Source organism: Epinephelus lanceolatus, chromosome 6 (assembly GCF_041903045.1).
Source record: "Epinephelus lanceolatus isolate andai-2023 chromosome 6, ASM4190304v1, whole genome shotgun sequence".
NCBI classification, from domain to species: domain Eukaryota; kingdom Metazoa; phylum Chordata; class Actinopteri; order Perciformes; family Serranidae; genus Epinephelus; species Epinephelus lanceolatus.
The window spans coordinates 11,752,755-11,824,185 of NC_135739.1; the positions used below are offsets into that span (position 1 = coordinate 11,752,755).

General features: G+C 41.4%; 3 protein-coding genes across 9 annotated transcripts in view; 2 read left to right on the forward strand and 1 right to left on the reverse strand.

The window, feature by feature from the left end:
• The first annotated feature begins 4,862 nt into the window (after positions 1–4,862).
• Positions 4,863–44,609, forward strand: LOC117250933 (uncharacterized). Of its 5 annotated transcripts, none has more exons than XM_078168621.1 (5): positions 4,863–5,468; positions 7,396–7,654; positions 9,553–9,585; positions 10,506–10,650; positions 13,843–18,485. In XM_078168621.1, the coding sequence occupies exons 2-5, from the start codon at positions 7,396–7,398 to the stop codon at positions 13,928–13,930; spliced, it is 525 nt and encodes a 174-aa protein (XP_078024747.1). In that variant the 5' UTR covers positions 4,863–5,468; the 3' UTR covers positions 13,931–18,485. The 5 variants fall into 5 exon arrangements, with proteins under 5 accessions (XP_078024747.1, XP_078024750.1, XP_078024749.1 ...); XM_078168624.1 differs by lacking the exons at positions 7,396–7,654; positions 9,553–9,585; positions 10,506–10,650; positions 13,843–18,485 and adding exons at positions 36,359–36,630; positions 38,596–38,631; positions 40,390–40,519; positions 42,454–44,609 and having other exon boundaries at positions 4,874–5,468; XM_078168623.1 differs by lacking the exons at positions 4,863–5,468; positions 7,396–7,654; positions 9,553–9,585; positions 10,506–10,650; positions 13,843–18,485 and adding exons at positions 25,472–26,095; positions 36,359–36,630; positions 38,596–38,631; positions 40,390–40,519; positions 42,454–44,609.
• A 3,610-nt stretch (positions 44,610–48,219) lies between these two features.
• Positions 48,220–60,653, forward strand: LOC144463658 (uncharacterized). 3 transcript variants are annotated; one of them, XM_078168627.1, is made up of 6 exons: positions 48,220–48,562; positions 51,732–51,826; positions 53,826–54,084; positions 56,288–56,326; positions 56,880–57,012; positions 60,459–60,653. In XM_078168627.1, exons 2-6 carry the CDS (start codon positions 51,812–51,814, stop codon positions 60,511–60,513), a joined length of 501 nt encoding a protein of 166 aa, XP_078024753.1. In that variant the 5' UTR covers positions 48,220–48,562; positions 51,732–51,811; the 3' UTR covers positions 60,514–60,653. The 3 variants fall into 3 exon arrangements, with proteins under 3 accessions (XP_078024753.1, XP_078024754.1, XP_078024752.1); XM_078168626.1 differs by lacking the exon at positions 48,220–48,562 and adding an exon at positions 50,784–51,474; XM_078168628.1 differs by lacking the exons at positions 48,220–48,562; positions 56,880–57,012 and adding an exon at positions 50,783–51,474.
• Positions 60,654–67,833: 7,180 nt separating this feature from the next.
• LOC144463659 (uncharacterized) overlaps positions 67,834–71,431 on the reverse strand; it is a 9,575-nt gene continuing 5,977 nt past the window's right edge. Inside the window, exon 6 of the mRNA XM_078168629.1 lies at positions 67,834–68,008. Coding sequence (XP_078024755.1) covers positions 67,969–68,008 — 40 coding nt within the window. The 3' untranslated portion in view covers positions 67,834–67,968. The remainder of the gene's footprint in view (positions 68,009–71,431) is intronic.

Sequence of the window (71,431 nt, forward strand, 5' to 3'; positions counted from 1 at the left end):
GTATGAAATGATGTTGAATGGAAATAAATGATGGAGCTACAGAAAACTACTGTACCGACTTTGTGCTGACATCATTTTAATACAGACTAAAATGAGTGAATCCAGCTTTAACTTTAAATTTTGCTCGCAAGCATGCTCACAAAGAGGATGAACGCCTCGGCCAGGATGCCCGGCATCCACAAGGAACTGAAACTTAGCACAGCAGTACATTACTTACCTTCAGTGGCGCTACTCCTGCCTGCTTCTCCAAACTGATCACATGTCGACTGACAGCTCCTGTAGGTAAAACGCAACCCCACTTCACAAAATCCAAACTGCCCCTTTGAATGTGTCCAAGACTGTATTTTTCTCAATCAGAGAAGTCAACACTACTAATCCTGACATCCTCATGAGAGTAGAAATGGTGTCGAAAAGAAAGTGTTGACCATTCTTTAGACAGATTATGGAATCTATCTTTAAAACAAACATCAAGCATATCTCAGGAAGAATAAAACATGGTTAAATACATTTTAAATTTGTTCATAATGACTTAGATACAGGTGCAGCCATGATCTACTATGGTATCATCACATGTCTTATTGTGTCCCCTCCTGGTCACAGGCCTGCACAACAACAATATAAACTGTTTAAATGAGCTCTTACAGTTTTTCTCAATTGTTTACACACAAATACTGGTACTTGAGACACAATGACCACAACATGTAACTCATGCACCAACCCCCTGAACCAATTCTGCTAAACTACAAGCACAATTCCTGCTTTACACTCAAATTGCAGTTCTAAAACACACTTTTTTCAAAACACTACACACAATTCTCTGCATTGGCACAATTTTCATGAAGAAAATCAGAGTGTTGGCTGGCTGTTTGTTCAGGAAGCTTGATTTGATAAGCAGCAGAGTTTTTTTTGTATGTGAAGCACACTTTTTAAGCATCAGTATCGCAGTTGATTATGTTCACTCAATTGTGGTAAGCCAAAATTGTGAATGAGAATAAAATATCTAGGGGAGAGTGGGGCACAACCTAACGTGGGGTAAACTGTGACAGAGACTTTTTAAGTGGTTACACAGGGTTTAGCCTTTTGTGCTTGCAGCCAGTTGCAACCACAATACCGCCAAACAGTGACCCATGAAATTCCACAGAGATGAATTTGTCAGGTATCTTACTGACACACAGTTTCACAGTCTTTTCAATATTAATACATTCAATACTCATATTCTGACATGTGGATCTAGGTAAGCCAATTTGTACACATCTATCTGTCCAACCACTGAATACATATGATAGACTAACAAATGGATGGACACCTGTATAGATACCTGTCCTTCCCCGGATGTAGATGGAGAGACAGGTGTCTGCATCTATCCATCAATCTATCACAGACGAAAAGAAAAATATATAATATCCACACTGTGTATCCATCTATGTGTTCATGAAGCCTTCGTGGTAAGATGAGGCATAACAGGATCAACATATATCCTCCTGAGACCCTGTGCCCTCATATGAGGACATCACATTTTGGGCTTACTTGACCTTATACTTCATTCTACTTAACTTAGACGCATTGTCGTCCTACATGGATACTTTTTGTGCCATCTAGTGGTTGTAAGAGCACAACACACTACTCCATGTAAAAACAAGATGGCAGCCATCTCTGCCAAGTCAGTCTGCAGCCGATCCTGGCACAAAAGTGGACAAGGTCCAAAATCTGATCACATTTTATGGTTTAAACTTGTTTATTTCTGATTAATAATGTTTGTAGTTTGATATGAAACACAAATTTGACCAATTTTAGCAATTCAGTTCTTTGTACAGGTGAGGTGTTTCTTGCTTCGGCATTTGCCCTGTCACACCTCCACCGGTGCCATAAGGTCAGCTGCAGGGTCATCAGCTGGAGGCCGTCGTTCACTGATGTTTCACCCCCTATTCCAGTACATCTCCTGGCGGGGGGGCAGTGGCAGATAGGGGATGTCTCCCCGCCACCCCCTGCAGCTGCCTCTATTGGGGTGTTGTCCCCCAACCATTGTCCTTCCTCCGGAGCCACAGGGAGTAGCTCGCTTTCTCTGCCTCCTCTCCTGGCTCCTTCACGGCCTTCCGCAGACTTTACCCCGCCATTCCAGCACCGTGAAGTAGTTGGATGGTTTTTTTTTCCCAACAAAGCCCCAGCATCCGACCTCCACAGGGTAAACCCTGCCTTCCCAGCCAGCCTCTTAGCACTCCGCTGCCAGCTTGGAGTACTTGTCACCAGATATAGAGGCCTTTGACAGTTTTAAACCACCCAATTTCCCTGGAAAGCTTTTGTAGCAGTTTTGATGATAGCCAGTTTCATCCAAAGGCAAGCCCTCTAATGTCAATGGTATCTGGTCACAAATATCCTTCATACTGTGGTAGATGCGATAGCCTCTCGCTGTGCCCTCCCTTGCATGCGCTAGGTATGGTAAAATGACCATACTCAGAAAGAATTGGGACATGGAAAATACATTATAGGGATCAAATCTTCTCTTGAGGCACTTCAGCTGTGTTACAGTTTGTCCTTTTTCCCATGGTTAGTAAGTATAGGCCTATTCAATCAGCCCAACTGTCCCAACCGACACAAAAGTTGGCAGTTGATGTTCCGTCACCTACAGAATTTGGCCCTTCTCTGTATTTTTCTTTTTGTTTGTCCCCGTCCCTCCCAGAAATAGTCAGTGTGGTTTGACATGTTATTAGTAGGCTAGGCCTACCCATTTTATTTAATTCCTTGAGTCTGAATTGTATAGAAACATGTTTACTTCAAAAGCAAAGCTATTTTCAATTTCTTCAGGTTCAGAATAGTATAAACTGTTAAAAGTAATCCCCAGGGGACATAGCTTATATTTTAGTCTGCTATGTATAATTTTAAAATAGCCACTTAATTAGTTAAGGAGAAACATATAGTGAAAAAAAATCACTCTATGCGCATGAAAACAGGAAAATATAGCTGTCAAATGTAAAAAAAAAAAAAAAAAAACCATTCCATTGAATTCCTTGTGTCAGAATGGTATGGAAAAATGTGTTCATTTGTCTCTCTGTGTTGTTTACTTCAAAATCTAAGCTATTTTCAATTTCTTTGGATTCGGTATAGGTGTAATAAACTGTTAAAAATAAACCCCATGGGACATTATTTCAGTCTGCTAGCTAGTATAATCCTAAAACAGACACTTAAATGATTAAAAAAAAACAGGTGGTGAATTTTTTTTCACCCTGGGTGCATGGAAAAAAGGAAAATATAGTTGTGAAATTAACATGTTTTTGCTGTTTTTGTCCAAAATAATCATTCCATTGAATTCCTTGGGTCAGAGTTGTATGGAAAAGAGTGTTTATTTGTCTCTGTATGTTGTTTATTTCCAAAGTTACACCACTTTCTGTATCTTGTTTTTCTTTTTCCGGTTGGAGATAGGTACAATAAAGGGTTAAAAATGAAGCCTTTGGGACATTATTTCAGCTTGGTACCTGGCATAATCTGAAAATAGACACTTTAAGGATTAAGAAAAATCAGGTGCCACAAAAAAATCCGGGGGGTGCGCGTGCACCGCAACGCACAAGACTGTGCGCGCCTTGTTCACAGAGCTGTGGAACTACATCAGCAAGTGTGTGCGCTGTGGGGTGTGCGGCAAGTACCAGGTGGTGCACAGCACAAAGTGACTGCCAGTGTGAATGTAAACTGGGATACTACTACAAGAGGAAGTACGACACGCGCCTCCGGACAGGTGCTGCTGCTAAAGGTACACCTGATGACGACACGGTGTGCCACAGCTGTCCCAACAGGCACCATCTCCAACACTGAGTGCATGTTTCCACTATAGTCAGCAGGGGGCACTGCACACACACACACACACACACACACACACACACACACACACACACACATACGCTGTAACAGGTCCAGTGTGTGTTGGTATCTACAGCCTGATATATCTTCATTCTGTTATTTTGTTTGATTAAAAACTACAGTGAGCAGGTGTTTGTGAAAAATTACTGATGAAACTTTATATTTGTGTCGTAAAGACTGACCTCTTTAGTAGGAACTAAAAGGTTTGGATCTAAAAGTCACCAACAGGAAGTCAGAGAGTAGTTGGGGAAAAGTAGCAAGTAGAGCAGTGAGGAAATTCAAGTGGGCAAGAGACACTTTGTGGGAAATCGTCTTGCTGCAACGCCTCATAAAGGTCCCACAGTTCTTTCACCACACCTGACATATACTGCTACCAGCTACACATACACAGTACTGGTGGGGGGGGGGGGGGGGGGGGGGGGGGGGGGGGGGGGGGGGGGCAGAGAGAGGGAGAGGGAGAGAGGCATCATTTCATTTAAGGACTACTGTTAATCAACAATGTGAGTAGCCAAATAGCACCACGGCATCCTCAGTGTATTGGGCCTGTGTGTGTGTGTGTGTGTGTCACAATTAATTCTTCTTATAGAGCATCATTCTTCATCTTTGAAGAATGTGTTTAAAGTATCAAAGTAAAAGTGCTCTTTATGCAAAATGGCTCCCTTTGAAAGTGTTAGAAAGTTTAGCCTATTTATGACAACAACTCAATTTAGGGTCATTTGGGGATGTTGTGCATATTTTAATCGTAGAGGGAATGTGTCTCCCCCTCTAATATGTATTGTAATTGATGGCCTGGTAACAATATAACAACAATATGACACATTAGAAACATATAAATTCATGGTGCACTTAAACGTGCGCACCCTGTATGCAGCTTGACTTCCCCTCAACTCGTCTTGCTCCCTCCTTGAGTCACACGCTCTGACTCACCAGTTTGACATTAGACTACTACTGCCTCCCGAGAGAGAGAGAGAGAGAGAGAGGGAGAGGGGGAGGGATTTGCACCAGACTTCCCGTAAACGCCCCGCAAAGTGCGCAGAGTCTGCATGTTGCTTCCGAAGTTCCGCCTACCGACCGACCGACCTCACTCTCCGTGCCCTGCGAGGAGGCCTCAGCTATTTGATTGTTTTAGAAGTGAACGTTATATCTACGGAGGAAAAGATTTCACTCGTTGCCAAACACAGAATGGATTTTTCCTCGAAGATGTGGACCGGCAAATCTCACCGTCGCAGCGGGTTTAAGACGTTTCTGGGCGGATCAGTAACACCAAACGTCGTTTGGACATTAGAGAAAGAGAAACAGTCTTTCTCCTCGTCGCCCTCGCGACAACTCAGACATTTTCTATGTTTGTGTGAAAGCTGATGCTTTTTTTAACATCGACTTTTGGAAGCTGCTCGGTGTTTTCTGTCTGAAACACGTCAATTTTAATGGATTTGACTAGTTTGAGCTGCTCTAATATGGCGGCACATGGGGATTCCATAAATTACTACCATTTGCTCCTCCTCCTGGTTCCTCCTCTACTCCTCAGACAGGCGTAACGTTACTCCAAATGCAGTCTCTACCCCTGGACGTGTATTGCCAGCGTTTTTCCTCCATTCTGCCCAAGGAAGCTGAACTACAAGGTGAGTGCAGTGTCCTCATTTTATGATGAAAGCTCCAGTTAGGAAAAATAAAAAGTGATGCAAACTGTCCAAGATAAAAGTTTTTATTCTGGTCAGGTGGGACAGATAGCAGGAGAGGCATGTGAGGAATGTGTATATCACTTAATGCACTTTTTCTCTCAAAGATAAGTAACAGTCGATGTTTTTATTTATTAATTTATTATTATAATTTACATGCCTGTTCTAGGGTATGTGCAAACCTGGAACATAACCAGGCTACTGGCTCAGCTGGCCACTAACAAACACAAACAAATGTTCCCAAAGTGCTAATATTGCTCTATGACAGTGTGATCCTCAGAGTGTAACAAGCAAGAACTATGTAGGCCTACCAATTAGTCGGGTTACATTAATTTATATTTTTGCTGTGCGTATATTGTCATCTGGTGACAACGCCTGCAACGAGAGGGAGAGGGGCAGAGGATCGGTAGGAGCTAGGCGTGGAGGAAGAGGAGGAAGAGGAGGAGGAGAGCTACTTCAGGCTGTAAAGTTTTTTTTACCTGTTGAGAAGAAAGCAGGCAACATCAGCGTCCCTTTTAAACCCTTTCTCCTTCCGCAGCTCTTTCCACCTGGGAAAGGCTACCTCGGTGTTGACCCTCGTTTTTTAATTCGCCGTTCACGTTGCATTTTGGTTCCCTTTTGCGCTTTCATTTATTTATTTTTACAAAACATCCATGTTAAGGACATGTATAACACGTAGGCTACAAGAACAAGGTACAAAAACATTTAACAGAATGACAAGAGGTTACACACATGAGATCAAATTAAAAGTAGCACATTGTAGAAGTGTGTTAATAGCGAAAGAGTTGGATGAGTGTTCTCTTGCACGTCCAGCCCTCTCTGTGCAGCCAGGTTAACAGGGTGCGCAAAGCATCTCACATGCGGCGAAAACCCGGTCAGTTCCACAGCTTTAGCAATGTTTTTAGCATTATCTGTGGCCACAGGAACGGGGGCGTTTGACTTGCTGATTTTCCACTCTGCCACAGCCGCTTCCAGTATTTCTGCCAAATGCTCGGCTGTGTGGCTCTCGTACACAGCGCGTGTTTGGAGGACGGGGTTCGCAATTTGCCAATTCTCCGTGATAAAGTGTGCGGTTACGGTCATGTAGCTTTGTGTGGCACGGGACGTCCATCCATCAGTGGTGATTGCGATGGATTCAGCAGCATTTAATTCTTCCTTTAATTTGCGCTTTGCTTCCTCGAAGAGTTTAGGTAGCACATTTTGGGAGAAATGTACCTGGCTTGGCAGTACGTAACGGGGCTCAAGCACACAAATCAAATGCTTAAACCCCTCATTTTCGACCACTGAAAATGGGCTCATGCCGAGCGACATGAAAATCCCAATGCCCCTCGTAATTTTTTGAGCCCGGTCAGAATTGGCTGGCAACTTCATTTGAAATAAATTTGGCAGAGTAACTTTAGATTGTGCCTGTGTTTTCTTCCGTGCCCCACTTAAATTAATTTCAGAATGGCGTCTTTGAAGGTGCATTAACATGTTCAACTTGGGGATTTCCATCTCTGTTCTCAACGTCAAACCTATGCTGAACCTGAGGTTCTGCCATTTCAAAGGCGACACAGGTTTTTGTCTTAGAGTGTCGCGATTTCGGTTTCGATACGTGTATCGTTACAGGCTTACAAACCACAAATAATTAACATGCCTGCAGGACAACAAGAGTGGCAAACCATCAAAACCCTATGATCACTGTGGTGTTTCATTGGTCAAATAGCTGAGTATGTGCACTGTGTAGATGACAATCATTTTTAAGATGCAGAGTGTGTGTGTGCGCGCCATACTGTCAGCATCTGATTCAGACAGATGTGAAGAAATAAAGGGAAACTTCTGATGACTTTTCTCTTGTCCCCTCTTTTGTTCCCTCCCTCCCTCTCTCAAGATGACCTGCTTCAGTTCATCTGATCCAGCTGCAATGAACGCCACCTTGCTGTTTGACCTTGACAATGACGATGAAAATCTCTGGACTAGAAGCAGCCATGGGGGCCCACTCCCTCTCTGTTCTTCCCCCTCCAGCCCTCCTGACTCCCTCTGTTGGGTCTGTCTTGAGCAGAAGGTCTACGCTGTTTGCCATAACCTGACAGACGGTGTGAAAATAATGATGGAGGCAGGAGGAGTCTCGGTAGACCTCTTGAAGAGCGGTAAGGAACTCCAGATTTGTTTTGATCCTACTGAGAAAAGCTTTACAGAGTCTTCAACGTTAACATGACAAGAATAGTAGCAATAGCAATAGTATTTGTTGCAGTACTAATAATACAAATGATGATTTTTACTATTAGAAGCAGAAATGGTAACAGTAGCCTCACTCCCTGCCACTAGGAGACTATTTGCCAGCAGGACAGGGGGGTGGAAGCTCCAGAGACAGATTCAGCAGCGGCTGTAGCAACTTGAATTCAGCTGGCACAAACCCCCTGCACAGAGGTCACAGTGTGCTGAGTCTAATCAGTGTAATGGTAGTAATAGAAAGTTTGCTGTTAGTGTGGTGAGTTAACGCTGGCCAGACTGAATTTGAGCTGCTACAGACTGACTCTGCCAGCAAAACCAGAAATTGACCCAGCTAGACTACTCACCCATCTTTTAAATGGTTATGTCTCCAGTCTGATCTTGAGTGCACATCTGACAGCTATGTGGTTTGTTTACATGATGGAACAAAAGTGCATATTTTATAGGGATGCACGATATTGGATTTTTTTGCAGATATCCGTTATATGCGAATATGTAACAACTAATTTGGCCGATAAAGATATTGATTCGATGTATCCACTTTTTTCCCCACCTGATTTTAGTGATCACCAAGTGTCTTCTGTAGTTAAATAAACATCATATTTTGCATGCGTACTCTAATCATGATGGCCCACCTGCAGGTGGAGACATAAAATACAATACTTTTCAATGTGTGCAAAATAAGAAACAGCATGTTGGCTGATCTCATTTTAAAACTGATGATGTGCCAATATTATCATGCATCCCTAATATTTAAAGATGGAGTCTATGATTCCAATCCAATACACTTTTGGTGAAATTCAGTAGCTGTATTCTCCTCTCAGTCTACTAGCTGTCTCTTCTGTGTGCACAGAAAAAATCTGGTGTTCAGGCACAAACCTGACTCTGTAAATGGGAAACCAACAAAGTGGCTCGGACCAACCTTCAAAACACTGTTCTAGCCGTAGCGACAGGGAGCACTCAGGGGTGCACTGGGAAGAGGAAAGTCCATTGTGAGGCAGCTGGAGTATAGGGCGTTGGAGCAGTAACAAATCTGTCAGCACTGGCTGAGATCCTGAAATCCACAGTGTATTATCAAGAAGAAGAGATGACTAAGATACAGCCACAGAGGAGAAGGTCAGACAGACCAAAAATGAAATGGAAGGGATATGAACAGGCTAGGGCAAACAGCCGCTTTAATGTCAGTGAGGCTTTTCAACAGAGACAGAGGAGAGACCTCTGAGAGTTAAAAGGCATGAAGATGGAGGTTGCTCTGTTTTTGGTGGTAACCATGCTTTTGCTGTTTCACAGAACTAATACCTGTAGGTCAGCTTTCAGTATCACTGTCTGGAGCTGGTAAGCTGGCTCTGGGAAACCATCTCGTCCTCTTTGCATATTAGCTTTGCAGCAGCAACTAAAGTGACACATGCCACAGCTAACCCTAACTGATGTTAGGTAACTTTATATTGCTTCCTGTGCTATTCGCTCTGTACACCATACAACGTTTGCAAAAGATTTTATTGCCACGAAGACCTAAAAACACAACCGCCAACAGAAAGTTGGTGATCAGACTGCTGGATAGCAGTTAGAGTCACTCACTACAGCAGCTAAGTGAAAGTCCGCGTCCCCCCTGTGGATTACGCCATTCTCGGTCAGCTGGCTCACCAGTTGTAACTGTTGTTGCCTTGGCAATGCGCGTCCCAAAAGTTTGGGAGGACAGGCTTAAGAAGGAGCATGTGTGTTTGTTTGGGTTTTAAATTAACAGTAGAAACAGTGAAACTTTTATCACTTTTCTTGGTCAAAACAGTTGAACACTGACTCACTGTGTTTTTTACAGACTGCCCCAAACCTCCCTCTGATGGTGATGATGGTAAGTGTCACATACATTCATTATTTACACACTTTTATTATTATTTATTATTACACACTTTTACTGTCAGATAGTCTGAACCTCCCCCCCCCTGACAGGTTAAGAAAAGTGTCACAGACAATGGTGGAAGATGTTACATTTTACTTAAATACAAGTAGAAATGCATCAATGTGGAAACGCTCTTCGCCCTTTGTTTAAAGTAAGTGCCATCTGAATAGTCAGTAGGGTTTAAATGAGCTGTATTTTAGGACCATCTGGTGGTCGACTGTAAGCTACACTGTAATCAAACTGTCCACAATTTATATTATAAAGGAATAATGTCACAAGTTAAAACAAAAAACCTGAAATTGGACAAACTGCTTTTTTTATCTGCATCAAATAAAACTATCAGTTCAGTCAAATATTAATCTGCAGTTGTTGCATATTTTTTGTCTTTTGATCCCAAATCATTTGTGTAGTTATTTTCAAACCTTAAGTTTCAAGCTGTTTCAATGATTCAAGTTGAATATCAGTCAAAATGTAAAGATATTGCTCTTTTGGATTTAAAGCTAAGCTGATGATGTGAGATCATCTGGGTGTGAAAAGTTTATTTAATCAAGTGGAAAGAGGAAATGGGGGACACAATGGTATTTTAGTTAGTTTTTATCCTCACCATGCTTCATTTCATAAACAGCTTATAGTTTGTTTAATTTCTTTTTCTATATCGTGGTTCTGTACATCCATGTTTCATGTACAAGTTTGTTGTTTATCAGTTATTAAAAGACAGAGTCCAAACTGAACCATTCCCATCTTAAATACCTCACACCTTCAGCATTTGATCCATGCATGTCCATCCAAACACCGTCTGAGCTCATTGGAGTCTGAGCTCTGACTTCATGTCTCACTGCTGCTGTGTATGTTGTTCCCTCTGTGTTCGATAGGGGCTTCAAAATCATGGCTTCTTGCCATCATCATCCCCATCCTCCTCCTCCTCCTCCTCCTCCTCCTCATCGGGGTGCTTCTCTACATATTTCGGAAAAAGCTGCTGAAATCCCTCAGAGCCAAACAGGGTAGTTGTAGTCAGAGGTAAGTAAAAACCATTGACTCCACGCATGTAATGTGAGCCATCAGTGTTATGACCAGACTGAGGCTGAACGTGCTCTCCTCTCTGAGTCATCAGGTCAGATTTGGAGGGAAATCTGCAGAGCACGATATTTGATAGTGCTGGAAGTTAATTAGGATTTTCAACCATAATATGTTCAGCAGAAAAAAAGGACGAGGGGTTAAAAATAAAACAAAACACCAGGTAAAAAGCTGCAGCACCACATTTTATAGCACAGCATTTTATACCCAGGACAACCCCAAGTTCAAAAAAGAAAAAAAAAAAAAAGAAGTTTTGCTGACCTTTAATGTTCAAACTGATCAATGTTTTTGGTAAATATATTTATTCTCAGTTTGATGTCTGCAACATGTTATGATAAAGTTGTGACAGGAGCATGTTTACCACCGTGTGACATCACCTTTTCTTTTAACAGCACTCAGTAAGTGTTTGAGAACTGTATTTTGTGCTTCATAATGTTCTACACATGTTCAGGGGGAGACAGGTGTGGACTGCAGGCAGGTCATGGTCATGGCTTCTCATTCAGAATGAAATAAATCTGAATGAAATCATTCGGAATTAAAGTTTTTCCAGGTAGTTTACATAAGAAATATTCATTCCGAATGAGGGTTTACATGGGAGATCAGTTTAATCGCCTTTATTCAAGTCTGCGCAAGGTTTGGGCCAGGGAAGGTTTCTGATTGGATAGGGGGCAGGGCGGATGTTACGTGTTTACGTTTACTGGAAGAAAACACTGTAGTCCTCACTCTGGGTAACAAGATGCTTGACGCCGCCGTTCTTAGTGCCTTTTTCGGGCGTGTTTTGCTTATATTCTTGAAGCAGCAGTACGACAGCAACCTTGTTCTGCTAATGCTTCATCTGTTGAGGAGGAGAAGGGAGGTAGAAGACCGTGCTGTGGCGAATGGAAACTGGTGAGTGCAACAAGTCCGACTTCTCTATCTCAGCCCGTTGCTATGCGGCCCATTGCTATGCACGCTATATATGTCATCGCGCCAGAAGGGCAAGGAAACGAGCATGCGCAGAAAGACCGGAATGAACTTAAAGAGGAATGAGTGTATACATGCACACAAAATTCTTTCATCCGAAATGACAAACAGAATAAACCACCCCCTTTAATCGGATTTAATTTTCAATCGGAATGACCACTTTTAATCGGAATGGCCTTTCATTCAGATTAAAAGTGGACTTAAACTGTCCGTGTAAACGTACTGAATGTGTCTCATTGTCTCGCTGGAATAAGCAGGGTCACCCCTGAAAAAGACTCCGTCTGGATAGCAGCACATGTTGCTCCAGAACCTGTCTGTACCTTTCAACATTCATGGAGCCTTCACAGATGTGAAGTTACCCATGATGCCATGGGCACTAACACACCTCCATACCATCACAGATGCTGGCTTTGAGCTTTGAGCTGGTAACAATCTGGATGGTCCCAGAGGACAGGACGTCTATGATGGACTGGTCAGACCACTTTGTGTCAGTCTGTCTCAGATGAGCTCAGAGAAGTGGGCGGAGCTGTTTCTGGATGTTGTTGATATCTGGCTTTTATTTTGCATGGTAGAGTCTGAGGTGTCATCTGTAGATGCAGCGATGTGTTTACTGACAGTGGTTTTCCAAAGTGTTTCTGAGCCCATGAAATAATATCCTTCATACAGTCATGTTGGTCAAAGGTCATGGACATTCAGTGGTTTTCAGCCCTGTCCCTTACATGCAGAGATTTCTCCAGACTCTCTGAATCTTTTGATGATATTATAGATTGTAGATGTGAAATCCTAAAATCTGAGAAATTTGGTTGTGAAACTGTTTGACTGTCTTTCGCAAAGTGACCGTCCTTGCTTGTGAACAGCTGAGCTTTTTGAGGATGCCCCTGTATACCAGTGGCTGCTGCTGCTCTTTCAAACAGGGGAAGCTCACTTAAAATTTACATCATAAAATTTGTCATTATTGTAGCGAGGTAGTAACTCATGAAAGGGTCATTTAAATGAAGCTGTTTTTCAACCACACTCATGCCATAGAACCACAGCAAAACACACCTCAGAGATTTGAGATGGGTTTACAAATGGTGAAAATGAGCTATATGGTTTATGGAAATAAGGAGCTCCGGACGGCACTCTGTCAGAAGACTCCACTCACCGATGCCGCTGTGTATTTCCAAAGCGCTGTCAGTCACAAAGGGGTTCAGCCTTTTAGACAGTTCCTCCAATCATCATGCATACACCAAGCGTCCTCTCCCGCCTACCGCTCCATTAGGTCCCAGGAAAGCTGAGCCTCCCTGGAAGTGATGATTTTGTCGCATTTATCCAATGACTGTCTCGCTTTGCTGCATGAAAAAAACCTGCTCAGCGCTGTCTCATAGGAATGCTTGGAGGCTCCGCGTCCACCGTGCTCACACGAGAATGTATGACAGGGAGGTCGCGTTTGAAAACTGGTGATAAACAGCTGACGTTTGACCGTCATAGTCATGATGTTAAACGCATCCTAGCACACGTTTAATGCAATGTAAATTCTTATTTTAATGTAAATTCAATAGTACATATTTGATCATTTCTTCTATGAAATTTTAGGGGAAGTTCAGCTTCCCTTGTTGTCTCAGAGCAATCGCCCCTGCTGTATACCCAGTCTTGATGCTGTCACCAGTTTACCTGCGGAACATTCCTAACTGGTGTTTTGTAGCATTCAGCCACCTTCCCAGTCTTTTATTGCTCCTGTGCCAACTTTATTATAACATTTTGCAGACATCAAATTTAGACTGAGTGCGTATTTTACAAAAAGCAAACTATCAGTTTGAACATCGAACACGTCTTTGTACTGTGTTCAGTTGAATAAAGGTAAAAAATGAGCCATCTTCTTCTTTCCATTATCTTTTCATGCAGTCACACTGCTTCTAAAAAGCTTTGTGTTCTGTTACATGGGTAAAATAATGTGTCTTTATGTCTGTAAAAACCTGAAGTGGTTTCCTGTGTTTAGCTTTTGAACAGAATGAGACAAAGTGCGAATAACAGTGTGAACATGGACTGAAATATTTGTTTGAATCAAGTCTCATCTTAAGAAAACATTTAGCTTTCTGATGATTAACATGCATGTCTCAACTCAATCTCAGCATTACTGTTATGTGTTTGTGAAGCACAAATGAACTCACAGTGAAACTCTTGTGTTTACAGACCAGAAACTGAGGAGAGCGAACAATCAGTCGCCCTCACCAACAGGACACCCTCAAGGGGATCTGCTGACGTCATGTTTTCGACTTGAAACATGAATTTTTTAACTAATTTTTTTTATAAACGTTTATTCAATTTTCCAGAAGCATTCAAAAAATCAAATTACAAAATTACAATTTTCACAGGTTTACAAGACTGGTCAAAAAGTGAAAAGAGAGAAGCACAGCACTTAAACAATATGAAAGTCAAACTAGTGAAACACATACATGGGTCAGATTCCTGTAATGTCCCATTTCAAGCATATGTCCAGTTAGTTCAGTTCCAAATTGTATTTAACTCCAAGATGTTCCAATGGTCTCTTCCATTTCTGCTGAAAAGTATGAATCCTCCCATTGATAATGTCCCAATTTTTCAAGAGCCATGACCTCAGATATCAGAGATTTCCACATAAGAACAGAGGGAGGATCATCTCCTACCCACTTCACCATGATTGCTTTTCTTGCCAGCATTAAGAGTGATTGAATCACTTCCTCATGTTGTTTAAGAAAATTGGGGACATTTCCAAGCAAACATAAAAGTGGATTTGGTGACACCTGTTGTCCTATTGCAATACTAATGTTTGCACATATTGCCCTCCAGAATACCTGAATTGTATTGTATTCCCACAGGCAATGCAACCTAGTGCCTGCATGACTTTTACATTTGGGACAATTTGGTGAAACTCCTGCTGTATATTTACTATAAATGTATGGCGATATATAAATATTATGTAGGACATTATATTGTAATTCTTTATCTGTTGCAAATTGAAATTCTGGAGGGTAATCGCAAGATGTCATTCCACATATCGTCACTTATCACACATTTCAGTGAAGTACACCATGATGTTTTAAGCCATGCCAGTTTATCCGCATATAAAATTCAACATTTCTGAATAAAATTTCGACACAAAATGTTTTTGCTCTTTGTGGTTCAGAAAAAACATCTCTAATGGACAAGAATCGTTAGAGTATTCCAGTGAGTTGGTTTTCTCATACACATAATGTCTGACCTGTAAATATTTATAATGATCATTCTTGTATATGTGGTACTGAGTTTTCAGTGATTCAAACGTTCTAAATCTCCCTTTCTCAAAGAGATCATGAATTCTAGTAATGCCTACTCTTTGCCAAGATGTAAGATTTGGACCTAGCCCCTGTGATGATAGCTCTGGGTTTCCTTCCAGTGTTTTTAAAATATTGAGTGGATGAGTCTCCTTGAATATTTTCCTCAATTTCCTCCATGTCCACAGTACGTTGGGTGAAACATGAATTTTTAAATTGAAGAAATTGAGTCATGACTGGATTAACACTAGCACCCACTCCATCCACGGTCAGTAAAACTAATAAAAACAGCAGTGAAGTGTAAGGCCCAATTCCAATCCAATCCCTTACAGACTCACTGACTTAGAGGCGCATTCATGTGAAGTGCGTGAGTGTGTGAGGGCTGTCCCATTGTCAAATCGTCAAGTCAGTGAGTCAGTGAGTGAGCCCTTTATGCCCCCTTACCGTAGGTCAGCATCGATGCGGACTTACGGTAAGGAAATTACCCACAGTTCATAGCGTTGTGACGTCAAATACAGGGGTTGCCCTCAGAACACCGGAAGTAACACGGTCGGCAGATATGCAAACATTAACGTTATGGAAGGAGAGCGAAAAAACAGATAGATAAACAATGAAACATTACATTAACAAGGATTTAAGATGGTACATAAACACACATGAAGTCAGAGGAATACCAGTGGTTATATTCCACACACAAAGAATATATATCTATATTAGGGTTAGGTACCGAAACTCTGTACTTTTTGTACTTGGTACCGATTCAAGTCGATACTACCGAGTACCGATTCACTTAAAATGAAACGGTGCCAAATTTCGGTACCTGAGGTGGAGGCGGAGCGAGAGCGCATGACTCACACCTCAGACTCAGCAACAATGGCGACAAAAACAATGTGCAGACAAAAGTTAACGTGCAGCACTGTTCCTAAATGTTCTCAATAAAATGTTGATACTGAGAAGTTTAGACTATGGGCCCGAACGACATAGTGCGTCCAAATTCACACCCGTTCTTCTCTGTGGATTTTCTCCGCGACCGTGCGTCATAGCGAGAAGCCACGCATATCAGCGGAAACAGCAGAATTGTCCAATGTTTTGACAGCGAAAAATTACAATAAAATGATGTATAAGAGAGCTTTCATACAGCTTTGCACACACATTACTCTTGGATGGATTACTCGTGAACGCAGGCTCGCACAGAAATGCCACGCATATCACATGAAAGCGCAGGACCACACACATCATTGTGCTGTCATCCCATCACGCTATAAATCCAGATCAATTGTCTAAATAAAAACCTGACGAATTTCTTTACAATCCATTATACAGATCTTGTTATCAGTCACTTCATATAGTGAGGAATATCGTATCTTACCACGTCTTAGGCTTGTGTGTGTTTCTCCCTATCTATCCACATTTGTAGTCCGGCTTTCAAGATGCAAATATCTCCATATTGTCCAGTTGACACTCCATCAAACTTTGTATGTCAAAACCAGCCACTTCACCTTTGCGCACCCAGACAACTGTAGCCTGATTATGCATGCTGACAGGGCCGTAGTCACCATATACATTGAGGGGGACACGTGCCCCCCACCAATGCCCAAAATGTCTCCCCAATATATAACTGAAACTGAAAAACAAATATTATCTTGGAGGACATCATTGCACTTGGTTGACTATTTTTCTATTATCTTAGATGTAAATATTGCATGTTTCTTTCAGATAAAACACATTTTTGACTTGTGAATGAGTCAATGGAATTTCTTGCAATAATGAAAAAATACTGGCAATCATGTCCGCCTGGCACAAACCACATGTTTTGGACAGCTGTGAAGTGACAGAATGTCCCACCATCATGGTTCTTATATTGCCAGATTCCAGAGAGTCTCCCCTCTTCAGATATGGCAGAATTTCTTTTTCCAACTTGCTATGGTGAGATACATGTAAAAATGTAAGAATTTAGGCACACAGATTTGTTTTTTTCATTGATATAAAAATTAATATAAAATACAGGCACATAGAAGGACATGGAATGATGGCAAATCTGGTTAGCCCAGATTGTCCTGAAAAAAACAAGATATAGCATGTGTATGTAGCCTTTATAATGACTGTGATATGAGCTTAAAAGTAAAGGCAGTAAAAAATACCCCAAAAAGGCCTAGGGCCCATAGGGTTAAAAAGTACCGAAATAAGGTACCGTTTGGTACCGGTATCGAATTCCAGATACCGGTACCGGTACCGTATCGGTTCAATTATGAACGGTACCCAACCCTATCTATCTATCTATCTATCTATCTATCAATATATATAGATATATATTCTTTGTGTGTGGAATATATGATGACAATAACCGATAAATGATCACGCCCAGAGCCGCCAATGTTAACAACATTTTGTAGAGAGGGGGATAAGTGCTGTCCCATTCCTATTTGTAGCATCCAGAGCCCTTTCAGACTCTCACACTCAATCACTTACAGCTGACGTCAGTTAAGTTAGTGCTGGTTCGAGGCTTGAGTCTTTAGGGGCCGGGTTGGAATTGGGCCTAAGTGTGTGATATTTTACAGACCTACTGCAGGGCTTGAAGTTCTCCGGCATGGTGCCGGATTTCCGGCGCAGGGATATTCTGGTGCAGGAATATTTTTTTCTCGTGAATATTTTATCATCTTGCTGTAGCAACAGTGATTTAACCAGTCGTTTTAAAGCAAAGCAAAGTGATAGTTCCAACTACCAATGGTGTATCACATTACTCAAGGTAAACAAGGACTTCTAGCCAATCAGAGGCAGAGTAGGGCGGGCCTTAAGTTTTCACAGTCTCTCATTCAGTCACGCCACGGACACACCGGACGCAGAACCGAAGCACAGCGCCCAGCAGCGGAGGCAGTTTTCAGTCGGCGTCCATGTTAACCTATCTGACTGTCCACACAGGCCGGTGAGCAGAGCGGAGTGCCTGCGGAGGCTCGCGCACTGCAGCGCTTCAGTTCGGCATCTGGTCTATTTTTCACACGAGCCGTGAGCACCTCTGTCAAGCTGGATAGAGCGGATCATACCAAACAGGAAGTCGGACACAGAAAAGACGAGAGAATCCGGCCAATCTTAGCCTGTTAAATTATGATGTTGCTTGTCTGTCTATAAATATTTGTTCAGTTTGGTCTAGACATGAGAGAGATGAAAACACACACACACACACACAAAAAGAGAGAGAGAGAGAGAGAAATGGCTACAGGTTGGGGGTTGCAATTGACACATACAGAAAAAGAAAGGCGGTGTGGTAGAGATAAGTGAGATAATTTGTGAAGCCACCAATGAGTTGTCACTTGCGAATTAGCTCAGTCAGATAGAAGATGCTCCTTGGTGTCAGAGGTCGTGAGTTCAAGCTTCAACAGATGTAAAACGTACATTTTAATGCATTCTTGTTGTCTTCCTATTCTGCCACTTGTTGCTCAGAATTGCCTAAAATTGCCCGGCCCCAGCCATTTTGTAGTAGCTGATGACCAAATTTTCCTTTTTTGGTGAACTGTTCATATTTCATTATTAAAAACCTTGAAATTGTTATTCTAGCTCCTTGATGTGATACTTGATTGATACTCTCAAAGTGCACCAGATTAATTCATTTAGACGTCAAATGTTCAAAATTTTCTTCCGGGGGGGCATGCCCCCAGACCCCCCTAGCACAGAAGGCCCTCTAAAAACATTTCAGGCACAGGATTTTTTCTTGCTTCAAGCCTTGCTACTGTATCTGAGGATATCTTCATACCTTTATCTTTGATAAATGTCTGCAGCTTTTTTACTGATGGATGTCGCAAAAGTGTCATGGAAACACTTCTAGTGCATTAACACGTCAAGTGGCCCCATTACGTCACCGGACGGGTTCTTTTCCATCCGGATTTACAGGGGCTGCCCTATAATTAAAACAAAATGACACGGTACGTGTGGACAGAGGAAACCGCTATCATCCGCTGCCTTCGTGTTTTGTTAAAAAATGGGCACGGCAACAGCAGTAGATGCAACCAAAACCACATTGCCAACATCAATAAGTTGATGGAGTGGACTCTGGACATCCATTTTTTCTTATGAGAATTCCCGCAAGCTCCGCGAGACGGAACTTTACGAGAATTACGGCTTAGATGTAAAACACCTTTAAATGGAAACACCTGCAAGCCACAATTGTACTTTATCGAAATTGTCAAAATATTGCTTTAATTTTACGCAAAACTGTAATGGAAACCAAGTGTCACTCTGCAGTTACAACTCTAAAACACTAGTCGGTTGTGGGGTTTCTATGAACTGCTGAAGGTTTAGTTGATTCAAACACACATTAAACACACATTAAACATGGCTTAATAGAGACAATTTCAAACACAAGTACACAAATCAGCTTCACTATAACTCGCAGCATTCACAGACAAACACTTGTCTTGATCTGGACACATTTTCCCCACAAATACAACATGCTAATGTTATTAGCACAAGCCCATGGCATCTTGCATTGTATAAATTAGCCTAGCAGCTAGCAGACTTTTCCTCTTCTCATATAAAACCAGGGACAACAGCAACTTTTAACAAAGGTAACGTTACAAAATTCAGCTCCATTACAGCTCACAAACACAAAGGAAACACATTTTCCAAACATATATATCATACTAACGTTATTAGCACAAGCAAATGGCATTTTACATTTTCTAAATTATCCAAGTGACGAGCGGAGATTTCTTCTGCTCATATGAAGCCAGGATAAAATAGACACAAGACTCAAAATGCTATTTTTGTGGAGGCTTTATTAGGGTGTCCGGGCAGCTAAGCCGCCAGGACACTATTGTAATCCTAGGTATTCTTCTTCTTCTTCTTTCTTCTTCCGAGGAAATCATACTTACCATGGGTGAAAACTCACCAAACTTTGCACAAAAGTCCAGTCTCATGCCAGATATCCTCAGCTGTAAACTCAATAGTAGCCACAGCCAATAGTCCTGATGGTGGCGCTACAGCAAGTGTCTAAAGTTCAAAACTTTGAAAATTCATAACAAATCAACCATACGTGCTACAACTTCACAACTTTCATCAAACTCTAGCCCCAATACTGAAGAAACTTTTGTACACTTAAACCTATTAAAAATAACTGTAAAACTTCTTAAACCCTTCTCCTCCCACAATTTTTGCTCAGTTGACACCAAACTTGCTACAGAGCATCTTCAGACTGTCCTACAAAAACTACGTTTCTCAGATTTTTGATTTATCAAAAATTGAGCCTACAGTGCATCAAAATGTTTGACTGTAAACGGTACTATAAACATATACATGCAAATTCTTGCTAAATAAATCTTCAATGTTCATGAAAAAAATGACAAAATTCTAGAGTCATGGTAGATGATGTGTGGCAAATTTCAGAGTTTTATCTCAAAAACTGAATTTTTGACAGCATTTTGAATTTTGCTCTAATGTGAACAATTGGAGTCAATGTAAAAATGGCAATTTTAAACATCAGTTTTTTACTTATGGAGCAAATCAATCATTGTTACAAATAATACCAACATCTCCATGCTGTCTAGATGCAATATGTGTATTTTCAGATTTTTGTCTTAATAACTGAATTTTTTACAGTGGTTTCAAATCTGCCTTTCCATGCACGGATGGCTGCTTTCCTACACAACAGTGAATGGCTTACTCAATTTGTGAAGCCACTGTTGAGTTGCTACTTGCCAAATAGCTCAGAGCGGTAGATGACTGTCTTAGGTTCCAGAGGTTGCGTGTTTGAGCCTCAACTGGTGCAGAATCCACATTGTAATGTAAACATCTTAATCATCTTCCTGTGCTCCAGTTTATTGCTTAGAATTGCCTGAGCCTGACTCATTGGTGTTCAGCATCTACAAGTCTTCTTCCTGCTAGAAAATCTGCCTTCTCATGCTTGAAAACCAAACTTTGCACAAAGATCCAGTGTCAATACTTAAGTGTGAAACCATCTGAGGCTTCTCACTTTGCACATAGCTCAACTAGTTAAACATCAGTTTTTCACTTATGAAGCAAATCAATCATTGTTAAAATGAATTACCAACATCTCCATGCTGTCTAGATGCAATATGTGTATTTTCAGATTTTTGTTTCGATAACTGAATTTTTTACAGTGGTTTGAAATATGCTTTTCCATGCATGGACAGCTGCTAAACCTGCACGTTTGGCTTAGTCAATTTGTGAAGCTACACATGAATTGTCACTGACTAATTAGCTCAGTAAGATAGAAATTGATTCTTAGTCTCAGAGGTTGTGAGTTCAAGCCTCAGCTGATGAAAAAGGCAGATTGTGTTGCTAAATTCCTAAATGTCTTCCAATTCTTCTGCTTGTTGTTCAGAATTGCCTAAAAATGCCCAGACCCGACCCATCGCTGCGCAGCAGCTATAATTGTCTTCATAATTTATTGTTTCTTATCTGTGAAATTAAAGTAAATAAAAGCTTTGTTTCCACTGAGGGAAATGGTGTCAGCTTACAAAAACAGCGCAGTTAGTTACAGTGTTGGCACCATGCTTACAGCTTGTCGGGGCTTAGTGAAAGGTCAATTTCAGGAGCTGGGAAGTCCATATAAGGTAGGATGGAGGGGCGGATGGGTCCAACAAACCCCGGACTTTCACCTGGGAGGCCGGTTTTAGCTTCTGGTATGACTGTAGAGTCAAGCCATGATGGTTTTTTTTTTTTAAACTAAACACCAGCTTGTGATCCACAGCGTAAACTGACAGGCTGTCCTGGAATGTCAACAACAAACGCAGGAGGATATCTAGTGTATAATATGTAGATGTAAAAGGCAACTGACAAAGTGCCGATATGTGACAGCTTCTGGATAAGAACAGGATGAACTGGATGTAAAATTCAAGGTTATAATAATGAAAAGATAACGAAAAGGTTAAGAAGCATTTTAATTTGAATAAAAATCCAAAATATAAATTTAAGTGTACAAAAACAAAAAGGATAACATTCAGAGGACGACATGTTTCACCAACTAGTTTGTTTCAAGCCTACTTCTATCAGATCCAACATTATAGGAGAGAAATAGACAAGGAAGCCTGTGTTTTCACTGTGCGCCAAACAATATGGCACCCACTTACAGCTAAACATGGCATTAAAGTCCGCTTCTTATAATATTTGAGGCAAGAAATAGGCAATGCAGTAACATGATCTTGATTTATATTTGATCAGCACTGCCTAGTTTACTGTTTCTTTGGATTTCCGTTCTGAGTTTTGGGGGGGTTGAGCAACAGCCCAGGGGAGCCAAGGAAACTAATCCATTGTATCTTTGTCATTTCAGCTTTGATCACATTTCGTGACGCTTAGTGATGGTTTTCTAAATATGCACGTTCATTTTCCTACCGTGTTAGTTTGTGTATCAATTTTGCATTCCTGCTCTGATCAAATATGCAATATTTGTTTTTATCGTTTACTGTAAAACTTCAATTAGTAGCCCGGGCTGCACAAAATTGTTTATTATCCAGGGAGGAGACAATGTTATCGATAACTGAAGCTGGAGCTGTTATGTCATATAACAGCTGAGTGCTGCTGTTGGCGTTTCCACGTTATGTTGTAACTGACTATATTGTTAGAAACCTTTTGTACCCTGCAGCAGACCTTTTTAACTTCATTCAATCAGAGGACAGACATACAGTTGTTCCCAGTAGCGTTAGATAAGTCACAGTTATCATGTTACAGCTGAAATACAAGACGGCTGCAAAACAAAAACTTACCACTGAGGAGAAACGTCCTGCTCCAGTGTTTGTTTCTAAGCTGTCCGTCGACTGGTGTTTTATGGAGATAGATTTGTTCCATAATTATGTGTGTGAACAGATCAACAATCTGTGTGTAAATGTGTAATCTGTAAATATGAAACACCTTCCACAAATACAAAGAAAAGGATTTGTAAACTCACAAAAATATTTTGCAAGTATAAAACGGATCTGCAAATACACACATTCCACAAATAAAAAGCATAGCCTATCTGTGAATACATTAAATTAATTTGCTAATAAATGAAAAGCATTTGTGAATATCTTCCTAACATTTACAACTTTCAAACAGGTATTTGTGAACTCAGTTTTTATTTGTGAATCGAAAAAACATTTGTGGATCTCAGTTCTACACGTGTGGATTTGCTTTTTACACATACGGAGTTTTGAAACAAACTTTCCGCCAGTCTGAACGACAATGCACTCGTATGACTCGGCCATTTTCGGATAGCACGTGATCACCGGCTGATGAGGGAGGTGAAGTCAGATAAGGTAAGGGGCGTGATGTTTCCAATTCACGCTCTAAGCGTTGCACCAATCACAACAAACTGAGTGAGCTGACCAATTAGAGCAGACAGGGCTGCTGGGGAGGCGAGACATGAGCCAAAACAGAGGCTGCGTCCCAAAGGCCAAGTAGTATGGATTGTAATAGATCAAATTAGTATGTAATATGTCCGAAACTGTAGTAGGGAGGAGCAGTATGCTACCACCCCTACTAAACACGCCTACATTGTAGTATGATGGCAGAGCATACTGCATATATAAATATATATATATATATATATATATAGATATATATAGATATATATATATATATATATATATAGATATAAATATAAATATGTGTGTGTGTGTGTGTGTGTGTGTGTGCAACAAGCTAAAGATTTAAGTTGCACAAATATGCAATTATCAACACACACACAGTTTTCATTGGTCAAAAATGTATTTCTGCTATTATGATTATGAACAAAGTGGTCTGTTTTATACTGGTATTAAGTTAGTTTGATATTGGACATTCACATTCATTTGACATTCAAAAGACAACAACAAACAACAACAATAAAATAAGTAATGATAATAATAAATACTAGTACTGTTAAAACAAATGATGATTAAGTTTGGCATAATGAAAGTACATCACGGCAGAGCAGTTTTATTGGATGTCACTGTACTGTGTGAGGTGACAGGTGTTCAAAGTGACTCAGCCTACACACATGACAGAATGTGCTGGTGGAAATGCTGTATCTAGATATTGATATTCAATGAACTAATCATTTGATTGACACATGATGTTAGCGTTGTGACACTTATGAGAAGTGATGATGGTTGTCATCACCATAACAGGTTGGATTATTTCAAAAACAATATAAAGGATCTTCAAAGTGCAAAGTTTAAGTTTTTGAGTGTGGCATGTCATGTCATTGCTTACCTGTGGCAGTGAATTAATTATGTGCAAAAGCTGGCAGACGCCTCGCATTTTGCATGTTGAAAAGCATGTGAGAGCTTGCAGACATGTTGCTGGTGGGTAAAGAGTGGCCAGCTTAATTTTTGGGCAATTTCAATAGTCACAGGTGCGTTCAGATTTTGGTGCAGTACCTAGCCAAGCCAGCAGATGGAGTGTTTTCCCACCAATCTTTTAGTATGTTCCAATGGACCCAACTTGTTTAGTAGGTAGGAGAAGTATCTAGTGGTAGTACGTAGTAGTAGTATGCAGTATGCCAGTGGGCCTTTCGGACGCAGCCACAACGTTTCAGACGGAGGTGCTGCAGCAACAGTGAAGCACATAAATCTATTACACTAGACCCTAATGTTTATATCACTATGACCCTGAAAATAAGCACAATAGGTCCACTTTAAAATGTTTGTAGTTTTACAATACATAACTTTAAAGGCCGTTTTTCTCAAAATGAGTTTCCTCAGACTCTGAGCTGCAAGCTGGAAGTTTTGCTCTCTCCTTCCCTCCCACTCACACGCGCAAGCACGTGCACGTGCAGACCTTCAAACTTCATTCGGGGCTCATATTTCTGTGTAGCGGAGCGTCGGAGGCGGTCCACGGTTCACAGACATCATCACAGAGGATTTGCCCTCCATCCCCAGGAACGCATCATTTCATTAAAGGACGACTGTTTAGCCTATTTATGACAACAACTCAATTTTGGGTCATTTGGGGATGTTGTGCATATTTTAATCGTAGAGGGAATGTGTCTCCCCCTTTAATATGTATTGTAGGCCTAATTATGGCCTGGCAACAATATAACAACAATATGACACAATATTAGAACCATATCAATTCATGGTGGGCTTCTGTTAAAACGTGCGCACCCTGTATGCAGCTTGACTTCCCCTCGACTCGTCTTGCTTCCTCCTTGAGTCACACGCTCTGACTCACCAGTTTGGCACTTGGACTACTTGTCGGAGACGGGGCTGCCCTCCCAAGAACTCGAAAGAGATTTCCTGCATCCTGGTGCATTCTAACGGGTCTTACATAGCTTTAGTTTTATTAAAGGATGGTAAAGTTTCATTAAAGGAAAGAGACTATGACGACAATTCCGTGACAAATTTGGAGGCAGCTGCAAAGCCAGGAATGACCAGTGCATGTAAATATTAGCAGTATATTTCTGATTCTGAATTATTTTTGATTTAAATTAACCTTGTGTATGGCAGAGGTGAGAAAGCATACAGTATTGCATAAATCTGTCAGTGGAGACAGAGAGAGAGCGAAAGAGAGAGAGAGAGAGAGGGAGAGGGGGAGGGATTTGCACCAGACTTCCCGTAAACGCCCCGCAAAGTGCGCAGAGTCTGCATGTTGCTTCCGAAGTTCCGCCTACCGACCGACCGACCTCACTCTCCGTGCCCTGCGAGGAGGCCTCAGCTATTTGATTGTTTTAGAAGTGAACGTTATATCTACGGAGGAAAAGATTTCACTCGTTGCCAAACACAGAATGGATTTTTCCTCGAAGATGTGGACCGGCAAATCTCACCGTCGCAGCGGGTTTAAGACGTTTCTGGGCGGATCAGTAACACCAAACGTCGTTTGGACATTAGAGAAAGAGAAACAGTCTTTCTCCTCGTCGCCCTCGCGACAACTCGGACATTTTCTATGTTTGTGTGAAAGCTGATGCTTTTTTTAACATCGACTTTTGGAAGCTGCTCGGTGTTTTCTGTCTGAAACACGTCAATTTTAATGGATTTGACTAGTTTGAGCTGCTCTAATATGGCGGCAGATGGGATTCTGTAAATTAGTCAGTTTCCACCATTGCTCCTCCTCCTGGTCCTGGTTCCTCCTCTACTCCTCGGACAAGCGTAACAAATGACTCCAAATGCAGCCCAGTCTCTACCCCCGGACGTGTAATGCCTGCATTTTTTCCTCCATTCTGCCCAAGGAAGCTGAACTACAAGGTGAGTGCAGTGTCCTCATTTTATGATGAAAGCTCCAGTTAGGAAAAATAAAAAGTGATGCAAACTGTCCAAGATAAAAGTTTTATTCTGGTCAGGTGGGACAGATAGCAGGAGAGGCATGTGAGGAATGTGTATATCACTTTTTATTTATTTATTTTTTATAATTTACATGCCTCCACATTAATAACCCATTCAGGAGACTGTACAGAGCTGTCGGGTATAATCGGGTACAATGTTCTGATCGATAGTTATTTGGCTTTTCAAGATTCAGGAAGTTAATGTCATGCAGGGCAAAACAGTGGTTTACTCTAGTGCTTTTTTTTTTTTTTTCCTACCTGTCTGCAGTGGTCTTCGTAGCTTAGCGCCACGAAAGGGTGTAAGCTTCTTATGAAGATTGATGCACTGTTAATCTTGCAGTCAAGTATTTTATACCTATACTGTGCGTGGTTGTGACCGTCATCCACCCTCCCTGGAGACTAGCCAAACTTTTTTGAATGGGGGCCAGATAAAACAAGGTGAAAATACTTGATGCCTGCCTACAAACTGTATGATAGTCCTGTCATTGTGTGGTGAAGGGTAAAAATGCAAAGTGATCTTGCTCGATTAACCATTATTGTGTAAAGGGCCACATATGGTATATTTTGAAAGTCAAGCTGACCAATCTATATCAACATTTGAGCCAGCATTACTTACTTTAGAAGACCTTCTTTTGGGGTTTTTTTTTTTTTTTTGGACACTTTTTTTTTTTAAGCCTTTTTACACTTTTTCTCTAAATGGGCAACGTTTGGGGGGAAAAAACCCAGAAAATTATTTTTTATTTTTGTTTTTTTAAATAAAGTGTCTCAACATTAATAACCCATTCAGGAGACTGTTGAGGGCTGTCAGGTGTTATCGGGTATAATGTTTTTGTCCATATATATTTGGTTTTTTAAGATTCAAGAAGTTTATTGCCATATGCAGGTAAAAACAGTGGTTTACACCATATGATGAAATTCTTAATTGCGAGTCTCCCTTCATGTAAAACATTAATAAAAATAGAATTGAAGTTAGATTTTTAGAAAAATAAATAGCAGAAACAAAGAACTAAGTTTAAAAAAAAACTGAGTTTAAAAGCAAAGTGCACCATGTAATGAAAACATCGCAACAAATCAGACCAAGTTGAGGTAGTCCGTGAGTGTGATGGGATGGATGGAATGTCCCACAGTGCCCAGTGCTGGACTGAGTAGTTTGTAGTTTGCAGTTAAGTTTGGTGTTTTATGTTCCAAAACACAAATACCACTTGTTGTTTATAATGTGTCTGTTGAGAACAAGGTTGTTTATGCTGGTTGTTGTCATTTTGTGTTAGTTTGTGGGTTACGTCATTGGTGAGTTGGCTCTTGCACTTCACTCAAGCTACATGAGTCTTACTGATACTGTTGCTTCTGCTTTCAGTGTTTAGTTGTCACACAAGGAGGTAATTGTGGGCAAACTGCATCCAAGCATTGTCACTTTTATGATATGGAAAGCCCAAAGAAAGAGCGAAGAGCTGTCTTATAATGAATAATTAAGTTTAAGATAACAGGAATAAGTAGTGTTTAGTTGGTCTCACTATTGAATTTTTATGTAAATAATCGTGCACCTGAAGTCTGTCTTTACTGAAATAAAATATCCACCACCCATTAAACATTTCATAATTTCAACAATATACTGTTAATTTAACACAATGTAATACATAAAACCTTGCATATTTAATAAATCTTAAATGTAAAAAACAAAGTCCGCCTAAAAAACAGTGGATTTTCCTTAAAAAAAAATATCCAAACACCATTATTAAAACTAATAATTATGATTGAAATCAAAACAATCAAGTGTAACTCATGATTTGCATGTAACTTTACATTTAGTTTTAATAAATCTTTAATGTTTAGAAAATGTATCCACTAATTAAAAAACAGCTTTACCTTAAAAAAAAAAAAAAAAAATCTAAATACCAGTATGAAAATATTTATGATTATAGTTTTTAACAACATAGAAGAAAAAGATACACTTGTATACCTGCTCTACTGGTAAGTTATCAGGATCATATCAAGTGTAATACATGATTTGCATTGTCACTTAACAGAACACATAAAAGTCTTATTTATAAAAGTCGTATTTTAAAGATCTTTTAATGTTTAAAAAGTACACTCACCAATAAAGACAACAGTATTTGTACATTTTTTCAAAGGTAAGTCTGGTATAAAACCAGTCCCTCCAGAAAATCGCGATCTTGCAATCGCAGTAATTAACGCAAATTCAACTAAAGTCCGCAATATTTGCGGGGGCTTGAAATTTTTCCGTGTTCTTCCACATTGAAGTCGTAGCACACGCGACGTCATTTCAAACGTCATCAGATGCGTCATCAGATGTGCTAATGGCACATGCATATGTTTAAATGCATACAATATGTGTTGAATGTATTAAAATGTTATGTTTACAGAAGATGTAGGTTACATGTTGTTATACAGTCAAATTGTCTGGTTTGAGAGCTACAATATTCACTCAGGATTTTTTGCAACATTATTGAAGTCAACGTTTTGAAACTAATGAAATAAAACTAAAGAGAACTATGAAAAAACATTTGCAGCTATATTTGTAATATTCAGTATGATTATTATAGCGAGTGATTACATGACTTATTTTTTTGGAGGTAGTAATTAAAAAAAAAAATCACACTTTTTTTCTCCTTTTGTCATTAGCTGCAATTTTTGTCATTTTCCCGCAATTTCCCGCAAAAAACATAGAAAAATGCCGCAATTTTTATCGCAATTTTTGACAGTTGGCTGCAAATTCAAGGTTTTTTGCCACTAGATCCTGGGGGGACTGTAAAACAAGTAATTGTGATCACAAGAACAACAATATGCTGTTGATTTCATATCATGTGTAAATGTTAACATGTGATATCACATAACATGATGTGCATTTACCGGCTATCAACTTATTAAAAAGGAGCTACAGCTGGCCAATTAGCTCCACAGCTCCCCCAAACGCACTCCAGGGTTCGGATAAAGTTCCTTTGATGTTCATGAAATTTGGGTGGATCATCATCAAGAGCGTATAATTTTTATTTTATTTTAAATTTCACTTGACAGGAAGTCAGCCATTTTGGTTTTTGTGCGTTAAGTTTCATTTTTACAAATGTGTGTTTGAGGACTTAAGGATGAACAAAAAGTCACAGAACTTTGCACCCATGTTCACACTAGTAATAATTTTGATGTGGTGGTGCAACTGGGGTTGGGCATGGCACGTCAGCTGTATAGCACCCCCAATTATTTTTAGCCTTGGAACGCATTGTTGATGCCCTTGGTAAACTCTGGATGATGGTAGAATTATTACTCTTCAAAATTAGAAATTTTGGCCTTTTATTATAGTGCTTCTATCAGGCCAGCTTTTTTTTTTTTTTTTGTTGTTGTTTTTTTTCAATACATTTGTGGTACACCTCTAATGTATATGTGTATACACACACACACATATACATCTTTGACAGTTTCTGCCACCTGCATTAAAGATAACTAACAGGTTTTTTAAATTTTATGACGATTCATCAGAGGTTCAGTCATTTATGACCAAATTTGTGCTGGGCCACATTATTCTTCAGCAACACTTTCACACCCCCATACATGTTTGGACAACTTATTTTAAAAAAAATCCACTGTTTTTTGTGAGCTGATGGCCCCTTCTATTGAGCCATTTCAAAAGATTTGAAAAAATAGTTTGCAACATCTTTGTGAAACATATCCTGTAAGTTTTGTAATGACTGGACAAACAGTTTATAATTGATAGTCTGATTTGTGTTGTTCCACCTTAATTTTTTTTTTACTTGTTGCGCCTCCTAGTGGGTGATTTGATCGAAGCTTTCAGGGTGTGTTCTTGGTACTTATGTGGACATATCGTGCTAGTTTCGTGTCAATCAGATTTATGCTGTCAGAGTTATTACTCTTCAAAATTCAAAATTTTGCCCTTGATTATAGCGCCCCCATCAGGCCATTTGTAGTCAATTTCATGTGTCTAACGTACTATCTCACTCAAAAACATTTCTGAAGAAAAAGTTTAATAATAATAATCCCAATTATGTTAATGAAATTAATAATGATTACAATATTAACAATAATTCTAATAGTAATGATCCCCAATGAATCAGCACAAAATCAAAAGTTTTCAGACCCTCTGGCTTGAACCCCTAAAAAGCACATGTTGGATGTAAAATTATCTGTCTTTAAAAATCTTATGTTGAGATAAGTCCCATCAGTTATTATTTCTGAGACAAATTAATATGATTGAGAAGACATGTTTTAATGTTGTTGTTTTTTTTTGTTTTATTATTTATTTATTTACTAGAGATACTTGTTCACTAATTGTAAATACTTGACTTACTGATCCACACTCCATACCAGTTGGAGGCGGTAATGAGCCAAATTTTGTTGCCATCTGCCATTAAACCTCAAAGAAGAAGAATACAGGAAATACAACAAGGGAACACAGCGTTACACACCCACAGCCGAAGCTCGTTAAGTCTGTGTTTTTGTAAAGATCAGCATTCCTCAACCTGAATGTGAGTCATGATGAATTGTATCATAGCTCAAATGGCTATATTACTGCAGAAACTTAACCTCTGAACTGTTGGATCACTCTAACCACTTAAACTATATGGGCACAAGCTAATGCTACTAAGCATGCTAATAGGCACTAGCATAAAGTAGTTACCCTCAGTAGTTGTTTGACTGCTGCTCGAGTAGTTACTTTTCCTGTTGTCTGTTCTTTGGTACGTTACAGAGTACAGCTGAGTAATTCAAAGCATCATGTTTGTACATTTAGAGTGTATCATAAGGTAATAATTGTAAGTGGCTAGCAGGCTAATTGTGAGAGTATGGACACCTTACACTACTTGTGTCATAGCCAGGGTCCAAAACTAACTTTTCAAATTTTTTGCCAGCCAGGCAGGTATTTTACCAGCCAACCAAATAAAAATTGCTCTTAAGTGTTGTAATTTGCTATCAGTATTATTTAGCATGTCATTTGGGTCTTGTATGCGATTCTCAATCAATATTTTACTGGTGTGCACTAATATTAGTAATAATGTATGCTAAAATATGAATAACTGTTTCAACAATTAAGTGTAATATTTGGGTTAATGAATTCTGTAGTATTCTTACTACAGTGCAAAAAGAATCTTTCAATAAGGAATTTGACATAAATCACTTACTTCAGTCCCCTTTGGACAGCTGAGACATAAGATTTTAGCTCGACCAGACTGCAACAGCAGGGCCTGCCCTATATAAACATGAATGTCTGACCAGTGGTGGACGAAGTATTCAACGACATGACTTGAGTGAAAGTAAAGATACTCTTCGTCAAATATTACTCCAATACAAGTGAAAGTTGTTCAGTCATTTTTTTTATTTAAGTGAAACTGCACCAACTGATTAACATAGCGGGGATCTAAATAAAATAAATAAATAAAATAAAAATCAACCAGCTCCCCTGATGAGTAAAGAACAGTCCCTAAAGTGCGGTGAGGTTTGTGGATGGTTACCTGCCACAAAGAGAGAAATGTGATCAGCTCGTTTCTCCTCTGACACGTCACATACTTGTGTGCTGCCACGGCTCGGCTGTTCAGGTACTTTTGGGCAGTCATGACACCAAGAAGAGGAAATTATTGGACCTCGAGCCGGACTTCTCCGTCGCTGGTATCTTGCACCATGGAGCACTATCGCTGCCGTATTTGACAGGAATACATTCCTGTCTGTGTCTGTGACCCCTGTTCAACCCACAACCAGCAGGATTCGCCTTTTGTTTCTGCTGCTGGTTGAAATCTGTACTCACACAGCGTGTTCCTGAATGATTTCTTTTGCTCACACAAAACTATTTTTAGTCGCAAATGCATGTGACGCACTTATGTGACCAAAGATCATCTCTGCCTGAAATACACATTAATCTGCCAGGAAACCAGCTGATACCAGCATTGTTCTCCAGTAACAAAAAATGCATTTTTCGCTGGTAAAAAAAATAATGGTCTTAAGAATTTACCAGCCAGAGACAAAATCTACCCGTAATTGGCAAGTGGCAAGTGTTGGTTTTGGACTCTGGTCGTAGCCCCAAGGGGCTTAGGGTGCTCAAAAATTGGCACACACATCAGAACTGGTGAAAATTGCAAGGATCTGCAGTGACTGGTTCAGGCGTGGCCAATTAGCTCCACAGCGCCCCCAAACGCACACCAGGGTTGGGATAAAGGTCCTTTGATGTTCATGAAATTTGAGTGGATTGTCGCACTCACCGTCAAGAGCATCTAAATTTATTTATTTTTTTCATCTGACAGGAAGTCAGCCTGGGGTTGGGCATGGCACGTTAGCTCTATAGCGCCCCCAATTATTTTTAGCCTTGGAACACACTGTTGACGCCCTTGGTAAACTCTAAAACTCACAAAACTTGGTCCACACATCAAAACCTGTAAACATTGTGAGAACATAAAGCAACTAGGTTGAGTGTTTATAGGGCTCTATAGCACCTCCTAATGTGTGGAACACCACAGTGTGGACAAAGTTGCTCTGATATTCACAAAATTTGCTACGCACATTCCTTATGTTTTTGTCATATTTCTAATTGGGTTTCATAAGCTATGCCCACCTGGACGCCAGCCATTTTAAAATTTTGAGTACTGTTCATAATTGCAAACTCCTCCTTGAGTGTTTGTTAAATTTCTTTCAAATTTGGGAAGTATAACCCTCTGACTAATGTGCTGCTAAATTGTGAAGGACTTGGCGATAGTTCAGATGATGATGTCACAGGTCATGTGAGAACACACCTTTTTAGGCACTTTACATGTATGGAGCTTTATGACACTCCTACAGGATTAAATTGTTCCATTTCAAATTCGGTGGGTGTGATCTGCACATAATGTACAGCAACATTACAAGTAATTAGTGTATCTTCTCTAGCGCCACACGGTGGACAAAAGAAGTGACACAAAATTTGCAAAAGGTCATTTCTAGCACCATGCACTCGGCGCAGTAAATACAATCGAACTCCTGGGGGAGTGTCTGATGGTGACTTTTAAATGCATTACCATGCCAACTGGTGTCTCACCAGGCCCCTGACGTATGCAAAGGTGCGAGGGCCTATTAATTGCTGCTTGCAGCTTTAGTGTCATTGCATAATTTCTGCACACTTCAAAAGCTGATGTAAGGGTGTAGCAACACTGCCTGTATAAGACTTTTTAAGTGTCTTCCTTACTCTTTTTTTTTTTTTTTTTTGCCTCTGCGCCGGCAATTTGCGTAGCCGGAGGCATTATGTTTTTGGGTTGTCCATCTGTCCGTTCCATCGTTGTGAACAAGATGTCTCAAGAAGGCTTCAAGGGAATTTCTCCAAATTTGGCGCAAATGTTTACTTGGATCAGAGTCCTGCACGGGTCCAGTTTTCGCCCCAACCCGACCCGGCGATGTACAAACCCGCACCCGAACCACAAACCCGCGCCTCAGGCCAATTAGTACCGCAACCCGGTCCGACCCGTTGAAACACGACCCGCAGCCCGACCTGTAACCCAGATTTAAAGTAATCATTTTGGGTCATATTGGCTGAATATTGAACAGCATATTGCCACAGTTAAGGTGCCAGTAAGTAAACAACAACCTGAATGAAGCAGCTCTCACAATAAAAACCTGACTTCAGCTCCATCATCAACCCTCTGTGTTCTTCTCCCATACGAGTGTAAAAGCACTCGTTTGTTACGTTTAATGCTTTTAAACTTTTAATCTATGTAAAGGAGCTTTACATGTGTAATAATAGACTTACTTTCTGTCCAGAGTGACGTTCAGCAGTTACGAGCCGTCACGTGTTTTTAGAATCCATCGAGGAGAGAAGTAATCCATCAGGGAAACACTTCAGAAACATTATAAAGTGATAGTTGTACGTTTTATCCACTTATTTCTCAAATACCTAAATAATTATTTACTGTTTTGGAAGCGGCACTTGTTAGACGGTGGCAGCCATGTTGATTCTGTCGTCCACTCACAAATTGTGTTATTAGATGGTGAAACGCGTGTAAACAGCTGAACCAATGACCGTTGCGAAATAGCGGAGGCGATCCTCAGAGAGTAAATAATGACCAAGATAGTTATCTGTAGTTTACCGAACTAATGACTGATGTGTTTATCAAAAACCTGCGATCCGACCCGCATGTTATTTTTTCCACCCAGATCCAAACCCGGGAAAAAATGTTTCTTTAAAAACCACCCGCAAATCAGCTGTTTTTGCAGGTACCCGCGGGTACCCGACCCAGTGCAGGACTCTGACTTGGATTCAACAATGTTAGTTTTAATTAGTGTTAGTTTAGGTTAGTTTTTGGCCTTCAAAGTTCAAGATCACTGTGATCTTGTCTGTCTCATTTTTGTGAATGCGATATATCAAGAACACCTTAAAGGGATAGTGCACCCAAACATGAAAATTCATCCATTATCTACTCACATATGCTGATGGAGGATCAGGTGAAGTTTTAGAGTCCTCACATAACTTGCGGAGATCCATGGGGAGAGTGGGTAGCAACAAAACTCCACCTAATGGAGGCTTATGGCGCCCCAGATTCAAACGTCCAAAAACACAGGCTAAACATGGGCTACAATGAGGCTAAAAACAGAGTTCAAATGACGTTTTTCTAAACAACTTTTTACGTCGGGGCTTCAGGACACTTGGATCACTACGGATGAGCAGTATGGAGATATTTTGTGGTTTCAATTATGTGTTTTTGGACGTTTGAATCTGGGGCACCGTAAGCCTCCATTAGGTGGAGTTTTGTTGCTACCTCCTCTCCCCTGGGATCTCCGGAAGTGTTGTGAGGACTCTAAAACTTCACCTGAGCCTCCATCGGCATATGGGTGAGTAGATAATGGCTGAATTTTCATGTTTGGGTGCTTTTTAAGGGAATTTCTTTAAATTTGACACAAACATCCACTGAGACTGAAGAATAAACTGTGTAGTCAAAGGTCAAGGTCAGTTTGATAAAACAAAATGTGTTTGGCCACAATTCAATTTCGTATTCTAATTATGACAAAACTTCACTCAAATTGGATAAAATAATGAAGTGATGGCATTTTATATCCAAAGGTCATGTGGCATCATTATGTTCTGCATAAAACACTTTTCTGGCCATTATTTAACGTCATATCTCAGAGACAGGCAGGCAGTGGGTGTGAAGCATCCATGTTTTCACAGACAGGGATGTAAACTGGTGCGCTGAGGCATACAAACGCACGGTGCTAGTTCTAGTTTAATGTACATTGATACATTCTGCCAACATTCTGTTTATATTGTTTCTTGTTAATGCAAAACCACACATATACAGAGTACTAATATTCACAATTCATCTGACCTTTACTTCCCCAGTGTGATCCAGCTACCCTAAAGACTGCTGTTCTTCTTGGTAGTGTCAAACAAATAAATACTTGTTGCTATGAGACGCACCCTGTGCTTTACAATCCTAATCTAGTACTTTCTTGGACAGAAATATGAAGTTAAACAATGGAAAGACATTTGGCACCAGAGGATTTGATGTATGCTTAGTTAGGTTGGTTTATTGCTATGTATTTTGACTTTGAATGTGTATTGTTGATGTTGTTACCTGAACATGCAGTGGAAGTTTTGTGTCTTTGTGTAACACTAAAAATATCTGGGAAAAAAGGAAAAGAAAATTGGTTGTTGGTAGCATGGTTTCACTTTATTTTTTAATTAATTACCAAGCATCTTCTAGTAATACTGAGCAACTTAGGTAAATTAATTTGATGTAGCAAATTCCAGCCAGCTCTAAACCCATGTCACCAAGAGTGTTTTTCCTTTAGTTACAGTCACTCCTGTTGAGCTGGTACCATCTTACATCATGTTTTTATGATCCTACTGTTGATCCTACTGATCCCACTGTTCACCATTGACACTTTCAGCCTCATATGGATGGACCTGTATGTGTCATAGTAAAGTGATATATCACAGTGGAACATGTTTGCTGTGGCATACCAAAAAACACCAGTATCAAACCACAACACATGCCTCCTGAACAAGAGTGACACACTGTCAGACTGCTGAGCATGTGTACTGTTCAGGTATTTAGTAGACGACATAGTGCACATAGGACCACTCATTTTAAGATGCTGTGTGTGTGTGTGTGTCCATATGTGTGTTACACTGTCAGCCCCTGATTCAGACAGATTACAAAAGAAACTTTTGATGACTTCTCTCTTTCTGTTGTCCCCTGTCTCTCAGGATGAACTGTTTCAAATCGTTAAGTCCAACTGCAGTGAATGCCACCGTGCTATATGACTTTCATGATGACGATCACCATTTCTGGAGTAGGAGCAACCTGACGGTCCCACTCCCTCCATGTGTCTCCTCCTCCTTCTCTGCTCCACCTCCTAACTCCAACTGCCTGGTCTGTCATGGCAAGAAGATGGTCTTCGCTATTTGCCGTAACCTGACAAAGGGTGTGAAATTGACAATGGAGGCTGGAAGTGACTGGGTCAACCTCACGGCTACCGGTAAGAAGCTCAGAGTTTTCTAAAACAGTTTGATTCCACTGAGAAAAGCTTCACTGGGTCTTCACTATTAACACAGCAAGAACAATTACAATGCACCAGTTTAGTGGCTGATGTTTTTCTGTTGTGCCACATCAACTTAATGCTGACGAAAAAGCAGGGCTCCAGACAAAAGCCCCATTTCCACCAAGCAATACAGTACGGTTCAGTTCAGTTTCCACTGTGAAAAGTTGTGGATGGTACCAATAGAACTGTTCTGTACCGTCCCCATGTTTGGTCCCCCCTCTGTTGGGGTACCTAGCACACAGATCTGGTACTAAAAGGTGGAGCTGTGAACACTGCAGTCTGTTGATTGGTCAGTAGAGGACGGTCACTCTGCTCAGAGCTGAGTTGTGTCTGGTTTTGAGGATCATGTGACCACTGTTCATACTGTGGAGAGTTTTATTAGTAGACTGTAACTATAAAATGAAAAGATGTTTTGCTGCCTCTCAGCAGCTGGAGTCTGAGAAGAAAATAACTTCATTCACTGGGTCGACTGCCGGTGACTTTTAAGGTGGAACATTTACTTGTAATGTTGCACACCTTAAATTTCAATATGACAACTTTGACCATTCAGTTAGTTTTTATTGTCTCTATTTGATGACAGACACTTTTAGTAATGAGTGGATCTTCAGGTGTTTAAAAATATTGGACTGGATTATGTGAACTGCATATATTCTAATCCTCACTTGGAGGAAAAAAAAAGCATTGCAGAGCATCACTCCTGTGGGCTACAGTAACACTAAACCCCTGAGCTTGCCTGAGAAAGACTAAATGCACAAAGCTGCTATTTTTAAATATCCCATGGAGAGAGACTCTCACTGCAGCCTGTTCTATTTTGTTCTGAAAATGTTGGCATGCAGCCTCGTTCTGTGGACGATAAACGAGGTGCAGACTGATAAAGGAGGAAATACAGTCAGTGCTGGATGGAGCAGTGAGTGACAACAACCCCGTCCACATTTAAGAGTGCGGTTTGCAGTGGAAACGCTAAACGGACCGAGGGTCTAGGTACCATGTCTGAAGGGTTACTGTTGGTTCCACAGGTACTATACCAAAAGTGTTTGGTAATAACAGGGCTTACGGCTGTGGTAGATGTGTTTGGGACGAACAGAGATCTTCCCGGGATGCCGTTGGGATGAAAACACGCTATAAACTCACTACCCATGCCTTAGAGGATGCATCATATTGTTTCCCTGATAATTCTATATTGTGAACAAATCTGCAGGAGGAGAGCTAGTTAAAAAAAATGGGGTGCATCTTGCTCACGCATTGACAGGGAGTCCTTTCTAAATTTTATTTGTAAAGGGACGCAGGAGGTGTACACAGGGACATCACTGTCTGTGTCATGTTTCAAGTCTGCTGTGAGCACATTGGTAATCATCTGTATCTCTGCTTGTGTAAAACGAAAGCCCAAGTAAGAAATAAAAGTCATCATGAATGTCCAGTGAATATAATCTGTAATGGAGAAAGCAATGCCAACGCAAAATTACTTATCCCACCTTTTAAAGCAATGCGCTATGACAACCGCTATTTTATGCAGAACCAACCAAGAGCTTGGTGTAAGATTTACGTTTTGAACTTATCATTAGTATTTCAGCTGGTGCTAGTGTAACTCTTAAAATTTAATATTGCTTAAACTTCAACATAATATAGAGATTGTGTTACTTTTCTGTTGCGACCCAGTGCTGGTTCAGTAGTAAAAGAAGCAGTTAATAGCAGTAGTAGCAATAATGTCAGTAATTGTAATGACTGCAGTAGTAGAATTGCAGTTGTACCAATAAGAAAGTAACAGTTTAATAGTGGTAGCAGCAGTTATAGAAGAAACACTTGCAGTAGACATAGTAATAAATGTAATATTATATTGGCATTAAAAACCTTGGTTTCATTGTTATAGTTGTGATGTTTAACAATAAGCTCTGCTTTTTACAGACTGCCCCAAACCTCCCTCTGATGGTGGTGATGATGGTAAGTGTCACATACATTCATTATTTACACACTTTTCCTGTCCGATAGTCTGAACCTCAGGTGTGTTAAACTGTCCCTAGTTCGTATCACCCCCCCTTGAAGATCCGCATATTTATTTGAACCCAACAGCGACAAAAAAGCCTTTCTCTATATGGCTATTTAGCGTAGCCTCGAATGGGACTCGGTGCTACCATCGTTGGGGAGATATATCATCAGGAGGAAAAGTGCCGCAGAGAGTGCATCACAAGGAATGAAAACTTTGCAGCAGTCACTAATCCTGGCGTGATTGAAATTTTTTTTCATGTTCCTAAGATGAACTGGAAAAAACGCCCCAGGCCTGCAGGAGCTGATGGACAGTTTTCAGTCGGGTGAGCAATATCGTCCGTGTCGTCTCTTTGTTTGCTTTTACCGAGTGACCTTGCGTACCTGTCCCAGAGCCAGCTGCAGCTGTTGCTCACCACTGTATCCCTCCGCGCAAGATGTACTGACCTTCTACAAGTGCCATGCTAACCGCTGTCTCAATATGAAAATGATAGAGAAAGGGCATAACTCCCAAATCGTCAGTATTCTTTTCACATAATAATGCGGACTCAGCAGATGACTTGTTAACTGTTTATTCCTCCTTACACCAAATGTACACGGCTGCTTCTCATTGTTTCCAGTAGCACAACAACGGTTACTACATTACCCAGAATAACTTGAGGCTCACACTACTACGGTAGCCTTAGTAGCTCAAAATACACAACAGATTAGATTAGATCAGAACAGAAACACGACAGGAGAATTTACTGAGTAATTTTGTTGTTTCCACTAATTACTTGGACTGACCTGACGTTAGTTAATCCTCTCGCTCTCCAAAACAAATGCATGCGGTAATTGTAGGCTGCAGTTGGAATTTTACGACACCAGGCTGTGGGTGTCATACCGCTTCGACCAAAGGGGCGCCATAATCAACGAAAACGAAAAATTCCGCACAGCTGCTTTAAGTACAAGTAGAAATGCATCAATGTGGAAACACTCTTCGCCCTTTGTTTAAAATAAGTGCCATCTGAATAGTCAGTAGGGTTTAAATGAGCTGTATTTTAGGACCATCTGGTGGTCGACTGTAAGCTACACTGTAATCAAACTGTCCACGATTTATATTATAAAGGAATAATGTCACAAGTTAAAACAAGAAACCTGAAATGGGACAAACTGCTTTTTTTATCTGCATCAAATAAAACTATCAGTTCAGTCAAATATTAATCTGCAGTTGTTGCATATTTTTTGTCTTTTGATGCCAAATCATTCGTGTAGTTATTTTCAAACCTTAAGTTTCAAGCTGTTTCAATGATTCAAGTTGAATTTCAGTCAAAATGTAAAGATATTGCTCTTTTGGATTTAAAGCTAAGCTGATGATGTGAGATCACCTGGGTGTGAAAAGTTTATTTAATCAAGTGGAAAGAGGAAATGGGGGACACAATGGTATTTTAGTTAGTTTTTATCCTCACCATGCTTCCTTTCATAAACAGTTTATAGTTTGTTTAATTTCTTTTTCTATATTGTGGTTCTGTACATCCATGTTTCATGTACAAGTTTGTTGTTTATTAGTTATTAAAAGACAGAGTCCAAACTGAACCATTCCCATCTTAAATACCTCACACCTTCAGCATTTGATCCATGCATGTCCATCCAAACACCGTCTGAGCTCATTGGAGTCTGAGCTCTGACTTCATATCTCACTGCTGCTGTATGTGTTGTTCCCTCTGTGTTCGATAGGGGCTTCAAAATCATGGCTTCTTGCCATCATCATCCCCATCCTCCTCCTCCTCATCGGGGTGCTTCTCTACATATTTTGGAAAAAGCTGCTGAAATCCCTCAGAGCCAAACAGGGTAGTTGTAGTCAGAGGTAAGTAAAAACCATTGACTCCACACATGTAATGTGAGTCATCAATGTTATGACCAGACTGAGGCTGAACGTGCTCTCCTCTGAGTCATCAGGTCAGATTTGGAGGGAAATCTGCAGAGCATGATATTTGATAGTGCTGGAAGTTAATTAGGCTTTTCAACCATAATATGTTCAGCAGAAAGAAAGGACGAGGGGTTAAAAATAAAACAAAACACCAGGTAAAAAGCTGCAGCACCACATTTTATAGCACAGCATTTTATACCCAGGACAACCCCAAGTTAAAAAAAAAAAAAAAAGTTGTTTTGCTGTGTAAAACTTAAATAAAAACAGAATGCGATAATTTGTAAATCCTTCTCAATTTATACTCATTTGAAAACAGTCCAGAGACAAGACCTTTAATGTTCAAACTGATCAATGTTTTTGGTAAATATACTTATTCTCAGTTTGATGTCTGCAACATGTTATGATAAAGTTGTGACAGGAGCATGTATATTTTATCTTTATTTTTTTTTCTTCCTTTACCTCTGGAGGCACAGCCCGGAGTTTTTCGACTAACGGAAGTGCAGGGGCCTCGGTTATCGCTCACGCCCTTCACTTCCGGCGGTGCCCCCAGGGAATCGCCGTGTTGTTTACAAATACTTCGGGTAGAAAACCAGAAGAGTTTAGCTATATATCTCATTTTTCACGTCACTATATCACCGTGTAGACTAATCTGATGCTTGTTGAGTCTGTAAACACAATGACTGAACAAACGTTACTATTTCTGTGTGCACGTTTCGTAATTAACATAGTTATCGTAGATTAGCTGGGCTAACCGTTAGCTGTTAATGTTAGCGGTGTCTGTAATAACCATAGACTGTATAAAAATAAGGTAATAACTCAATAAACGGTCTGTGAATAAAATATTTTTTCCAGCGGATATCTTAGTTACAACATGATTGAGCTAACAAAGCAGTTGCTATGTGTGGTATTTATTCAGTTATGGGAAATCACGATATCTAGAAAGCATCAGTGGCTGCAGCTGACAGAGACAGTTAGCAAAGCTCACATCAGGACGTCATCGGAAAACTGGTGATAAACAGCTGACGTTTGACCGTCATAGTCATGATGTTAAACGCATCCTAGCGCACGTTTAATGCAATGTAAATTCATATTTTAATGTAAATTCAATAGTGCATATTTGATCATTTCTTCTATGAAATTTTAGGGGAAGTTCAGCCTCCCTTGTTGTCTCAGAGCAATCGCCCCTGCTGTATACCCAGTCTTGATGCTGTCACCAGTTTACCTGCGGAACATTCCTAACTGGTGTTTTGTAGCATTCAGCCACCTTCCCAGTCTTTTATTGCTCCTGTCCCAACTTTATTATAACATGTTGCAGACATCAAATTCAGACTGAGTGCGTATTTTACAAAAAGCAAACTATCAGTTTGAACATCGAACACGTCTTTGTACTGTGTTCAGTTGAATAAAGGTAAAAAATGAGCCATCTTCTTCTTTCCATTATCTTTTCATGCAGTCACACTGCTTCTAAAAAGCTTTGTGTTCTGTTACATGGGTAAAATAATGTGTCTTTATGTCTGTAAAAACCTGAAGTGGTTTCTTGTGTTTAGTTTTGAACAGAACGAGACAACGTGAGAACAAAAGAGCAAACAAAGAAAATGACTAAAGTAGTGACTGAACCTGCATCAGTGTGAACGTGGACTGAAATATTTGTTTGAATCAAGTCTCATCTTAAGAAAACATTTAGCTTTCTGATCATCAGTTCAAGGAAATATACAAGTTTGTACTTAGTAAATGGTTTTTAAAGCGGTTTCCATTTAACTCAGTGAAACAGGAAGTTAAGCTTAACATGCGCGTCTCAACTCAATCTCAGCATTACTGTTCTGTGTTTGTGAAGCACAAATGAACTCACAGTGAAACTCTTGTGTTTACAGACCAGAAACTGAGAAGAGCGAACAATCAGTCGCCCTCAAGAACGGGACCTCCTGAAGGGGATCTGCTGACATCGTGTTTTCGACTTCAAACATGAATTTTTAAATCGAATAAAAGGAATAATGACTTTATTAGTTTTATTGACAGTACAAAATGGAGTGGTTTCTGGTGCTAAGAAAGATATTAATAAAAACAGCAGTGAAGTGTGAGTGTGTGATATTTTACAGACCCACTGTATCTGATGATATCTTAATACCTTTATCTTTGATAAACAGCTGCAGCTTTTTTACTGTTTTATACCTTTAGTGTTAAAAAATCTGGAGGAAATTTGGTGTCAGCACTTACTCACAGGCCATGACTGCAGCCCTGACCATGTTTGCCAGTTTCACCAGCCTGTTCACTCCACTGAGCTTCTTCTGCGTCCTCCTGCCCGTTCCTGTGATCGTCGGGGGGCTTTCCTATGAGCTTGAGGTATATGGTACAGCATTTTGGCACCATTCCCACAGCCCTGTAATCGCCATCACCAAGGTTAGTTTTAGTAAATATACAGGCAGCATATTATCACATCTAACTGGGTTTTTATAGTGAGGTTTTGTTTTCTTACAGTTTTAGATCTAAAAGGTCAAAGGTTCACTGTTCACTGTTCCAAAAACATCATAACTCAGGAATAGAAGGGTGAGTTGGTGACACTACTTTCTTATCTGCAACTTGACTGGGTTGAGGAGGCACACAACCACAAGGCAGGAGTTCTAGTCATGAATCATTGTAAAAAGTGGGTGTGGAGAGTCTTTATCTCTTTCACATCCTAACACATTGTGAGTCATCATCTCAAATACTTCTACCATCAGGTGACAAAGATTACATTGTAAACCATACAAAGAGAGGGCCGCTGTTTATTTGAACGGCTGAACAGGTTAGAAAGTGAGGCTTTTGATGTTAACTTGAAAAACTATAGGAGACCTGTAGTGATCAAATCTTCTCTTGAGGCACTTCAGCTGTGTTACAGTTTGTCCTTTTTCCCATGGTTAGTAAGTATAGGCCTATTCAATCAGCCTGAAAATAGAGAAAACGTTAGCACCAGCTAACTAGCTAGCTACCACCACTAGCTAGTCAAGAAAATCCATGCAGACCTATACAAAACTGTATAGGAAAATTACGTGTAGGCTTGTCCATGACTAAATATCTTAATAAAAGGGTCAAATGCTTACTTTTTTTTCTTCTTATTCTTGAAATTGTTCCAAAAGAGAGAGCAGTGGGAGACAACCATCTTATATACTTTATTAATACTTTATTAAATCCCCCTGAGGGGAAATTCAATTTTTTCACTGTCGTCATTAACACACAGGTCCGAAATACACACACATGCACAAACAGGACCTATACATGCACAAAGTGGAGAGATGCCTTTGTCAGGCACCCTGAGCAGTTGGGGGGTTTGGTGCCTTGCTCAAGGGCACCCCAGCAGTGCCCAGGAGGTGAACTGGCACCTCTCCAGCCACCAGTCCACGCTCCGCATTTGGCCCGGATGGGGACTTGAACTGGCAACCCTCCGGTTCCCAACCCAGGTCCCTATGGACTGAGCTACTGCCGCCCCATCTTAAGTCGCAAGGTGCAGGCCCACTGTCCCAACCAACACAAAAGTTGGCAGTTGATGTTCCGTCACCTACAGAATTTGGCCCTTTTCTGTATTTTTCTTTTTGTTTGTCCCCCTCCCTCCCAGAAATAGTCAGTGTGGTTTGACATGTTATTAGTAGGCTAGGCCTACCCATTTTATTTAATTCCTTGAGTCTGAATTGTATAGAAACATGTTTACTTCAAAAGCAAAGCTATTTTCAATTTCTTCAGGTTCAGGATAGTATAAACTGTTAAAAGTAATCCCCAGGGGACATAGCTTATATTTTAGTCTGCTATGTATAATTTTAAAATAGCCACTTAATTAGTTAAGGAAAAACATGTAGTGAAAAAAAAATCACTCTATGCGCATGAAAACAGAAAAATATAGCTGTCAAATGTAAAAAAAAAATAACCATTCCATTGAATTCCTTGTGTCAGAATTGTATGGAAAAATGTGTTCATTTGTCTCTCTGTGTTGTTTACTTCAAAAGCTAAGCTATTTTCAATTTCTTTGGATTCGGTATAGGTGTAATAAACTGTGAAATTAACATGTTTTTACTGTTTTTGTCCAAAATAATCATTCCATTGAATTCCTTGGGTCAGAGTTGTATGGAAAAGAGTGTTTATTTGTCTCTGTATGTTGTTTATTTCCAAAGTTACACCACTTTCTGTATCTTGTTTTTCTTTTTCCGGTTGGAGATAGGTACAATAAAGGGTTAAAAATGAAGCCTTTGGGACATTATTTCAGCTTGGTACCTGGCATAATCTGAAAATGGACACTTTAAGGATTAAGAAAAATCAGGTGCCACAAAAAAATCCAGGGGGTGCGCGTGCACCGCAACGCACAAGACTGTGCGCGCCTTGTTCACGGAGCTGTGGAACTACATCAGCAAGTGTGTGCGCTGTGGGGTGTGCGGCAAGTACCAGGTGGTGCACAGCACAAAGTGACTGCCAGTGTGAATGTAAACTGGGATACTACTACAAGAGGAAGTACGACACGCGCCTCCGGACAGGTGCTGCTGCTAAAGGTACACCTGATGACGACACGGTGTGCCACAGCTGTCCCAGCAGGCACCATCTCCAACACTGAGTGCATGTTTCCACTATAGTCAGCAGGGGGCACTGCACACACACACACACACACACACACACACATACGCTGTAACAGGTCCAGTGTGTGTTGGTATCTACAGCCTGATATATCTTCATTCTGTTATTTTGTTTGATTAAAAACTACAGTGAGCAGGTGTTTGTGAAAAATTACTGATGAAACTTTATATATGTGTCGTAAAGACTGACCTCTTTAGTAGGAACTAAAAGGTTTGGATCTAAAAGTCACCAACAGGAAGTCAGAGAGTAGTTGGGGAAAAGTAGCAAGTAGAGCAGTGAGGAAATTCAAGTGGGCAAGAGACACTTTGTGGGAAATCGTCTTGCTGCAACGCCTCATAAAGGTCCCACAGTTCTTTCACCACACCTGACATATACTCAGTGGTCGAACTGAGGGCGGGTGAGGGGGATGCCATCCCCTTTGTTAGAAAATTGACCAAAAAGCATCCCCCTTGTTAATCTAGAATATGTGTGTGCAGGCACCGACGTAATTTGGGGACGACGACACAGGGGACATGTCCCCCGTACTTCCCGTATCTGTGCCCTCCCTCCCCCGCACTTTTATTTACAGCCATTACAACCGTTCAATTCGTTTTTAACATGTAGTAACGTGTTTTTCCGAGCTGTCTTCAAACGCACCATGAGTAGACTGCGCCAGGGGCATACACATGAGGTGTAGTGATCTGAATCAATGGCACAGACAAAACGTGTGCTGGGTAGTGCAGCAAAGCAGCCAGCAAGAAGCAAAAAACCTTGCACATTGTTACCTATGTTAAATCACTTTGTAGCTGGTTTCATGCTAGGAATAAACCCACTCCCCCTTAATTTCTGCACAGAACTTGTGCTCACGATTGCTTTCCACATATTTTTTAATCCACAATATAAAGAGCAGGGTCAGCGAGGAGACAGTGGACCAGAGGCCAGCAAGGAAGATCATGCAGGGTCTTCATAGGTGAGGAGAGATTATAACTGGCTGAGAGAAAATATCTATAGCATAAAAGTGACTTTGAGGTTAATTTCCACAGCTATGTCACCACTACTATTCCTAATTATATTTCTAAATTTTGCTTTGTACATTTATTATCTATATTATTGCAATAGATAGAAGAGGGACAGGGAGAAACCAGGCAGGTATCAGGACAGGGACCTGACAGCAGCACCAATTATCAGCCCAAGGCTTCACAGGTAAGGAGAAATTATAACTGGCTAAGGAAATGTCCATAGGATATAGAAGGTCTATATAAGAGACACGTTAGGCGGTGATCGACACGGTGTGGCACTGTGGTTGACAAACAACACAGTGTTGTTGCTGTTTGATTTTGGTGTAACATCATACAGTGACATGTCGTTTACTGTGAATAGTGAAAGAAGTAGAAGATGAACTGATCTCCAAAAGACATAAAGTTAAAGATGGAGCCTATCCCAGCTGACACTGGGCGAGACGAGAGGCAGGGTACACCCTGGACAGGTCACCAGACTATCACAGGGCTGACACATAGAGACAGACAACCATTCACACTCACATTCACACCTACGGACAATTTAGTCGCCAATTAACCTGCAAGGCCACCCTCTTGCTGTGAGGCAACAGTGCCAACCACTGCATCACCGTGCTGCCCCTCACCCATACTGCAGCTAACAAAACAAAAAGAAGATAAATCACATCAAGTGCTAAAAATAACTGTACAAAAATGCAAACCATCACATCATCATAATCCAGTGCCTATTCTGGCTTTATCCGCCATTATTTAAAAACTTTATAGATATAGATACATTTTTAAATCTGTTCAATCTTCAGTGAGGTCCTCTAAATCTCCCACCGAATGCCAACAGACCTCTGCCATCTTTTGTACAACAATCATCAGTGTCATCATGACTTGATACTTGTGAGAAAGATGTAGATAAATTTATTTATAAAGTACAATAAGGTTGTTTCATTTTGTCCTCTGTTTCACACTGCTGTCATTTGTGAAACCAGAATAATTGTTTGGTTTGAGATGTGGCAGGTTCCTAGAAAGAGATTGTGGGTGGGACTTTACCTGCTTGGCGTTACTGTTTATTTCTCTGTTTGCATTTCTAAGAAGAGTTAGAGCATACAGGTCTACAGACCAAACCTGAATTCCTAGAAAGACCTTTGTGGGTTTCCCCTTGTTGTTAGCATGTGTTGTGTGATGTACAGCCAAATCAAAATATCTGAACATTGGGGGCGACGTGTCCCCCTCAATGTATATGGTGACTACTGCCCTGATTTTAAGTCTTGTGTGTGATTTATCCTGGCTTCATATAAAATATATTCTACATAGAGAAACAATATATTCTATAAAGACAAACAAAATCACACAACATGCTTTACAAGTACAAAAAAATCTATTTTACAAGTACAAAAAAAAAATCTATTTTACAAGTACAAAAAAAAAAATCTATTTTACAAGTACAAAAAAAGACGTGACGTTTTACTGCGGAAATCATACAAGCGGAGGGATAGCTGCCATTTGTCCTACATCACATGAAAGCTGTGGCTTTTCTTTCTTCACATGAAGTGTACTCCCCTCCCTCCCACAGTGAGTACCGTGTGGCTTTCAGGTGATGTAGGACAAATGGCAGCTATCCCTCCGTTTTACAATAGTGAGCGCTCCTCTCATCTGACAGAACAGCTGTTTGAGGATAAAGTTGGTTATCAAATACTGTTCATGGTAAATGTAGCACTACACCCACAAAAACAAATGCGTTTAATGACCTTAAAACGACAGAACAATGACTTCGGGAACGAATCTACACATGTTTTGGAACGTATCTTGAACGCAACACTGCAATTTGCATTCACACCAAAAGCTTCGTGAGCGCAAGCGGTCGCTCAGGTCGCTGGCATCGCGCTGCTCGCTGCTGCCGACGCTCCAGACGCCCTTCGTAGCAAGCATACATTGAAAATGAATGGCTGCTGGCCGCTTATGACGCTCATGACGCTTTTGGTGTGAATGCACAGTTACTGTGCGTTCCCACCAAAAGATTCATGAGCGTCATAAGCAGCCAGCAGCCATTCATTTTCAATGAACACTCGCGACGAAGAGCGTCACTCGCGTCCGCTGCAGCGAGCGACCGCGAGCAGCGCGATGCCAGCGACCTGAGCGTCAAGCTGAAGTTGAGAGAAGCTCAACTTTATGCAAATGAGCAGCGCCGCCGCCGAAGCAGCAGCCAGTTGCAGACCGTGAATATTCTCAAGGCGGGACAGTGAAAGAAAGAAAGAAGGAGATCTTCTGCATCGCAGCCTGAAAGCCCGCCCCTTGGCAGCCTTCTGCAAGCCCTGCCAGAGCTGCCAGGCAGCGCGATGCCAGCGACCTGAGCGACCGCTGGCGATTCTGCCTCCACCGTGCAGACAACAAGAAACACACAGTAAGTACGAGTTCAGTTTAATAATTTGATAGTCGCCTTTGCGTTGTTGATATTTGAGCAGTTAAGACCCTATTTTATTCTTGTCGGTGCCACTTTGTAACGGTTGTAGTCTATTAGCTGTTTGTAAAATAATAATAGGCTGGTGAAGGACTTTATTATAAGAAGAAGACGCTTCTCTTTCTCGGTTCAGTTCGGGCTGTTGGTTTGATTCAATATTACCGGACATCTCATTCTGCAGAGAAGCCTTCATTTAAGACAAGTTAAAGACTTTAGGTGTTTCATTCACGCTATTGGAAAAAGTAAAGAAAAAGCTCGCACACTGCAGGGCTCCTATTCAGTGCAATTTATTCAACACGTGAAGTGACGACATTCTGCCCTTAAGCGGTGGCACGAAACGTCGTCACTTCAGTGAAGTTTCCCACATTCTTGAGCTCAGCACCTGCACAGTTTTGTTCGTGGGTGTGCGTGCTTTTGCTGCGTTGTCATTCACGCTATTTCCCAGATCTGTGGCTCATATTAATCCCCAACACAGTACATTATGATTCAACTCGTTACTTTGTTTTCCAATAATAATAAAGTATATTAAGTTCAGAGCGTGTGGAGGTCAAACAGAGAACATTTTGCCTATTTATATTTGATTTAAATATTTTTAGATTACGAACCATTTGAGCGAACAAGTGTGGCGTACCAAAAACAAGGGGGGTGGCCAGTCAGAAAACAAAAACTGATTGTAATGAAATCATTAATTTCTAGTTATCATATCATGTATAATAGGCAGTGTCATAAAGTGGAGATTTATAACATGTATGCCTGAGATTATTATACATAAAAAATGGAAAAATGGTCCGTGTGTGATTGGCGGACTTCCCCTTTCAGCGTGTTGTGTTTGTCTGAAAGTTGTCCACTGCATGTTCACTCATCACACTCCTCACACGCATCATTTAAGAAAAGGACAACTGTTATTCCACATTGTGAATAGCCAACAGACCATTCTCAGTTGTGTGTGTTAATTAATTCTTCTTGTACAGAATGATTACTTTGACTGTGTTTTAAGTATCAGAGTAAAAGTGCTTATTATGCAGAATGGCTCCTTTTAAAGTGATATCATTATAGAGCAGCGCTGGCCCGTGGCATATGCAGTAGCCTATAGGTCAACGACTTGTTTCAAGTTTATCTTAAACTCTGTAATACTAATACTGTCACTACTATTACTTTGAAATATGACATAAGGCCACAACAACATAACTACCTAGGTCTGTGAATCAAAGGGTTTTTACCAGATCATATTCTGGGTCATTTTGGCTCAACAGTGTAAATGTCATACATGTGGTAGTCTCCTAAACTGAAAAAACTGGAGATGCAAATCTCGGCAGGTCCAAAATCAGCTCTGCCAAATAATGCATCCAGGCTGTAATTATATTTCAGGAGGTCTGTGAATCAAATGGTTTAACCAGATCATATTCTGGGTCCTTTTGGCTCAACAGTGTGAATTTCATTCATTTAATAATGTCCTAAGTATAAATAACAGGGGATGCATTATTCTATATATGCAGCAGCAATCACTTCTGTCGAAAAATGCATGCACCCCTTAACACCCTCATGAAATTTCAAATCAAAAGTTTGATAGGAACACCATCATGGCTTTATCAGCACGTAGCGTAGGATTTGATGGGCCTTGACAGTGCGAATGACTCCCTACATTAATTTTACGCATTTAAAAAACTTGTTTTCGTAGAACTATTTGAAATCCCATGCTTAAAAACGCAGCCACACACAAAATAGTGAAGAGTTGGCATTAAGAAATAATGAGAGATTAATCAAGCAGACTCAGACCAATCGAGGAAACGCTACGTTACCGATTCTAATAAAACATTGATGACGCTAAACGTTAAAAAAAAAAAAAAAAAAAAAACTAGACTTCAGATCAATGATCATCACTGATGAACCTGACAAAGAAGATTATTTCGTTTTTAAACAGGACGTTTCCTTAAAAATCAAGACGGTAGCTTTCCTTTCGGCTGTGCGCGCGCGCTCCCGCGAGGTGCACGCAATTCTCAGCAGGCATGGAGATCTCGGCATAACACCGGCAGCCATTCATTTTCAGTGCACGAAGGCGATGGAGGGCGTCAGGGGCGTCGGCTGCAGCGAGCTGCGCGATGCAAGTGACCAGAGCGTCAAGTAGAAGTTGAGACAAACTGAACTTTATGCAAATGAGCAGTGCCGAGATTCGCGCATGCGCACATCCACGGTGGCCCTCCGCTCTACATCAAGAGTACCCAGCTGCAGTTGTAGTAATACAGATATTTTAAAGAGTGGATTGTAATGTTTGTCGGTGGAAAATACTTCGCTAGTTACCGAACAGTGTTTTTTTTTTTCGTCGAATACGTGGACCTATAAATCTCATCGTTGCTGCGGCGGGTGAAAGACGTTTTCGGGCGGATCAGTGAGACCAAAGTTCTCCCGGAAACCCGAGAGACAGACCTCCTTCTCGTCGCGTTCACTGCTCAGATATTTAGTTTTGTATTTCTTCTTTTGTTTGTGGAACTCGGTGCATCGTTCTCAGTATAGAGTTCGGGAAGCTGCTCGTCGTTTTCTGTCCGAAAACTGGTTTTTGGCTCATAGCCTTGTTTTGGGAGAAGTTTGCCTGGGGCGCTTTCAGTCAGAAAAGGAGCTCTTGGTCAAGGCTCGCAAAAAGGTGCTTTGAGTTGAAATGAAAACATTTTGGCCAGAAATGGCTTCCAAACAGAAAGCCAAGGCAAACTTCTCCATGCGCGTCGTTCGCATTTCCGCATTCTGAGGCGGGAGATAGAGAGGGGAGAGGCGGACACGAGCAGAGCCGCAGCGGCCTCTTCCTCCAGCTCACCCGAGCACCGCAAGCAGGACAGCGACATGGGGCAGACTAGTCACAAATGGTACTAACGTTACTGTAGTTTATTATGACTTACCAGAAATGCCACGCCTGAACTTTTGGAAAATTAGTAATTATTTAATTGAAATAGTTGTGCTAACGTTACTTTGCATAGAAATGTTGCTAATACCAGATTTACTGGTAAATAAAATGCTCTAAGACACATCAAATTAATGCTTGCCTTGTAATCTACCATGGAAAACTATACCGTGCACAAAAAAAGTTCACAATGACCATCTCGCTCCGCCCCTTGTGCTGTAGCTGCCTCCTGGATAGAGCTGTGTACATCCCCATCCATACTTACACGCCATTCTGCTGGTTTGCCACCAACAAGCTGAGGGATGCTGAACCACAAGGTAAGTCAAATGTCTTAATTTTTAACTTTAGGCTGAAAGCTCCAGTTAGGAAAGGAGGAACAGATGTCACAGATGCACACCATCACACAAACTTGAAATGGAGACACCCATCACAGAAGCAGTATGGAACAGATGGGAGGAGAGGCATGTCACAAATGTAAAAATAACTTTTTTTTGTGAATTTAGTTTTCTCTAAAAGATTAGTAGTGAAGAGGATGGTGAAAAAAACTTTGAAAATTATTTAAAATTCAGCCGTAAGTGCTATGACTTTAAAAACGCCCCCGTATTGTAGCTAAGGTTGAGAAGGACGTTTCCCTGTACATTTTTTTAAATTTCTATGTTTTGATGAATTTTCGTGATTTTTTTTTTTTTGGTCTTGTTTTTGCACACCGTCACACAAACTTGAAGGGAGACACACAATCACAGAAACAGCATGGAACAGATGGGAGGAGAGGCATGTCACAAATGTAAAAATAACTTCTTTTTTTTATTTAGTTTTCTCTAAAAGATAACTAAGAGGCGATGTTTGAAAAATATCCCAAAAGGTTGGGTTTTTGCTAATAAAATGCCTCAACATGAACAACTCCACGATGACTGCAAAGCTGTCAGGAGGTGTAGGGAACAGGACGGTGAAAAAACTTTGACTGCAAAGCTGTCAGGGGGTGTAGTGAAGAAGGAAAGGAAAACCGGCTTTGAGGTTCCGCACAGGTTGTGACAGGTTGCTGAGGGATAGTCATCAGTCAGTTGTTAGCTCTGACTAAAGGACATGTCTTAACACTGTTTTCATAATGTTATATTGTTTCTGTGACAGTGCGCCGTGCAGGTGTCAGGATGTTATAATCTTCTGAACCTCACTGAGGAGTTTTGCACAAGTGCACTGAAGTCAAACTATTGGCTGAATTACAAAAGCACGGCATGCATAAATTAAGAGAATAAATTGCATCAAAAGACTAGAATGAATCTTGCATTACGGATGCAAAAGCCAAGTTCATTAATTCCTGCCTGAATTCTGCCCAAAAATATACACATTGCAATAATTGAAATAAAGTGTGAAAATATTTTCCATAATACCCACTTGTGTCTTGTTTGTAAAATATTGTAGCTGTAGTGTTTCATACTTGTGGCTGTATTAGCAACAAATGTGCATGTAACTAAAGGTAAACTTGTTGGTGTTTTCTTGTACTTGTATCTCAGTCACTCAACCTGAAAAGTCCTGCGCTCTTGCAAAATCATGACTAAGATTAATAACAGTCATAATGATAAGGATAATTACCATATGATTATATATTCTCCAGTATGTGTTATGTCGCTGAACTCTTTCATGTTTGTTGTTGTTTCGTGCACAGTAATACTCAACAGTTATTGATTCAAAAGTCTACCCGAGAGCACAAAAGGCTACACTTTCATTTTGACGTATTTCCTCCGCGCCTTCAGCTTGGATCCGTCGTCAAGTGGGTCGCCTTGTGCCACACAACTGGAAGTTGGACCCTGACATAGAACAGAAACAGGATATGACTGTGGGCAAACCATCGGCTGAAAGGAAATCAGTATGTTTAACTTTGCCACCTTCCAAGCCAACCACAAAAAGCCCCACCAAGACTTGCAAATTAGACACAAGAGCTTAAATTTAGCACAAATTTAGGACCGAGAGGGACTGGAACTGGCTGCACCATCAATCTTTAAAAACCACAGTGGAACATAAATGATATCCTGTTTTACAAATGTCATAAACCAGTAAAATGGTTGCAAACCACAAATAATTAACACATGCCTGCAGGAGAGTGGCAAACCATCAAAACCCTATGATCACTGTGGTGTTTCATCGGTCAAATAGCTGAGTATGTGCACTGTGTAGATGACAGTCATTTTTAAGATGCAGAGTGTGTGTGTGCGCGCCATACTGTCAGCATCTGATTCAGACAGATGTGAAGAAATAAAGGGAAACTTCTGATGACTTTTCTCTTGTCCCCTCTTTTGTTCCCTCCCTCCCTCTCTCAAGATGACCTGCCTCAGTTCATCTGATCCAGCTGCAGTGAACGCCACCTTGCTGTTTGACCTTGACAATGACGATGAAAATCTCTGGACTAGAAGCAGCCATGGGGGCCCACTCCCTCTCTGTTCTTCCCCCTCCAGCCCTCCTGACTCCCTCTGTTGGGTCTGTCTTGAGCAGAAGGTCTACGCTGTGTGCCATAACCTGACAGACGGTGTGAAAATAATGATGGAGGCAGGAGGAGTCTCGGTAGACCTCTTGAAGAGCGGTAAGGAACTCCAGATTTGTTTTGATCCTACTGAGAAAAGCTTTACAGAGTCTTCAACGTTAACATGACAAGAATAGTAGCAATAGCAATAGTATTTGTTGCAGTACTAATAATACAAATGATGATTTTACTATTAGAAGCAGAAATGGTAACGGTAGCCTCACTCCCTGCCACTAGGAGACTATTTGCCAGCAGGACAGGGGGGTGGAAGCTCCAGAGACAGATTCAGCAGCGGCTGTAGCAACTTGAATTCAGCTGGCACAAACCCCCTGCGCAGAGGTCACAGTGTGCTGAGTCTAATCAGTGTAATGGTAGTAATAGAAAGTTTGCTGTTAGTGTGGTGAGTTAACGCTGGCCAGACTGAATTTGAGCTGCTACAGACTGACTCTGCCAGCAAAACCAGAAATTGACCCAGCTAGACTACTCACCCATCTTTTAAATGGTTATGTCTCCAGTCTGATCTTGAGTGCACATCTGACAGCTATGTGGTTTGTTTACATGATGGAACAAAAGTGCATATTTTATAGGGATGCACGATATTGGATTTTTTTGCAGATATCCGTTATATGCGAATATGTAACAACTAATTTGGCCGATAAAGATATTGATTCAATGTATCCACTTTTTTCCCCACCTGATTTTAGTGATCACCAAGTGTCTTCTGTAGTTAAATAAACATCATATTTTGCATGCGTACTCTAATCATGATGGCCCACCTGCAGGTGGAGACATAAAATACAATACTTTTCAATGTGTGCAAAATAAGAAACAGCATGTTGGCTGATCTCATTTTAAAACTGATGATGTGCCAATATTATCATGCATCCCTAATATTTAAAGATGGAGTCTATGATTCCAATCCAATACACTTTTGGTGAAATTCAGTAGCTGTATTCTCCTCTCAGTCTACTAGCTGTCTCTTCTGTGTGCACAGAAAAAATCTGGTGTTCAGGCACAAACCTGACTCTGTAAATGGGAAACCAACAAAGTGGCTCGGACCAACCTTCAAAACACTGTTCTAGCCGTAGCGACAGGGAGCACTCAGGGGTGCACTGGGAAGAGGAAAGTCCATTGTGAGGCAGCTGGAGTATAGGGCGTTGGAGCAGTAACAAATCTGTCAGCACTGGCTGAGATCCTGAAATCCACAGTGTATTATCAAGAAGAAGAGATGACTAAGATACAGCCACAGAGGAGAAGGTCAGACAGACCAAAAATGAAATGGAAGGGATATGAACAGGCTAGGGCAAACAGCCGCTTTAATGTCAGTGAGGCTTTTCAACAGAGACAGAGGAGAGACCTCTGAGAGTTAAAAGGCATGAAGATGGAGGTTGCTCTGTTTTTGCTAGAAAGGTGGTAACCATACTTTCGCTGTTTCACAGAACTAATACCTGTAGGTCAGCTTTCAGTATCACTGTCTGGAGCTGGTAAGCTGGCTCTGGGAAACCATCTCGTCCTCTTTGCATATTAGCTTTGCAGCAGCAACTAAAGTGACACATGCCACAGCTAACCCTAACTGATGTTAGGTAACTTTATATTGCTTCCTGTGCTATTCGCTCTGTACACCATACAGCGTTTGCAAAAGATTTTATTGCCACGAAGACCTAAAAACACAACCGCCAACAGAAAGTTGAGGATGCGGCCGGCCCCTGGATCAGACTGCTGGTGCTGGTGTATGCTTTTGCTGAATTAGAGTCACTACAGCAGCTAAGTGAAAGTCCGTGTCCCCCCTGTGGATTACGCCATTCTCAGTCAGCTGGCTCACCAGTTGTAACTGTTGTTGCCTTGGCAATGTGCGTCCAAGAGCTTTGGAGGACAGGCTTACGAAGGAGGATGTGTGTTTGTTTGGGTTTTGAGTTTGATTATCAACAGTCTTTCTCCAGAATCACAGACTCCACCCTTGATGGAAGCATTGTGGACAAATGTCTCATTTGCTGTTAGGACATGGTGTCATTATGTTCCACTCTGGAGCGGCTCCTGAGTCAAGTGGTACACCTGGTAAAAGATAATAGCTGATAATTGATGTAATAGTTAAATAGCAGTAGCAACAGTTGTAGAAACTCTGATTGCAATAGTAGTAGTTGTAGTAGCACTGTTGGAAGTAATGGTATTAAATTAGCAGTAGAAACAGTGAAACTTTTATCACTTTTCTTGGTCAAAACAGTTGAACACTGACAACTAACCATGAGCACTGTGTTTTTTACAGACTGCCCCAAACCTCCCTCTGATGGTGATGGTGATGATGGTAAGTGTCACATACATTCATTATTTACACACTTTTCCTGTCAGATAGTCTGAACCTCACGTGTGTTAGACCCCTCCCCCTGTGACAGGTTAAGAAAAGTGTCACAGACAATGGTGGAAGATGTTATCTTTTACTTACGTACAAGTAGAAATGCATCAATGTGGAAACGCTCTTCGCCCTTTGTTTAAAATAAGTGCCATCTGAATAGTCAGTAGGGTTTAAATAAGCTGTATTTTAGCACCATCTGGTGGTCGACTGTAAGCTACATTGTAATCAAACTGTCCACGATTTATATTATAAAGGAATAATGTCACAAGTTAAAACAAGAAACCTGAAATGGGACAAACTGCTTTTTTTATCTGCATCAAATAAAACTATCAGTTCAGTCCATGTTTCATGTACAAGTTTGTTGTTTATCGGTTATTGAAAGACAGAGTCCAGACTAAACCATTCCCATCTTAAATACCTCACACCTTCAGCATTTGATCCATGCTGCCAAACTGATCATTAGAGTTCAAGCTCTGACTTCATGTCTCAATGCTGTGTTCAATAGGGGCTTCAGAATCACAGCTTCTTGCCATCATCATCCCCATCCTCATCCTCCTCCTCATCGGGGTGCTTCTCTACATATTTCGGAAAAAGCTGCTGAAATTCTTCCGAGCCAAACAGGGTAGTTGTAGTCAGATGTAAGTAAAAACCATTGACTCCACGCATGTAATGTGAGCCATCAGTGTTATGACCAGACTGAGGCTGAACGTGCTCTCCTCTCTGAGTCAGCAGGTCAGATTTGGAGGGAAATCTGCAGAGCATGATATTTGATAGTGCTGGAAGTTAATTAGGCTTTTCAACCATAATACATTGAGCAGAAAGAAAGAAAGGACGAGGGGTTAAAAATAAAACAAAACACCAGGTAAAAAGTTGCAGCACCACATTTTATAGCACAGCATTTTATACCCAGGACAACCCCAAGTTCAAAAAAGAAAAAGTTGTTTGCTGTGTAAAACTTGAATAAAAACAGAATGCGGTAATTTGTAAATCCTTCTCAACTTATTCTCAATTGAAAATGGTCCAGAGACAAGACCTTTAATGTTCAAACTGATCAATGTTTTTGGTAAATGTACTTATTCTCAGTTTGATGTCTGCAACATGTTATGATAAAGTTGTGACAGGAGCATGTTTACCACCGTGTGACATCACCTTTTCTTTTAACAGCACTCAGTAAGTTTTTGAAAACTGTATTTTGTGCTTCATAATGTTCTACACATGTTCAGGGGGAGACAGGTGTGGACTGCAGGCAGGTCAGTCTGGCACCTGCACTCTGTCACTACGAAGCCACGCTGTTGGAACACGAGCACATTGGCTACGGTTACATGATAGCTTCTCATTCAGAATGAAATAAATCTGAATGAAATCATTTGGAATTAAAGTTTTTCCAGGTAGTTTACATAAGAAATATTCATTCCGATTGAGGGTTTACACAGGAGATCAGTTTAATTGTCTTTATTCAGGTCTGTGCAAGGTTTGGGCCAGGGAAGGTTTCTGATTGGATAGGGGGCGGGCGGATGTTACATGTTTACGTTTACTTGAAGAAAACACTGTAGTCCACGCTCTGGATAACAAGATGCTTGACGACGCCGTTCTTAGTGCCTTTTTTGGGCGTGTTTTGCTTATATTCTTGAAGCAGCAGTACGACAGCAACCTTGTTCTGCTAATGCTTCATCTGTTGAGGAGGAGAAGGGAGGTAGAAGACCGTGCTGTGGCGAATGGAAACCAGTGAGTGCAACGAGTCCGACTGCTCTATCTCAGCACGTTGCTATGCGCGCTATATATGTCATCGCCCCAGAAGGGCAAGGAAACGAGCATGCGCAGAAAGACCGGAATGAACTTAAAGAGGAATGAGTGTATATAAGCACACAAAAATTTTTCATTCGGAATGACAAACGGAATAAACCACCCCCTTTAATCGGATTTAATTTTCAGTCGGAATGACCACTTTTCAATCGGAATGGCCTTTCATTCAGATTAAAAGTGGACTTAAACTGTCCGTGTAAACGTACTGAATGTGTCTCATTGTCTCGCTGGAATAAGCAGGGTCACCCCTGAAAAAGACTTCGTCTGGATGGCAGCACATGTTGCTCCAGAACCTGTCTGTACCTTTCAACATTCATGGAGCCTTCACAGATGTGAAGTTACCCATGATGCCATGGGCACTAACACACCTCCATACCATCACAGATGCTGGCTTTGAGCTTTGAGCTGGTAACAATCTGGATGGTCCCAGAGGACAGGACGTCTATGATGGACTGGTCAGACCACTTTGTGTCAGTCTGTCTCAGATGAGCTCAGAGAAGTGGGCGGAGCCATTTCTGGATGTTGTTGATATCTGGCTTTTATTTTGCATGGTAGAGTCTGAGGTGTCATCTGTAGATGCAGCGATGTGTTTACTGACAGTGGTTTTCCAAAGTGTTTCTGAGCGCATGAAATAATATCCTTCATAGAGTCATGTTGGTCAAAGGTCATGGACATTCAGTGGTTTTCAGCCCTGTCCCTTACATGCAGAGATTTCTCCAGACTCTCTGAATCTTTTGATGATATTATTGTAGATGTGAAATCCTAAAATCTGAGAAACTTGGTTGTGAAACTGTTTGACTGTCTTTCGCAAAGTGACCGTCCTTGCTTGTGAACAGCTGAGTTTTTTGAGGATGCCCCTGTATACCAGTGGCTGCTGCTGGTCTTTCAAACAGGGGAAGCTCACTTAAAATTTACATCATAAAATTTGTCATTATTGTAGCGAGGTAGTAACTCATGAAAGGGTCATTTAAATTTAGCTGTTTTTCAACCACACTCATGCCATAGAACCACAGCAAAACACACCTCAGAGATTTTAGATGGGCTTACAAATGGTGAAGATGAGCTATATGGCTTATGGAAATAAGGAGCTCCGGACGGCACTCTGTCAGAAGACTCCACTCACCGATGCCGGTGTGTATTTCCAAAGCGCTGTCAGTCACAAAGGGGTTCAGCCTTTTAGACAGTTCCTCCAATCATCATGCAGACACCAAGCGTCCTCTCCCGCCTACCGCTCCATTAGGTCCCAGGGAAGCTGAGCCTCCCTGGAAGTGAGGATTTTGTCGCATTTATCCAATGACTGTCTCGCTTTGCTGCATGAAAAAAACCTGCTCAGCGCTGTCTCATAGGAATGCTTGGAGGCTCCGCGTCCACCGTGCTGACACGAGAATGTATGACAGGGAGGTCGTGTCTGAAAACTGGTGATAAACAGCTGACGTTTGACCGTCATAGTCATGATGTGAAACGCATCCTAGCGCACGTTTAATGCAATGTAAATTCTTATTTTAATGTAAATTCGATAGTGCATATTTGACCATTTCTTCTATGAAATTTTAGGGGAAGTTCAGCCTCCCTTGTTGTCTCAGAGCAATCGCCCCTGCTGTATACCCAGTCTTGATGCTGTCACCAGTTTACCTGCGGAACATTCCTAACTGGTGTTTTGTAGCATTCAGCCACCTTCCCAGTCTTTTATTGCTCCTGTGCCAACTTTATTATAACATGTTGGAGACATCAAATTCAGACTGAGTGCGTATTTTACAAAAAGCAAACTATCAGTTTGAACATCGAACACATCTTTGTACGGTGTTCAGTTGAATAAAGGTAAAAAATGAGCCATCTTCTTCTTTCCATTATCTTTTCATGCAGTCACACTGCTTCTAAAAAGCTTTGTGTTCTGTTACATGGGTAAAAGAATGTGTCTTTATGTCTGTAAAAACCTGAAGTGGTTTCTTGTGTTTAGCTTTGAACAGAATGAGACAAAGTGCGAACAAAAGAGCAAACAAAGAAAATGACTAAAGTAGTGACTGAACCTGCATCAGTGTGAACATGGACTGAAATATTTGTTTTAATCAAGTCTCATCTTAAGAAAACATTTAGCTTTCTGATCATCAGTTCAAGGAAATATACAAGTTTGTACTTTGTAAATGGTTTTTAAAGCGGTTTCCATTTAACTCAGTGAAACAGAAAGTTAAACTTAACATGCACATCTCAACTCAATGTCAGCATTACTGTTCTGTGTTTGTGAAGCACAAATGAACTCACAGTGAAATTCTTGTGTTTACAGACCAGAAACTGAGGAGAGTGAACAATCAGTCGCCCTCAAGAACGGGACCTCCTGAAGGGGATCTGCTGACATCATGTTTTTTCAACTGTAAACATGAATTTTTAAATTGAAGAAGTGGAATCATGACTGGATTAATATATTTTTTAACACTAGGACCCACTCCATCCACAGTCAATAAAACTAATAAAAACAGCAGTGAAGTGTGAGTGTGATATTTTACAGACCTACTGTATCTGAGGATATGTTCATACCTTTATCTTTGATAAACATCTGCAGCTTTTTTCTTTTATGATGCATCTCATCAGTAACGCTGTCTACAAGGAGAGTCCAATGATGGCCACAGAGCTTACTGTTTTATACATTTTTTGTTTAAAAAAAAAAAAAAGAAAGGAAATCTGGAGGAAATTTGGTGTCAGCACTTACTCACAGGCCATGACTGCAGCCCTGACCATGTTTGCCAGCTCCTACCAGCCTGTTTACTCCACTGAGCTTCTTCTGCGTCCTCCTGCCCGTCCCTGTGATCGTCTGGGTGGCTTTCCTATGAGCTCCAGGTATGTGGTACAGCTTCTTGGCACCATTCCCACAGCCCTGTAATCACCATCACCAACAGGCATGAAAATCGCTCACCTTTCGGCGAAATTCGCCGTTTCTAGGTGTCCGTTTCAAGAGGCCAACTAGCCTACTAGGTATTGCATAAGGTTATTATAATTTAAACCTGTACTAAAAGAAAATACGTGCTCGCTGTTTTCCTGTGGATATACGCAATTAACGTTAGGTGGTGCTCCCAGTCCCAAGGACAATGAAGCTGAGGGACAGACTAACCCCAGTCGTGATGAGGAGGATGAGACCAGAAATATGACAGGTGCAATGTGAAGGCATAGCCTACTATGCATTACATTTTAGCCAGAGGAAAACTTTTTTAGTAGTATTAAGTGGGATTTTTTTGTTATAGTCATAAGTTGACTAAAAGTGCAGACAATTATATTGTGCATAAAATTAGATGCATTAGGATAGAGTCATATGCTCTTATTTTAAGTTAAATAATAAGCACATAGCCATTTGTGGCCAATTCATTATTGCATTTATTTTATAGCCTGGAATTGCAATAACTGCTTATTATGCAATTGTTTGTTGTAGGACAGTGTTTGTGTAGTGTGTACAAGCATATAGAGGATTATATCAATTCAATTCAAATCAAATAACTTTATTTATCCCCGAGGGGCAATTTAAGAGCAGCACACGGAGTAGTTCAGAGGAAAAATACAAAAGACATGAATAACTACAATATAAAAACAAGTTTAAAAAAAAAAAAAAAAAAGGTAGAACCTGAATGTCCCTGGCTGACTTTGTGTCCCAGTCCGCCCCTGGTCTCGTCTCTTATACAACATATGTGAACATGTAAAAATATTTTATTTGCACTTAATTATACATTCATACTTTTGTTTTTGTGCAATCTTAAAATTTTGCACATGACCACCACTAGAGTAAATCTAAAAGAATTCAGATATGACCATTTGGAAGCTCATTTTTCCACCAAAAAAACAATCCAGGAGCATGACCCCAGAACCCCCTAGCAGGTGCCAAGTCTTGTATCCTTCTCACCATTTTCACCCCTGACCCATTTTCATGCCTGCACCAAGTTTAGTTTTAGTATGTATAGAGGCAGCATGTTATCACATCTTTTTTTTTTTTTTTTTTACAGTTTTAGATCTAAAAGGTCAAAGGTTCACTGTTCACTGTTCCAAAAACATCATAACTCAGGAACAGAAGGGTGAGTTGGTGACACTACTTTCTTATCTGCAACTTGACTGGGTTGAGGAGGCACACAACCACAAGGCAGGAGTTCTAGTCATGAATCATTGTAAAAAGCGGATGTGGAGAGTCTTTATCTCTTTCACATCCCAACACATCGTGAGTCATCATGTCAAATACTTCTACCATCAGGTGACAAAAACTACATTGTAAACCATACAAAGAGAGGGCCGCTGTTTATTTGAACGGGTGACTGCCCACATGACACGTTCCAGGGAGCAGGTTAGAAAGTCTGAGGCTTTTGATGTTGAAAAACTATAGGAAGCCTACAGAGGTGGGAAGCACCACAGGCTCCACGTTATGATATTATGACGATATTTAAAGGCAGATTTATACTTGTGTGTCAGCTCTATGCAGAGCAGACGCCGTAGCCTACACATGTGGCCCATGCTGTTGAGAGCATTTATGCCTGTGCAGTGGTGTGTCTGTAGCTGGGTTTCCATTACCCTTAGAAATGGTAATGGAAACAACTGACCTGGAGGGGCGTGATTGGGAGGAATGGCCTGCCCGATCTGAACCCGAGTGGTGTGCAGTTATTGGACTTCTGTGCGGGTCGCAGTTTGGCCATAACTAACACCATGTTCGAGCATAAGGATGTCCATCGGTGCACGTGGCACCAGGACAGCCTAGGTCGCAGGTCAATGATTGACTTTGTAGTCGTGTCATTTGACCTGCGACCATATGTTCTGGACACTCGGGTGAAGAGAGGAGCAGAGCTGTCAACTGATCACCACCTGGTGGTGAGTTGGATCAGGTGGCAGGGGAGGACGCCACGCAGACCTGGCAGGCCCAAACGAGCAGTGAGGGTCTGCTGGGAACGCCTGGCGGAAGAACCTGTCAAGATGATCTTCAACTCCCACCTCCGGGAGAGCTTCGACCGCGTCCCGAGGGCGGAGGGGGACATTGAGTCCGAATGGGCCTTGTTCCGCTCTACCATTGTCGAGGCGGCTGTTACGAGCTGTGGCTGCAAGGCCGCTGGGGCCAGTCGCGGCGGTAACCGTCAGGCTGAAGAAGGAGGCCTACAGGGCATGGTTGGTCTGTGGGTCTCCAGAAGCAGCTGACGGGTACCGGCGGGCCAAGCGGAGCGCAGCAGCGGCAGTCGCGGAGGCAAAAACTCTGGCATGGGAGGAGTTCGGTGAGGCCATGGAGAAAGACTATCGATCGGCTCCAAAGAGGTTCTGGCAAACCGTCCGGCGCCTCAGGGGGGGAAGGCGGCAACTTGCTCACACTGTTCACAGTGGGGGCTGGGAGCTGCTGACGTCAACTGGGGACATTGTCGGGCGGTGGAAGGAATACTTTGAGGAGCTCCTCAATCCCACCAGCACGTATTCCAGTGAGGAAACAGAGCCGGGGGTCTTGGGGGCGGGTCGTCCAATTTCTGGGGCAGAAGTCGCCGAGGTAGTGAAGGAACTGCGCGGTGGCGGGGCCCCGGGGGTGGACGAGAAATCGCCCTGGATATCTCAAGGCTCTGGATGTTGTAGGGCTGTCCTGGCTGACACGCCTCTGCAACATTGCGTGGACATCGGGGGCAGTGCCTCTGGAGTGGCAGACCGGGGTGGTGGTCCCCATCTTCAAGAAAGGGGACTATAGGGGGATCACACTCCTCAGCCTACCCGGTAAGGTCTACGCCAGGGTGCTGGAGAAGAGGGTCCCGTCAATAGTTGAACCTCGGATTGAGGAGGAGCAATGTGGTTTTCGTCCTGGACGCGGAACCGTGGACCAGCTCTTTACCCTCGCCGGGGTGCTGGAGGGGGCATGGGAGTTCGCCCAACCAGTCTACATGTGTTTTGTGGATTTGGAGAAGGCTTACAACCGTGTCCCCAGGGGCATCCTGGGGGGGGGGGGGTGCTCCAGGAGTATGGGGCTGGTGGCCCTTTGCTAAGGGCCATCCAGTCCCTGTACCGAAGGAGCACGAGTCTGGTTCGCGTTTCCTGGCAGTAAGTCGGACCTGTTCCCAGTGAGGGTTGGACTCCGCCAGGGCTGCCCTTTGTCACCGGTTCTGTTCATAACTTTCATGGACAGAATTTCTAGGCGCAGCCGAGGGGTGGAGGGTGTCAGGTTTGGTGACAGGAGGATCTCGTCCCTGCTATTTGCGGATGATGTGGTCCTCCTAGCTCCATCGAACAGTGACCTCCAGCTCTCACTGGGACGGTTCGCAGCCGAGTGTGAAGCAGCTGGGATGAGAATCAGCACCTCCAAGTCTGAGGCCATGGTTCTCAGCCGGAAAAGGGTGGATTGCCCACTCCAGGTCGGGGGGGAGGTCCTGCCTCAGGTGGAGGAGTTTAAGTACCTCGGGATCTTGTTCACGAGTGAGGGTAGGATGGAGCGGGAGATTGACAGGCGGATTGGGGCAGCGTCAGCAGTGATGCGGACGCTTAACCGGTCCGTTGTGGTGAAAAGGGAGCTTAGCCAGAAAGCGAAGTTCTCGATTTACCGGTCGATCTACATTCCAACCCTAACCTATGGTCATGAGCTCTGGGTAGTGACCGAAAGAACGAGATCGCGAGTACAAGTGGCCGAAATGAGTTTCCTCCGCAGGGTGGCTGGGCTCAGCCTTAGAGATAGGGTGAGGAGCTCGGACATCCGGGAGGGACTCGGAGTAGAGCCGCTGCTCCTCCACATCGAGAGGAGCCAGCTGAGGTGGTTCAGGCATCTGGTAAGGATGCCTCCCGGACGCCTCCCTTGGGAGGTATTCCGGGCATGTCCAACCGGGAGGAGACCTCGGGGCCGACCCAGGACACGCTGGAGGAATTACATCGCCCGGCTGGCCTGGGAGCGCCTCGGGGTTCCCTCGGAAGAGCTGACGGAGGTGGCTGGGGAGAGGAGTGTCTGGGCTTCTTTGCTGAGGCTGCTGCCCCCGCGACCCGGACCCGGATAAGCAGAGGACGACGAGACGAGACGAGACGAGACGAGAACAACTGAATTTCGTAAAACCTCTCAAATATCGCTAAAAAGTTTTTACGCTCTCATGAGGTGGTTTTTCATACATGTCGATACAGATGCATGTCGCAAAAGTGTCATGGAAACACTTCTAGTGCATTAACACGTCAGTGGCCCCACTACATCACCGGACGGGTTCTTTTCCATCCGGATTTACGGTGGCTGCCATATAACCAAAACAAAATGACACGGTACGTGTGGACAGAGGAAACCGCTATCATCCGCTGCCTTCGTGTTTTGTTAAAAAATGGGCACGGCAACAGCAGTAGATGCAACCAAAACCACATTGCCAACATCAATAAGTTGATGGAGTAGACTCTGGACATCCATTTTTTCTTATGAGAATTACGCAATCCCGCAAGACGGAACTTTACGAGAATTACAGCTTAGATGTCAAACACCATTCAATGGAAACATCTGCAAGCCGCAATTGTACTTTATCGAAATTGTCAAAATATTGCTTTAATTTTGTGCAAAACTGTAATGGAAACCAAGTGTCACTCTGCAGTTACAACTCTAAAACACTAGTCGGTTGTGGGGTTTCTATGAACTGCTGAAGGTTTAGTTGATTGAAACACACATTAAACACACATTAAACATGGCTTAATAGAGACAATTTCAAACACAAGTACACAAATCAGCTTCACTATAACTCAGCATTCACAGACAAACGCTTGTTTTTATCTGGACACATTTTCCCCACAAATACAACATGCTAAAGTTATTAGCACAAGCCTATGGCATCTTGCATTGTATAAATTAGCCTAGCAGCTAGTGGACTTTTCCTCTTCTCATATAAAACCAGGGACAACAGCAACATTTAAAGCCTCTGGAAACCCAAATCCACAATAGCCTTCTAACTATGTAATTTAGGGTCTTATGTACATAATATTAAACATGTAAAACAATTAGAAATCAGTTTCCATCCAAATTCGAAATATCTGTCTTTTAAGTTTTTGTACATTCTTGAAATTGGGTTTGATTGGGCCATGGTTATCTCTGAGATTTATTACGCAATAAATTCCAAACCAATCATAAATCATCAGTCAGTTGTCTCATCCCGCCCCCCAGTGGCAGCGCAACAAAACCTTTCTGCTCCAGCTAGATCTCTTTGAGTCCGAGCCAACTCGTCTTTCTAGTCTGATGTTTAGAAAATACAGATCGTAAACTGGCTGAACCGCTCGGCTGCGACCCAGCGGAGGCTCTGCCTCCGGCGGGCTCCCAGCAGCACTCGATTCAGGTTGACCGGCTCCAGAGCCCGGACAATCCGAGCCTTTGCAGCTCATGGAGCTGCAGGAAGAGGCGGCTTGTGAGCGGCCAGGCTTGCCCCCCGGGCCCAGTGCCAGTGTCGGCTCGCGGGGAGGGGACGTAATGTGCACCCTTCCTCACCCCTAACCCCAAGCAGTTAGCTTTGCCAACCCCGCTGGCTTCTCTACATGTCGCTTCCGTACGCAGTCAGTGGAGCCCACATGAATACGCCGCGACGCTACACTATATGTTTGCAGCCGGTGGAGCCTGGCCGTAACATTGCATGTAAAAGTTATGCTAACTATTCTACGAAGTAACATTAATATGATTCACAAAACATTTTGAAACTTACCATTCAGTGACCACCTGAAAGGAATCATTTTTAGCTTCTGCTTCGTCCTCTGAATCATCAGAGGGCTCAAACATGTACGGCTGGATTAAATTTGTGGCAGCCATTGCTGAGTCAGGGAGATGTCAATCAAAACGAGGGAACTGTCAATCAGAGTGTTATCTGCCACGCCCACTCTGTCCTGGCAAGTGGTCTAAACAGCAAAATGAGCTGTTTTTAAACCAGGTTTTCTAATAGTTATGAATGGTTATTTTCACTCAGACTTTTGTGGATGATTAATGAGACACTCAACTTTGATATAATATATGCATTTTTACTATTTCAAGCTGTGTTTCCAAAGGTAACGTTACAAAATTCAGCTCCATTACAGCTCACAAACACAAAGGAAACACATTTTCCAAACATATCATGCTAACGTTATTAGCACAAGCCTATGGCATTTTACATTTTCTAAATTAGCCGAGTGACGAGCGGAGATTTCCTCTGCTCATATGAAGCCAGGATAAATCAGACACAAGACTCAAAATGCTATTTTTGTGGAGGCTTTATTGTCTTCATAATTTATTGTTTCTTATCTGTGAAATTAAAGTAAATAAAAGCTTTGTTTCCACTGAGGGAAATGGTTTCAGCTTACAAAAACAGTGCAGTTAGTTACAGTGTTGGCACCATGCTTACAGCTTGTCGGGACTTAGCAAAAGGTCAATTTGAGGAGCTGGGAAGTCCATATAAGGTAGGATGGAGGGGCGGATGGGTCCAACAAACCCCGGACTTTTACCCGGGAGGCCGGTTTTAGCTTCTAGTATGACTGTAGAGTCAAGCCATGATGGGATTTTTTAAACCTAAACACCAGCTTGTGATCCACAGCATAAACTGACACGCACAACAAACGCAGGAGGATATCTAGTGTGTAATATTTAGATCTGAAAGGCAACTGACAAAGTGGCGATATGTGACGGCTTCTGGATAAGAACAGGAAGAACTGGATATAAAATTCAAAGTTATAATAATGAAAAGATAACAAAAAGGTTAAGATGCATTTTAATTTGAATAAAAATGCAAAGTACAAATTTAAGTGTACCAGTCCATTATTTAAAAAAATATAAATAATTACGATTTAAATAAAACTGGTTTCACCCTGTATAACAGTGGAGAGGTTCACTGCTACACTGCAGCTTCACTGGAATCGACTGCACTCGTCACTCTGTAAAAACAGGAGAGGTTAAAGGTCAGCCAACTATTCAGCCAGGTTCATGATGAGAAAAAAACAGAAAGGCTAACGTTCAGAGGACGACATGTTTCACCAACTAGTTTGTTTCAAGCCTACTTCCATCACATCCAACATTATAGGAGAGAAATTAGACTCACAAGTCAGTCTTTAGACGCTTTGCTTAACTAAAGACTGATGACTTTCTCCCTGATTTTGTGTTTAGATGGGCGGATACAATTTCAGAGTTTAAAAAAACTCCCTACGTTGCAGAACCAATAGTAAATCTGCAGGGCGGTCCTTCGGTGGCTCACTGAACTCTTGTGCTTGTAAACATAGTCCGACTAGAAACACGTGTAGCGGTACAAAATGGCTCAGCCGTGCTCGCAGAAAACTCCATCAAAGTTAGTGGGTGTTTGTCGCGTTTGCGGTGACACATTCTCGCCAACTAAAAGAAACAAACATAATCTTTTACAAGGCCATGACTCTAGAGGGAATCGCCTTGTTGTTTACAAATACTTCCGGGTAGGAAACCAGCAGAGCTTTTAGCTATATATATAGCCTATATATCACATTTTTCACATCACTGTATCACCGCTTGGACTAATCCGATGTTTGTAAAGTCTATAAACACAATGATTGAACAATTTCTGTGTGCACGTTTAGCTGGGCTAACCGTTAGCTGTTAGCCCTGTTAGCCGTTAGCGGTGTCTGTAATAGGTAATAACTCATTAAACGGTCCGTGAAAAAAATATCTTTTCCAGCGGATATCTTAGTTACAACATGATTGAGCTAGCAAAGCAGTTTTGTGTTGCTATGTGTGGTATTTATTCAGTTTTGGGAAATCATGATGTCTAGAAAGCATCAGTGGCTGCAGCTGACAGGGACAGCTAACACTAGCAGCAAAGCTAACATCAGGACGTCATCTGTTAAAAGCCTCCCATTGTCGGATACGACATGAAACTACTCCAGTTAGCTCAATAATGTTGTAACTAAGACATCCGCTGGAAAAAATATTTTCTTCACGGATGAGCACACGTTTAATAAAACGGAGTTAAATCTCTCGGCATCCATTTTCAAGCTCTCTGTGTGTTTGTTTCCTTGCGGACGAGAAAAGGGGGAGCGCACATTTCCGAGAAGGCATGTCCTTTTCAAAAATGCAAGAGGCGTTGCTTTGTTGCCGGCCGTTTTCGCCGGTGTGTTAAACACACTTTAGAAAGGAGTGTCCCGAAGGCGGAGATCTCTGATTGTCTGGTGCAACCTGATCTCACAGAAATACGTGAAATGACCACGACCTATTAACACCGCATTCCGTGGTGGCAGCACGTAATGGGTTGAAATTACGTGCTGCCACCACGAAAACAATGCCAATGTAAAGTCAATTAGGGTCCTCTCCTGTGGTGGACACACGGATTCCCTGATTCAATCACGTCACATCAACCTCGTTTTCCTCAATGATATCTTTAACATTCCTGTATACACACAAAAACGCGGAAGTGTCCTTGATAACTCAACAATATGACAGGTTAATGTCAAGGCCATAAAATAAAGTAAATGTATTTTGCCAGCTTTTGATAGCGGGGCTTTAAGAGCATTGTGCTGTGGGCGGATGGGGCGCGTTCCACTACTGTTTTGTAGCTGCTGTCCGCCGTCTGTGGGCTTCATTCCATTTCAGATTGCCATCCGTCTGCCGTAACTGAATCCAAACGCCAGTAATAAATAAATAAATAAGAAGATAAAAATAAGGCTGAGCACGGAAGAACCAGAGAGGAAACACCATCACATGGAGCCGTCTGCCCCTGGCAACCCGGCCACCCTCCACTCCACCAGGGGAGAGTGGACCCCAAGCCAGCACCACAGAACGGCTGCCCCGCTGGTTATACGTCCAACTGTGGCAGCTGTCACACAAACCGCTGCTGAAAATTATACATTTTGATACAGGTAGGCTATATACATATTGCAAAACTCTGTAAAAGTACACCAAAGCATATTTTCGTTTCCAAATATTTATTTGAAAACGAAACCATTCATACGGTCAATATAAAACATTTTGTTAGTAATAAAAAACAAATGTAATCTCAATGTGAGCCAGCCGGCGGGACTGCGGCTGAACCACTTCCAATGTTCATTCATTCATTCATTCATTCATTCATTCATTCATTCACGTGTTCAATGTGTGTGTGTGTGTTTGTGTGTGTGTGTCAGAGAGGAGTATCAATTAAAAAAAGTAATTATTTCGGTGTTTATTTCTTTTATTCTGCGTAATATAGCCAACAATATTATAGACCAAATGTTAATCTAATTATTATTGTAGAATGTATTTAGCAAATCACCACTCTCAACTGGAGACAGCAGCAAAAAAAAAAAAAAAAAGGCATTATAAAAAGCCGACAAATCGTGTTAATTAATTGACGTGAGACATTGAAGAGGTTGTCTCCTATAGTCTGTAATTTTTTATTTTTTTTTATTATAACTTCTCGGAAATTACTCAAAAGTAGAACATGCTAAAAGTAAATACAATAATAGGCTAAATAGTATCTAAGCAATAATAAAGTGTCTGAACAATAATAAATATTATCTAAGTTATCTATTAGGCTACCATTCCACTCTGTAAATAGATTTTAATATTTCAATATGATTTTAATATTATTTTTGCTTATTTCATTATTGTTATCATTGCTTTTACTTTTTAGTAGTATTGTATTGTCTGAGGATGACTCATGTTAGTAACTATCTACAGTAAAAAAGATAAAAACAAGCAAAGAAACAAACAAAACTCATTTTATTCACGGGGCCTTCAAAGTGCTCTCTGAAACTACACCTGGCATGGCTTGTGTCCAAAACATGAAAAAATCTAAACTTCGTCGTAGAGCTAAACCAAATACATCATTGGAAAGGTCTCAACCTGGAGAGTAACATATGTCAGTATGAAGATTCTACATGGCTCCTGCTTTCAGCCATTGACCTTTGAACCTTGACCTCAGTGCATGTTTGAGGGCTTATAACTCAGCAGCTAAAGGGGGTACAGACATGGGACCAACTGTTATAGAGAGCTCTTGACCTCAGCTATCATGTGAGTGTAGTCAACAACTGTGGGTGCTGTCAGATATGGATAAAATATGGATAAAATTAATTTTCACCCATTTAGAAATTAGATATTTAAATTCTGATTTCACAAATGTGTTTACCATCCCCTTAAAGTCCACAGTGTACTCTCAATTCAGTATTTACAACTTCCAAATCTGGGAAAAACACTTAGATTTTTAAAAAACTACAATTCCCTAGGACCGCGCCATGCAGTTTGATACATATCAGCAACATAGTTGTAGTTCTTCTGATTTGCAAAGTAGGGCTCTAAATAGGGTTGTAAAAAGATATATCTACTGAATAGCCTATATCTAATATCAAGTAAAGCCGAAC

What these genes read in the sequence shown, in the direction of transcription:
- LOC117250933 (XM_078168621.1), top strand. Translation starts at nt 7,396, where the DNA reads ATGACCTGCTTCAGTTCATCTGATCCAGCTGCAATGAACGCCACCTTG. An exon ending in TCCCTCTGATGGTGATGATG is followed by an intron (nt 9,586 to 10,505) that starts GTAAGTGTCACA and finishes TGTGTTCGATAG; the next exon opens with GGGCTTCAAAATCATGGCTT. An exon ending in CAGGGTAGTTGTAGTCAGAG is followed by an intron (nt 10,651 to 13,842) that starts GTAAGTAAAAAC and finishes TTGTGTTTACAG; the next exon opens with ACCAGAAACTGAGGAGAGCG.
- LOC144463658 (XM_078168627.1), top strand. An exon ending in TGATGGTGATGGTGATGATG is followed by an intron (nt 56,327 to 56,879) that starts GTAAGTGTCACA and finishes TGTGTTCAATAG; the next exon opens with GGGCTTCAGAATCACAGCTT. An exon ending in CAGGGTAGTTGTAGTCAGAT is followed by an intron (nt 57,013 to 60,458) that starts GTAAGTAAAAAC and finishes TTGTGTTTACAG; the next exon opens with ACCAGAAACTGAGGAGAGTG.